Genomic DNA, 72,089 nt, shown 5'->3' with positions numbered 1-72,089 from the left:
AAGAAACAATTCTGGGACAGATGCAAAGAATGAAGGTCATACTATAAAAGAGGAAAATTTTCAAGTGTTGCAGAAAAGGGTCCATGAAATTCTGAAGTGGTGGACAAAGAGCTCCATTAGAAAGCTATCCATGAGATAATGCAATGAGCTTTTGCAACAAAAGATTGTGAGACAAATGCAAAGGGTGAATGTGATACACCAAAAGAGCAAAATTCTCAGTTGTAAAATCAATTAGTGGAAGAAGATGTCCATGACTTAACCCAACAAGTTTGTGCAATAAAAGATGATTATCTAATAGAATCAAAACAAACAAATCTGCAAAATTCCATGATTATAAAGATCAAAGCTAAAGCAAGGAAGACTATTGAAATGTCAAATTATGAGTATGTAGGGAAGACAGTTAAAGTTGAGAAAGAGAAGGAACACAAAGATAAAACAATTTCTAATAAGTATGCTATGGCTCAATTGCTACCTCCTGAAGGCAAAGATAAACTACAAATTATTTGGAAAGAAAAACAAACAGATTCAAGGTATAATCTTTACATAAATCTTCCAATTTTTCATACAGTTCAAAATATGAAATGAAACTGAGAAATAGCTCTACTTTCTAAAAATATTTTGAATTAATCATTAACATATATATATTTTTTTATTATTTTGTAGTGCTTGTATATGGTTTGACAAAAAATATGAAAATTGTGTGTTTATTAATGATGTCAAGAGCTTAGTAAAAGGGAACGACGTATCCAGTTGTGTACATATAAAATTTGCAATTTTTTAACACTGAGAAATTTCTCATTAATTTATTAACATCACTTTTGTGTTCCAATTTGACAGAGAATTGATGCATATGTTGAGATTCTTGAAATAGAACCACAAGCACAGAATTGTGGTGATGGAGCAGAGCACAATGGCAAGTCTTTCGTTCTGTCAAGTCTATATTGGGTAAGAAATAAATGTGCATGTGTCAAGTCTGTACATTATCTTCCTTTTGATTTTGGTTTGAAAAGTTGATTTTGTGTGTTTGTTATCATTGATATGAATGTTATCAAATTTTGAATCGATTTGAGTGAAACCCTAGTTAATCATGTTGTCATACTTTCAATTTAGATTTCAATGTTGAGTATGGTATCATTGCTGTGAATATACTCAAATTTCGAAACAATTTGAGTGAAAAATCCTAGTTAATCATGTTTTCTTACTTTTGATCTAGATTTGAATGTTAAGTTTGGTACCATTACTATGAATAGCCTCATATTTGTTCGTAAAAACAACAAATGTTGATGAAGAAAACTTTAGAAAAAAGGAAAAGATTCTGAAAATACTTTGCAAGAAGCCTTCAGATGTAGATACATCCATATCCCATCCACAACTCCAATCATTGGACATTACATGCTATCGACAAACACATGGGGACTTGGAAACATATCAACTCTTTGAGATCAAGAAAAGGAAAGGACAAGTACTACAACATTGCATATCAACTGGTAAGAACAATTTCAGATTACCATTACCATAATGAGATTTAAATCATTACATACTTTATATTGATGTTTTTTATAGCGAAAAATCCTCAATGAATACATGAAGGATACACCTTGTGAAGAAGAAAAGGCATGGAATCATAATGTGAAGAATGAATCAGTTAAAGACAGTCCTCAACAAAAACAAATGACATATGTTATGTTTATTCTAACTAACAAATTTTAATATTTCCTTTTCAAAATTTTTTGTCCTTTCCCGAACTGTGTCAAAAATGATTTCTATAGGGTTGAATGTGGATTTATTATGTGCTACATCATATGACAATACATAATGCATTAACCAATTCCAAACAGATTAGCATCAGGCACATCCACAAGAGTCAGAGCAGACATAGTACATGAGTTCCTCAGTGATCCATAAAGATCAATCAGAGTTCAGCATTGAAGAAGATTGCGACATTCAATGAAAATTTTTTTTGATGTGTAACTCAATGAACTCTTTTTTGTCACACTCTGATACAATGACTAATGTTTTTGTTCATATTTACAAGCATATTGCCTCACAAACATATTAGAATATCTATGATGTGTAATGGAATATTTTGTCATACTCTCAAAAATATATGCACCATGGCTTTCTTGATTTTTTGTTTATATTTTTAGTTTCTATGTAGTGTTATTCCATTTCATAAGAACCTCGCCTCACACTATTATCTTGTTCTTTACACTATTATATGGGAAAAGTGAAAATAGTGTTACATGAGAAAATAATGGTTTAAATAGACCATTGGACACAGGACTTTACTGTATCACCAGTGCTTTGTTGATGTTTGTGCTTATATTTTTAGTTTTTATCACTACAACAAAACTGACTTTTTACGGCACCACATCAACGACATACAATAAATGCACGTCGTAATTTCTCACTTTTACGACTTGCTTTTTTTGCACGTCGTAAATACTTTTCCAGCCATGTCATGTCTATTGCGTAGGCTGTGAATGGTAATAACGATGATTTTTTTACGGTTTGCAATGCATGCCATAAATAATAAAACTTTTTACGACGTGTATATGGCGTGACGTTAATACATTGATTATATATGACACACATACGCTAGCTGTGTAAAGTGAATACTTTTCACGGCGCACACCACGCCCACCATTAAAAGTATTACACTTTTTTCGACGCACACATCGCCTGCCGTTAAAAGGATTGTCTTTTCACGACACACAATGCAAGTCGTGAATTGTATGATAAAAATAAATAAATAAATAAAAGAAAGAAGCGCTAAAATGAAATTTGGGCGCCAATATTTTTTCCCCAAAATAACTATTTTGATGGAACATCATAGGGGCTTCAATCTCTCTCTCTATTTGATGATGAAAGCGAAATCAATTGTTAGGGTGATCATCTCATCTCATCTCTTCTCTTCGGTTGCTAGGGTTACTGAACCAATCGACTACTAGGTTTGCTTCTTCGTCCCCCCCTCTCTCTCTCTCTTCTGAATCTTTGAAACTATTTTCCAAATCTTTGAAGCTATCTAATATCTATCTATGTTTTTCTCGCATAGCCCTAAAGTTGTTTAACATCAATCGGTTTAGGGTAAACGAAAGTTGCGACTCTTATTTTTGAATAGAGCTTCGATTCTTCTTCTTCTTCTTCTCCTTCAACATAGCTTCAATTTGTAGCCCTAATAGGTTAGTTTCGACATTTCTTCTTCTTCTTCTTCTTCTTCTCTATTTTTCGATCCTTCTATGTTCTTCGATTCTTCTTTTCAGGTTTGAAATTCGAAGTTTTTATGTGAGTATTCCCGCAGTTTGGCCTTAAAACCCAAAATCAAGTGCGATTTATACACTTGTAATTTGAAAATACTGCTACAAGTTCGGTTTTCATTATTTATTTATTTATTATTATTGTCATTATTGAGTTCAAGCATGTGTTGTTGATGAATTTCACTTATCTTTTTGCATTTTTCTAGTTTTATTTTTTTAATCTAACATTGTGATATGAATTACTTTTGACAAATTTGGTCAGATTTGTTAAGTTGATCCCAGTCCTCTTGAGGAAGATGGCTTAGAAGAATGCCTTTGTTTGGAAATTGCCTAGTGTTGAAATTCTTGGGTGAACAACCGTGATTTGTTCTCAGCTTCACTCTTCATCTCAATTGATGAAATGGAAAAGCCTTATCTCCACTTTTGGCTTTCTGGGTTTCTCTTTTTCTCTCTCAGGTAAAAGCTTGAACACCTAAACTATGATTTCGTATATATGTGTTATGTATGTCTATATACATGTGTATATAGTATATAGACATCTGTACATGTGTAATATTGAAAAAAAATTTGATGCTTTTGCTGTAAGTTTTCGACAAGGATTACTATTTTAACGACTTTTGATGTTTTGGTTTTTTGCAAGTAATATATAGAGAAAGAGAGAGAAAACCAACTATTTTGTGTGGGTTATTTTGGAATTGACATACAATTGGGTTTTTCTTTTTTCTTTTTTTCATTTTTGTGTGGTTTGGTAACTTCTTGTTTGTGGGTTTTTGGATTTGATTTGGAAATTTTGTTCTTTTTGGGTCAATTCTTGTACGGTTGGACATAGCGTGATTTTGGGTGACAAAAAGGGGTTTGGTTTTGTTGAATTTGAAGGGATTTTGGGATGGGAAATGATGGGTTTTTGAATTGATTAGTTGAATTTTGAGTGCATAAGGAGGTTGGTAATGTTGTTGTTGTTGTTGTGGGTGAATTTGGATAGAGTGGTGTTGATGCCTTGAATTTGTACAGTTGTGAGAATTTGAAGGGTTTTGAGATGGGAAATGATGGGTCTTTTGAATTGATTTGTTGAATTTCAGTGTCTAAGGAGGTTGGTAATGTTGTTGTTGTGAATGAATTTGGATAGAGTGGTGTTGATGCCTTCAATTTGTAGTTATGAGAATTTGACAGTTGCGAGCAGTTTATTTGGACATTGGAGAAGTTGTGAATGAATTTGGATAGAGTGGTCGCTGGTCTGCTAATCTGCTTTGGGGTTTTGAATTTGAAGGGGTGGTTGTGGTTTGGAACAGATGATGGATGAAACTCAATGCAGTTCGAATGTCCTGCCTCCTTTCCTCGTGAAGACCTATGAGATGGTTGATGATCATTCGTCGGATTTCGTTGTCTCCTGGAGTCAGAGTAATAAAAGCTTTGTTGTCTGGAATCCACCCGAATTTGCAAGGGATTTGCTACCCATATTCTTCAAGCACAATAACTTCTCCAGTTTTATCAGACAGCTTAATACATATGTAAGGAAATTGTTATTACCATACTTTTGAAATAATTTTGTGCACATAAATATTTATTTTGTATTCATTCTTGTTGTCTGTTGTTTCCATTTCTTTTGTTGGCTAGGGTTTTAGAAAAATTGATCCAGAACAATGGGAATTTGCTAATGAAGATTTTATAAGAGGACAACCACACCTTTTAAAGAACATTCACAGACGCAAGCCAATTCACAGCCATTCCTTAAGACAATCCTAAAAATTAAAAAATCATTAATTGAGTTAAAAAAAAAGTTCTCTAAAGACAAAAGTAGGCCAACTCAACAGAATTGAACAATTAAACTCTTGTTAATTCACAAGATTGATATATGGTTGAACAGGTATTGTTGCCACTACGGACGTTGTTGAGGCTTGTAAAGGTGTTAACATTGTGATCATGGTCGAAGGATTCCCCCGGAAGGAAGGAATGGAGAGGAAGGATGTGAGCGTGTATCTGAATGTATTGTATGATATTCTGGCATAAGATGTTGAAAATTATTAGGAATATAACAAAAATTATATGGTATTTAGGGACGGAAATGGATTTCTATCTCTCAACAGTATCAGAGGCATGTATCTTCAAGATAGCTCTTAATTTGGGTATTTCAACTATCATGGCCATATTAGCCTAGATACATTTTATGTATAATTTTTTCTGTAAGAATAGACTTTCCCTAATATTATGTGTTTTTGTAAGTCCTTTTCAATTTGTACTTTCTATTAACCTTGTTGGCAAAAATGCCAAATTTTGTTATGTTTAAAGATATTGGTAAGACTGCGTACATTTGACCTTGCACTGCAATAATTGTTGGTGCAATAATCTTAGAATGGTGGTTTTAGTACATTTTAAACCTCAAAAACAGAATCAATTGGGTGCTTTAAGGTTTTAACCACCAATGCAAGATTACAGTACCAAAAATTATTGCAAAGAAATCCTACTCCATTGGTGGGAGCCTTGTGCAATGGCACTGTCCTTTCTTCTCAGTTAAACCATTTCTTGGTGATTCCTCCTATGCAGGTTCTAGTGGTTGCTAACCCAGCTAACACCAATGCACTCATCTTGAAAGAATTTGCCCCTTCAATTCCAGAGAAAAACATCACATGCCTTACAAGGCTTGATCATAACAGAGCCCTAGGCCAAATATCAGAGAGGATACACGTTCATGTTGGAGATGTGAAGAATGTGATCATATGGGGGAATGACTCTTCAACTCAATATCCTGATGCCAATCATGCAACTGTTAGCACCGGTGCCGACACAAGCCGGTCAGAGAACTTGTTGGTGACGATAATTGGTATGGTACATCTAATATCCTATGGTGCCTTGTAAATTTTCCAACTGTAATGTCCTATGCTCTCAACGTAGAAGAGTATTTTGGGCACACAACTCAAGTGACTCAAGTCTAGCCTAAAAAATTTTAGATCTTGGGTAGTATAATTTCAAAATTGGTTTGGGCTTCTGTTAAAATTTGTTGACTGGAATTAAATTCAAAACAGTGTCTCTGAGCAAGGTTCCCACAACCCGAGCAACCTGAAATTTATTGTTAATATAAATCATACATAATAAACATAAAATAATATAAAGTAATGAACATTTTCTCACAATTTGAAATAAATCATATTATGTATGCATAAATTAATTTTCTTATTATGTTTCATGTTTCTACTTTTTGAGATAATTTGTTTCTACATCAGTTTAAGACAACCATGATAAATTTTTTGTTTTTGGAATTTGGGCAACTATCTCCTAGCTCAAATTCTTTGATTTAAACTCGAGCTCAGACTTGGGCAAACAAGTTTGGGCAGAGGTTAAACTCGGGCTTGATAGACCCCTTTAAACTTTCATTTTGCAACTAAAGAAAGACAGTTAGGCAAGCTTGTTTAAATGGCATCCCTGTATTCCCTTCCAACCTAGTAATCTATGTAACTGTTCAGATTTGTTTTACTAACAGCCCTCCATTTCTGAATGTCTCAGGCTAAAAACGGAGTTCATCACTACCGTGCAACAGCAAGGTGCAGCCATCATTCAAGCTCGGAAGCTATCCAGTGCATTATCCGCTACAAGCTCTGCTTGTGATCACATATGCGATTGGGTTCTTGGAACTCCAAAGGTTGAATTTTATGTTGCAATAATCTATTTCTTGTTCTTCTTTCTATACTACATTATTTGCATCTACTTATTTACTTCCTTTGCTTCTTTTTTTTGTTATTTTTTTCTTCAACAATTTAGGGAACATGGGTTATTTTTTTCTTCAACAATTTAGGGAACATGGGTTTTTCTATAGTACAGTCTTGCAAGCTGTGTTATTAATGAAACTAATTCGAATGCAGGGCTCAAGATCGATGAGTTTTCAAGGGGAAAGATGGATGCCACGGCAAAAGAGCTCATGGCGGAGAAATCATTGGCCTATTCATGCCTCAAGTGACAAACATGCTTAGATTTCCTTTGAAGAACAAAACACAATAGTGAGGGATGCCAATAAATTCATGAAATTTTAATTGGTTATGCAATTAATAAGTTGCCTGCCCTAGTGATGTAGTGCTCTTTCAGAGTTTCTAACTCTCATCTCTCTCTTATCAAAATATGTATGTTTTGGTATATTGATGTTCTCAATGTGATTTGGTATATTTATGACAAGTAAATTTTTTAATTTTTTATTAATTTCTTTTTCTCTGTCATGCAAGAAATCTAACTGGGGGTGGCTTTGGGTTCAGCAGCTCAAATTTCAATGTTTGTGGTGAGACTTTAAATTAATAAATAACTAAGTAAATAAAACCCAAGATGAAATTATATATAAATTAAATACTAAATTAACTTGTTCAATTTTCAGGTTCCATTATGTGTGGTGGTTGCATGGATAATGGGTATACATATATGGAGCTTGACTTCAATCTCCTAGAAACTAGTTCCCTGGCTTTCTCAATTATAGTCACAACTTTCACTCTCCAGGTTCTTTTCTATTAATCTCTCCAATAATGATATTTCGATTAGCATCATTATTCTATTTGCTGCTTCAATAATGCTATACACTGCATATAAATGTAATTACAAAAATATGAAATAAAAAAAATTATAAATTACAAGAATATGGCACCTGTACAGAACCCATAACACTCACAATTATGGTTCATAATTTTAAAATTGCCAATATCATGTTACTCAAGATTATTTTTTTTTTGGTACAAAAATTTCTCTTTGTAATACATATAGGCAATGCAAAGATGGGTAATCATGCTATACAAACAAATTTTTTATACATAAATTCTATATAGAATTATACGACTCATTTCATTTCTAGTTAAAACACTTAACATGGTAACTTATAATTACAAATATGTTAACGCCACATCATTTTCAATGTACTTTATGTATACAAATTTTGTTTGTAAATTTCTTCCTACAAAGATATGCTTAGACTATATATACCTAGAAAAAAAAAAATAAGAAAAGTATATCTATGAACCGCATTCATTCTGAGTGTAGCCCATGTTACACCAACTTTAAATGTACAATACACACCTAAACTTTAGGGTATTTTTTAAGGTAAATTTTTTGGCTAAGTAATATTTTTGTATGTCATTATCTCAAGGAGTCACTTGAATAATTGTGGTCCTTGTTGTTTTGGTTCTCTCTTCTCTGATGAGTGATGGACTTTAGAGGTATGTTAAGTCCTCAAACTTTGATGTGTTTATTTTAGTTGTTTCTTTGAGACGATTGTTTAATTAACCTCTTCTTCTTATTTTTGCATAATCATTAATTAGTTTTGTTGGATTTCTTATTTCTGCATACACAGAGTTGCTGAATTATCCAATTTTGCTGTTAATTTGATACACTAGAGAGAGTATAATATGAAGGTAATTGTCCTGGTTGATATAGCTAGATTCGAATCAAATAATATACATGAATGTGAGGGAAGTGTATGGGGTGGAATAAAACACATTAATGCATACAAGCATGGTAAGGATTTCTAAACCACATTTGTACTTATGTGAAGTTTCTTTTGTCATGCAGACAAAAAATGCAACAGGGTTAGTTGCTCCAGTTATTGCCACTTGTTTAGGTGCCTTAATACACACATTGGTCACCCTCATCCCTATGATAGGAGCAAGTGGATTTGCTACAGTTGCAGCTACAACTGCTATAAGAACTGTTGTTGGTAGTTTTAGATAATCTTAATAGTTGTTGATATGTTTAGAAAGTTAGATATGCATAGTTTTGGATGGTTTAAACTTTTTGTATAGTTTAAAATTGAAGGATATAGTTTTCGAATGTTTGGAATGTATAGACAATTGTTGAATGTTTATAATTTATGGATATAGTTTCTTTTTGATGTTTCAAACAATATTTTGGTGGTTGATTGATGTTTTGTGATGTTTGTTTGTAATATTTGTTAGATTATACAAAATTGGTCAATCTTCAAAACAAACAATCAATAGTCAAGTTTCTTTACACAATCTTCAAAACAAACAATCAATAGTCAACTTTCTTTACAAAGCCAACCGAACAAATAATTCACATTGAATACAAACACAAAGCCAACCAAACAATATTATCACAAACAATTTCAAAAGTAAAATTCGAAACTAAGAATATTTTTACTTTCAATTCAATGTCTCTTTATTAAACACATAGAAGATTGTTACTTAGTTCTCAACAGTACAAACTCCAACTTAATTTATAAATATGAAAATTTTACAATCATAAAGAAACTTCGAAAAATCACAAAGCCTTCTTATACGATTTCTTATTGTGATTTCCAACCTTCCCACATCTACCATAAGTAATTTTCCTTACTTTCTCACCATTGGAATGAATCCTCTTCGTATTTGGGCTTCCTAGTTGCTTCATAGACAAAGGAGGAAGAACAACATCATTATCACCATCAACATTACAATATGGTTTCCAAATTGAAGGAACAAGATATATGGGAAAAGAATAGGACTCTCAATGACTTTGAACATAGAAGTATTGATCAACAAATAAACTCAAATCATGTCCACTCTTTTGTATAGCACCGACTGCACGTGCACACGAAAACCCTTTCAACTGCCACTCGCCACAAGAACATGTTTGTCTACTAATGTCAACTGAAATAGATGGATATGAATGCACCTCATAGACATCATTCTTGGATGAACTAACAATCCATAACCTCGAAGTATTAAAAGCATCATGCAACTTGGACTCCATTTTGGGGCATATCACACAATTCCATTTATTAGCAATTTCCCTCATTTTAGTAATTCTCCTCATCAACTTAATTCTTGCATTATCAATCAACATTGTGATAGGCAAATGACGTTCTTCTTGTATCCACGAAATGAAAGATTCAACTACATTAGATGACATCTCTCCGAAGTGTTGCCCTCGAAAATGTGCATTACTCCAATGACCATATATTGTATCATCTAAAAACTTTTCAACTCTTGACCCACCTTCAGTCTTCAACTAAACAAAACATTGATGAAATGTTTCTTTAGTTGGAACATATGCACATTTGCCAAATAAAGTGATCAACTGTTCTTTCAATCTATGAAAACATACCATGCAAATGATGCCTCAAGTTTGTCTTAAATGATATAAACAATAAGCATGGAAAGTGTAAGGACCCAAACCTGGCCCTAGAGGTTTAGGCCACGACTGGCCAACAATCCCAGATTACCTGGCATCAAAGACAAAACAGTTAATTATGAATAGTAAACAGGAATTTACGGAAGCAATAATAGAATATAACTTTGTCCATCAAGCAGTGTATACATACAAAATTCGTAAGTATTAAAAACATAAAAACTTCATACATACATCCATAGATATATAATTATAACACAACTAGTCATACTCCTTATACATAATATCCATTAAAAACGAGCCCCCAAAGAACAAAATCAAAATAACATAAACAAAGGGTTGACATGGCTTGGCTGTATTTGAGTCCAAGTACGCCCTGTCACAGAGGCACTCCAAAGCGGTTTCACAAAAGGTGGACTCCCGAGGTTACTCTAGACTTGACGTTCCATCTACTCACCTACATATATATAGAGGAAAGGGGTGAGCTAAAACCCAGTGAGTAACATCAATATAAAGAGGTTAAATTAATGATGTCTAGCACAATACAAATCATATCTCCTGAGTTTCGAAATAAATCATAATTAAGTACTTGTCATATCAAAAGTTCATGAGTCATAACACATATGTGGTACATCTAATAGTGCAAAGCAAAGGGCCCGAAGGCATATATCAAAGGAACCAAGAAGGTCAACAAAGGAATCACAAGAGTCTAAATGAACGGACCATCTAGGGCAAGCAAAGGGACAACTTGGGTCAACATTAGAGATCTCTATAATCAAATAATGAAGGGCCTTGGTATTATTTCCTCCAAGCAAGAGCCTTATCAAACAAAGGGCTATGGTATTGTTTTTCCCAGGTGAAGGCCTATTCCATTAAACAAAGTGCCATGGTATTGTTTTTCTCCAGGTGAGGGCTTCATTGAAGGATGCCACAAATACATTTCAAAATAACATTCTTGAAGTAACTCAAAAATAACTTTAAACATATCTTTACAAAGATACTACTGACAGTGGGTTGGTACATGTGTTGGACCTTAAATGACCACCTATACAATACACATAACAAAGGTACACATTTAAGTGCATGTACAAAGAAAATATCGTATCTTAGTTCAATTCTCTTACGTGTGTTTCTAACTTATTTCATGACGAAGGATGTCTAAATGATGTTTAAGAATGCCTAAAAGGGCATAACGATGCAAATATGCACATATGAGTGTTGGTAAAAAATGCTGGAAAATAGGGTGTTCGCTTGAGCGGTGTGGCCTAACTATAAAAGTACTAGATTTTGTCAAAGTAGGCTCGAGCCATCACTTGGTCACTTGAGCCAAGTGCAGTGCAAAGTCGAGTTTGCTCAAGTGCACACTTGGTCGCTTGAGCCAACTACAAATCTCTACAAAAAAACTGGGAGCATGCAAAGTGCGCTCAAGCCACGGATCCGTCGCTCAAGCGAACTAGGCGAATTCTAGGTTTTCCAGGTTGCAATTTGAAGTTCAAAAAGTCACCTTTCATGTTCAAAACTTGCATGGTTTATAAGGACCTGAAGAAACTCTTCACAAAGCATGAATTCATGGAAATTATGAAACCATACTCTAAAATTCTCTGTCAATTCTCCAAAACAAAACTCAATGCTTTTGCCATGCATTTAATGAATTGAACTTCTTTCCTTTCAAAACAAGTTTAAATGAAATGAGGAGTGCAAAAATGTGAAGAATCCTTTTAATTAGCATGTATAAACTCCATGCATGTATAAAATCAAGCTTAAAGATGAAGAATTATGCATGGACGTCCAATTTCAACTCAACGCTACCAGTCAAGTGATTCTAATATCTTCATCTCAATTTCATGCAAATAATTCTACAAGCTACATGAATTCAACTTTACATGGATTATTGACAAGAATTATGGGTATTATTCTTACCTAGCACTTGAATTGAAGTGTACTAGCTGCATTTCTTCAACCCCCTTCAAATTCTTTACAATCTCTCTACTCTTTCTCTCTTTAGAAATTGGTCCATCTCTCTCTCTCTCTAAACTTCAGCCACGTTTTGTTGAAGAAGAAGAAATGAACTAGAATGTTTAAAAAACACGCACACACACACATACACAGATATACACAAGTGGGAGGATTATATTAGGCTAATAATCTAGCTTAAGCTTAGTTAATCCGAATCAAGTTTAATTGATTTATTCTAATTATTTTGATCTGAATCAAATTTTAATTAAATTTTCCATATGATCCTAAATATTCCAATTAGTCTATTAAACTAATTAATTTTGGTTTCTGAATCCGTTTGGGTTTTTAATTCCGAATTCTAAGTCGGAACTCTAATAGATATTCCAAAGATAAACAGATAAACACAAATTAAACACATAATCATGCAATTATACTCAATAAAAATAATATGTAAAAATAATATGCATGTCGGGATTGTCATAGTCTCTCCCTCTTAGGAAGTTTGGTCCTCCAAACTTGAGTTTCCTCCATTCAGAAACAACTTTGGATAACGTTGTCTCATTTCATTATCTATTTCCTATGTAGCTTTTTTTTCTATAGTGTTCTTTTCATTCAACTTTCACCATAGGAATTGATATGTTTTTCAATTGCTTGGCTTGTCGATCAATAATTTGAATTTTTTTTTCCTCATATATCATATCATCATCAAGTGCTATCCGGTGGTAATCTATAACATGGAATGGATCTCGAAGATAACCGTGAAGCATGGATATGTTAAACACATTATGCATATGTTCCATTCCCAGTGGTAAAGCTATTCCGTAAGCAACGGGGCCAAGCTTCTCCAGAATCTAGAAAGATCTGATGTAGCATGGCGTTAACTTCTCTTTCTTGCCAAACCTTGTTTCCCCTTTCATTGGTGTTACACTGATGAATACATGATCTTCCACTTCGAATTTCAAATCCCTCATTCTCCAATCCCCATAGCTTTTCTGTCAGCTAGGAGCAATTTTGAGCCTTTGTTGAATGATCTTTATCTTTTCGGTTGTTTCCTGCACGAGTTTAGACCCATATAAAGCCCTATCACTAGCCTCAATCCAGCAAACTGGAGACCTACACTTCCTTCCATACAACGCCTCATACGGTGCAATGTCGATACTAGCGTGAAAATTGTTATTATATGAAAACTCAACCTACAATAAGTAAGTTTCTCAACTACCTTGAAACTCTAAGACACACATACGGAGCATATGTTCCAGCGTCTGGGTGGTCCTCTCAGTTTGCCCATTGATTTATGGATGAAAGGCAGTGTTGAATCTCAATTTCGTGCCCATTGCTTGTCACAGACTTTGTCAATATCTAAAAACAAATTCAGGATCCCTATCTGACATAATAGACATTGGGACCCCACGTAAGCAGATAATCTCATCAATGTAGATAATAGCAAGTCTATAAATGTTAAATGAAGTTTTCACAGTAAGAAAGTGGGCAGACTTCGACAATCTATCAATAATAATCCATATAACATTCATACCTCTAGAAGTCTGAGGAAGACAGATGATAAAGTCCATGATTATGTGTTCTTATTTTCATTCCGAAATAGGGAGAGATTGAAGTAAGCTTGTTGGTTTCTAGTGTTCAGCTTTGACTTGTTGGCATTGGAGGCATTTGGAGTTAAAGTTAGCAATTTCTCTCTTCATGTTTGCCCACCAGTATATTTGTTTCAAGTCTTGGTACATCTTGGTACATCTTGGTATTTCGCCGATGCATAGCAAACATCAACTTGTGGGCTTCTTCTAGAATTCTTCCTCATCATTAGGGACACAAAGTTTTCTCTGAAAATTCAATATTTGATCTTCAATTGTGAACCCCGATCTAGGCTTGGTCTCAAACTCCTCATACACTTTCTTGAGAAACTAATCTTCCCTCTACTTTTGTTTGATCTCCTCAATGATAGCCAGTTGTACGAACATTGCGGCTAAAATACTGTCTTGTCTATAATACACAACTTCTATCTGAAGTCTATCTAAATCTTGCAAAAGCTCCTTCCGATCCGTAAGTAAACATTCTCAAGTCCCCATATTTTTCTTGCTAAGTGCATCAACTACGGTGTTAGCCTTACCCAAATGATAATAAATCTACAAATCATAATCTTTGATCAATTCAAGCCATCATCTCTGTCGCATGTTCAATTCTCTTTGTGTAAAGAAATATTTCAAGCTTCTATGGTTTGTATACACTTCACATTTCACTCCATACAAATAGTGGTGCCAGATTTTCAATGCGAATACAACAATAACAACCTCTAACTCATGTGTGGAGTAATTCTTCTCATGCAATTTTAGCTGTTGGGATGCATAAGCAATAACTTTGCCATTCTGAATTAAGACATGACCCAAACGTTTGTGAGATGCATAACTAAAAATTACAAATCCTTTGTTACCTAATGGTAAGGTTAGGACTGGAGCTGTAGTTTGTCTCGTCTTCAATTCTTGGAATGCAGATTCCCTCTAGTCCGTCAACATGAATGGTTCTCCTTTTTGGGTTAATAGGGTCAGCGGTACAGCAATCTTAGAAAAATCTTTGACAAATCTCTAGTACTAACCTGCCAAACCCATAAAACTTTGAATTTCTATTACACTAGTCGGAGTAGGCCAATTGAAAATCGCTTCAATTTTCTATGGATCTATAGATATCCCATCTCTATTAATGACATGTCCCAAAAAAGTAACCTCATTTAACCAAAATTCAATTTCTTGAATTTCCCATACAATTGTTTCTCCTTGAGTGTTTGAAGGATGATTCGTAGGTGTTGTTCATGTTCTTCCTTACTTTTTGAATAAATCAGAATATCATTAATAAATACCACAAAAACCTCATCTAAAAATGGTTTTAAGATCCGATTCATTAAATTTATGAAAGTTACAGGTGCATTGGTGACTCCGAAAGGCATGACTAAGAATTCATAGTATCCACACCTAGTTCGGAAAGCATCCTTCCCTATGTCCACAGCTTTAACCTTCAACTGATGGTATCCCGATCTTAAGTTGACTTTGGAAAACACTTGGGCCCCTGTAACTGATAAACCAAATCGTCAATCCGAGGTAATGGATATTTATTCTTAATGGTTAGCATGTTTAGCTCATTACATAGATGAAGTGTTCCATCTTTCTTCTTTACAAACAATACAGATGCACCCCACGGTAATGTGCTTGGCCGAATGAACCCCTTATTAAGTAATTTTTGCAACTGAATTTTCAATTCTTTCATTTCAGCAGTTGGCATGCGATATCGAGTTTAGAACATTGGTTGAGTACCTGGTATTACATCAATCACAAATTCAATTTCTCTATCAATCAATTGTCCAGGAAACTCTTCCTGAAACACATTAGAAAAATCTTTTACTACTAGAATATTATCTAAAGCAGTATCTGTAGATTGAACACTCAATATACTACACAAATACCCCCGACACCCCTTGTTAATCTATTTGCGAGCCTTCATCGCAGAAATTAAGTATGGTTGGGAAACTGCACCCCTCTCCTCAAAATAAAACTCACTTTGTTCTAGTGGTTGGAACATTACTCGTTTAGAGGCACAATCAATGTTTGCATAATATTGGATAACCAGTCCATACCCAAAATAATATCAAAGTGAGTCATGTCCAAGGGCAATAAATCAACATATAAGATGGTATTCTCAAGTAAAATTTCACATGCAGGGCAAATAAATGAACACATCATAGATCCTCCCGACGACGATGATACACATAGCACATATCTCAAGGTTTCCAAAGGTCTATTCAATTTATGAGCAAATAGCATGGAAACAAAACAATGTGTAGACCCTAAATCAATCAAGACATATGAATATTGCCCACAAATAGAGAGTGTACCTAAAACCATAGTCTTTGGATTTTGGGTTTCTCCTGGAATGAGCACGAAAACTCTTCCTTGCCTTTGATTGTCTCTTGTTGCAGTCGGTGTTACATTGGCCTTTACAGTTGCTGTTGATCATGTTGAAGTCGTAGCACCCCGGTTACCACCTTGTTGTGGTTATGGACATTTTCTTTCTATGTGTCACACCTTTGCACACAGAAAACAAGCCCATGTTGTCCGGTAACATACACCTCGGTGATTCCTCCCATAATCTGGACAAATAGGTGCCGAGTTACCACTCTGATTTGAACTACTATAATTTCATGATTTTTTTTTCTTATTCATTGTTGATGCTGCCCCTTTGTTCATATTCACATTCTTCCTTTTACTTCTTCATTCAAAATTTTGGTTACGAGCGGCCATGTTTGCCTCTGACATGAGTGCCCTGTCCAAAACATCAACATACGTCGGTAACTTTAGCACATTGACCCTTTCTAGAATCGAATCACAAAGACCTCTTTAAATTTTTTGGCCTTTTTGTAGTCTATGTCGACCATATCTGGTGCAATCCGTGCTAGTTTAGTGAATTGAGCCTCACATTCTGCCATTGTTTTATTTCCTTATACCTTTCTATCCTAGATACATTGTGGAAAGTATTTCTCATAGAAAATTTCTAAAAACTGAACCCAACAAATTTCTTTGTTGTTGTCCCGAATCAATATCCACCATCTTCTTGCCTCATCCTCTAAAGTGAATGCTGCCAATTGAACCTTTTGTGTCTCTGTGCATGGAAACACCTCAAATAACTTTTTGATCCCCAAAACCCAAGCTTCAGCCTTCAATGCATCAAGTCCCCATGCAGCTTGCTTTTTGTGTTCCTCGGAGAGGTTTAGTCTCCTTGGATACAATAGCCCTACAGTTAGGACTCCCGTAGTTCTGAATCTAGTTTCACAAGTGTAGTGTGAAACGAATAAACACAAAAGAGTTAAAATTCAGCAAATCATTTTAGAAAATCAATTTTGAATTAAAGATGCCAAAAATGGACCACATTGCCAGATTTCAGAGTCTCTACATAAATATTTTTGAAAAATTTTGGAAACCTGTGGCTCATGCCAAAGGCCACATGTCCGTCATCTCCAAAGTGTCTTGGCTCGTGAACTTAGTATGAGAGGGGAAGGTCATGAATTGAGCACCCCACTCATCCAATGAAAGATCGGCCTCTACTAATCATGATGTAATTTTTATGTACATTATATGCTCTTGTTCTGGTTATTATGCTATCTTTACTAGGTGATGCACACAAGTATAGAATATCTCGCTCAATTTGGAATATTTTTATTTGATGTGTTGTTTTGAAAAGTGTTTGAATATGTACTACTTGAAAAAGTGATCTCATATGTGCAATAATCAAATAATCCCAACTTAAGCGAAAAAGCCTTCATCCACTGGCATTCAAACAAGTATATTAACTAACACTACAAGAAAAAGCACTTTTAGCGACCACCTATTTTTTTTGGTCGCAAATAGTCTCCTTTCTGCGACTAAAATCTAACTTTTGGCGACCACAATTTTTTGGTCGCGGAAAATCACCTTTTGGCGACCAAAAAAAAAGTTGGTCGCGGAAAGTAAACCTATTGGCGACCAAAGGCTTTTTTGTTCGCGGAAGATCACCTTTTTACGACCAAAAAAGTGTTGGTCGCAAAAAGTATACCCTTTAGCGACTAAAGGCTTTTTTGGTCGTAGAAAGTATACCCTTTAGCGACCAAAAAAAAAGTTGGTCACAGAAAGTATACCTATTGGCGACCAAAGGCTTTTTTGGTCGCGAAAGATTACCCTTTGGCGACCAAAAAAAAAGTTGCTCACAGAAAGTTATGGAGGGATAAATTTAAAAAAAAATGGATACTACTATAATTAGATGTTATTTTTCTGTTTAGGCATTAAAAGTTGTATAAAATAATATATAACCTAATTTTTATGGGTTATATATTTTCTTTGCCAAATATGAACAAGAATCATGTTATTGGTAGAGTGGATTGGATGCATGGTGACTCCTTGGTCGGGAGTTCAAGTCCCAGGCAGCACAAAAGAATTATTTTTTTGGGGTCAAGGCGCTGACTTTTAGCGACCAACTTATCTTTGGTCGCTAAAAGTTCCCTTTTGAATAATATGAATTGGACTTTCTGCGACCAAAAAAGTATGTTGCAAATGGTCACTTTTAGCGACCAAAGGGGTTTTTGGTCGCAGAAAACTATCTGTCACGAGGCTTTATCAACCAACTAGTGACCAACATATTTTGGTCGCGAATGAAATATGGTATTTTTAGCGACCAAAATGTTAGTCGCTGAAAGTGTTTTTTCTTGTAGTGTAAGCACTTAGTCTCATGGTAAACATGCTTGATATGACAACATGAACATACATGCAATATGCTTAAAGCAAGAAATGCTCTCCTAGTACTCCGAGGCAAGCCAAAAGAAATAAAATAAATAGAAAAATGCATGCTCTAATATGCAAGTGACTAATGCAACACATACAAAATGCAACTAGTAGGCCTGGCTACTAGCATGGCATGTGAGTCAATTCAAGGCATGCGACAAAGCACGTATTTAAATAAGGAATTTGAAATTGACATTGATTAGTATGATGAGCCGAACCCTTATGCATGCAAGACGAATGGATGCAAGTCATGGAAAATGATAATTAAAACATGATGCTATGCAACCACAGTAAGCGGATAAACAAAAAGGGAGAAAGAAATGGGGGTTGGAAGACAAACATACATTATTACATATTTTCCCTCGTGCGGGACGGTCCGAATGTCCAAGTGTTCGAATTAATTAGATTAACTAATTATTACAAGTTCAAATGAATCTAAGTAATTAATTACAACACGATACTATTAAGTACTAATTTCACAAGCCACGGGAAGTAGAGAAGCGCGTATGCGTGAATGGGAATCTCCACCCGAAAACACCTCAGTTTTGTTGCAAGAACTATTCTGTTTTGTAGTCAAAAAAATAATCTGTTTTAGCCCCAGCCTCTGCTCTGTTCTGCCATAAAAATGGTACTTTCTGCATAAAATAAAGTGGTCGGCCGGCCTCAAAAAGTGGTTGGCCAAATGGACAAGTGGTTGGCTAGCCATTGTTTTGGGAGTCTGCCTTGTTGCAACAGAAAGGAAACAGAACACAAATAGAGTGTTTCCAGGAGATGTTTGTCGTCTCTGCCTCTCCCTATTATGAAATTGATCAAGGGAGGAGCAGAGTCAGTTCACAAATCATCAATGGGCTCAAGGTTGTTTCATGATGATCTATGAATAGAAGGGACAAAGGCTCAATGAATGAAAAGAAAAGACCAACAAAACCTCCTCCCTATTGTGGAATTGATCAAGGGAAGTGGTAGACATTGATTCTTGAACCATTATCATCACTAAAAGTATGTAATGACGCAAGACTCAATGGGTTCAATTAACGTCTGATTGAAACCAACTCAATTTTATTATCTTGTGCCTTTTACAGTTCAATTTTATTAGCCTTTTTTATTACCTTTCCATTCTTTAATCAATATTTCGAAAGTAATAATTACATCCACTAATGAAGAGAAGTGTCAAACAAAAAGTTGTTCTTGGTATGAGAGAGATGTAATGCCTTGGTAATGAACCTCCGAAGAGATTAAACCATTAAGCATGGAAAGGTCTCTTTCTCATACTTTAAACAACCGTCAATTGCTTGAAACAACTCTTAAGAAAAAGGAAAGAAAACCAAGAAAGGAGGGAAGTTGCAGAGATGATTATTGTAAGGTTGAGTACATGTATGAAAGGTTTGAAATGACAACAATCAACTCAAATAGGTTGGTGTCTAAGGCCTAAACCCCTAAACCTATGAGGACTTACAAAAATATAAGCATGATATTCAAAGCATAAGCTATCTAAACATTAAAACAGTCCCAAAAACACTAAAAACATTGCTGAAAATGGTTTGAAAAGGCTAGAAAGAGTAAGCAAAACGGAAGAGAATTGAAGCTAGTAAGCAAGCCTAAGGAGGGATGGCCAACCACTCCACTTTTTGAACCTCAAAACCACATATTTAGCCTCTGAAAAACTCTGAAAAATAGTGGGAAAAGGTTGGAAAATAGATGGGAAAGACAAGGACAAAAGCTTAGAGAATAAGGTTCAAAGAAGGGTGGTCTACCCCTTCACCTTTGGTAGCTTTAAGCCACAAGTTTCATCCCATAAAAACAGTGTAAAAAAAGTATGAAAACAACAAGAAAGTAGTAGGAAGAAGTAGTGTAAAGAAGGTAAAAGTTATACCTCTTGATGAGAGGTAACTCTTTGATTCATAAACCAACGAGTGCTAACCTTCAAGAGCTAAAATTTTAGCTCAAGAACCTCAACAAGGAGCCTCAAATATTTGGTTTAGGGAGTATATGTAAGGTGTATATAGGTTGCAAGATAGAGAGACAGAGAGAGAGAGAGAGAGAGAGAGAGAGAGAGAAAGAGAGTTTTTCAAGAATTTGAGTTTTGGTAATTTTTTCTAGCCTAAAATCAAGAGGGATGGTCTTCTATATATAGAAAAGCAGGTGCCTCTTTCGGAAATATCTGTATAGAGATAGCAGGTACAAGGCATGCACATAAGAGGGGACAACTGGCAGGAAAATATCTACCTGTCGGGACACCTGGCCGGCCGGCCAATGACTTGTATGGTTGGCCACAAAAAACTGCTCTCAAGCCCGATTTCAAACGGGCATATCTCTTTCATTTGGACTCGGTGTTAGGTGATTCTTGAGTCTAAATTGAAGCCCCAAAAGTCTACTTTCCAATCGTGGGGGTCTCACATATAAATTCCATGTGTACAAAGAGATACCTAATTTAGTGAATGCTGCTCATTTCTTTCTTAATGGATTGATACCCGACTTCAAACAGCCATATCTCCATCATCTGGGCTCGGTGTTAGGTGATTCTTGAGTCCAAATTTAAGCCATAGAAGTCTCTTTTCCAATGATTGTAGCCTTATATCTAAATTCTAAGTGTACCAAGAGATATGCCTAATTTAGTGAAGGCTGCTCATTTCTTTCTTAATGGTTTGATGCCCAACTTTTTCCCCAACTAGTTTTCTCCCAACCCCTCCTCTTTCCTGCAACTCCAAACCAATAAATAAGATGTTTTTAAAGATTTTTCAAAGAGTTCACCTCCCTTCCACTTATTTCCACTTTGTCCTTACTTGGTTCACCGAAAAATACAATATTTTAAACAAAATGTGAGCCTCAGAACATCATAGGAATGTTTAGAAAGCACCCAAGTCTGAAGGGTGGTCAAAAATGGGATGTCTACACCCCATGGAATAGGGTGGCTTCATCTTTTTGTATTCCTTAATGAGTGTAATAATTTGATCATCGGCTTGGTGATCCTACATCAGTGGGGGTGGTGGCTGTTGTTGTTGCCATTGTTGTTGTTGCCTTACACTTTCGGCCAAGTCATGTATCATCCTTTGCATTCAATCAAGTCGGGTTGAGGTAGACTCCTCCATTTGTCAGCTCTTGTTCTCACCATTATCTATATAAACTTGATATTATAATAAACACAATGTATGCACACATAATTATATACACATTTACAAAAATCACATCTTTCTTGTACTAAAATGCATACAGATACAATCCTTATGTCTTTTCTAAACACCTTACGGCTTAATGAATGAGTGAGTGAAGTACAACTCGTGCTTTGATACCAATCTATCAGGACCCAAACCCGTCCCTAGAGGTTTAGGCCATGACTGACCATTAATCCTAGATTACTTGGCCTCAAAGACAAAACAAATAATTATGAATAGTAAATGGGGTTTTGCGAAAGCAATAATAGAATATAACTTCATCCATCAAGCGATGCATACATGCAAAATTCATAAGTATTAAAAACTTAAAAGCGTCATACATACATTCATAGATACATAAGTACAACGCAACTAGTCATACTCCTTATACATAATATCCATTAAAAATGAGTCCCCAAAGAACACAAAACAAAATAACATAAACAAAGGGTTAACACAGCTTGCCTCCACTTGAGTCCAGGTACGCCCCATCAAGGAGGTACTCCAAAGTAGTTTCACAAAAGGTGGACTCCCGAGGTTACTCTAGACTTGATATTCCATCTACTCACCTACACATATATAGGGAAAAGGGGTGAGCTAAAGCCCAGTGAGTAATATAATATAAAACGGTTAAATGAATGATGTCTAGCATAATACAAATCATATCTCATGACTTTTAAAACAAATCATAATTAAGTACTTGTCATATCCAAAAGTTCATGAGTCATAACACGTATGTGGTATATCCAATAGCGCAAAGCAAAGGGCCCAAAGGCATATATTAAAGGGACCATGAAGGTTAACAAAGGAATAACATGAGTCTAAATGAAGAGACCATCTAGGTCAACCAAAGGGACCACTGGGGTCAATATTAGAGATCTCTGTAATCAAATAATGAAGGGCATTGGTATGATTTTCCCCGGGCAACGGCCTTATCAAACAAAGGGCCATGGTATTGTTTCCCCTAGGCGAGGGCCTATTCCATTAAACAAAGGGCTATGGTATTGTTTTCCTGAGGTGAAGGATTCGCTAAAGGATGCCACGAATACCTTTCAAATGAGACAATCATTCATTTAGTCAAAATAGCATTTCAAAATAACATTCTTGAAGCAATTCAAAAATACATTTAAACATATCTTTACAAAGATACGACTCATAGTGGGCTAGTACATGTGTTGGATCTCGAATGGCCACCTACACAATGCACATAACAAAGATACACATTGAAGTTCATATACAAAGCAAATATCGTATCTTGGTTCAATTATCTGACGTGTGTTTGTAGCTTATTTCATGACTACGTATGTCTCAATGATACTTGAAAATTCCTAAAAGGGAATAAGGATGCAAATATGCACATATGAGTGTTAGTCAAAAATGCTAGAAACAAGGTGTTCACTTGAGCCCACATTTTGTCGCTTGAACGGTTTGGCCTGACTGCAAAAGTACTGGAAGGAGTCAAAGTAGGATCAAGCCATCACTTGGTTGCTCGAGCCAAGTGCAATGCAAAGTTGAGTTCGCTTGAGCGCACACTTGGTTGCTTGAGCCAATTGCAAATGTCTACAAAAACACTGGAAGCATGCAAAGTGTGCTCGAGCCACAGATTCATCGCTCTAGCGAACTGGGAGAATTTTGAGTTTTCCAAATTGCAATTTGAAGTTCAAAAAGGTTCCTTTCATGTTCAAAACTTGCATGGTTTATAAAGAATTCTAGAAACTCTTCATAAAGTATGAATCATGGAAATTATGTAATCATACTCCCAAATTCTCTTTCAATTCTCCAAAATAAAACTCAAAACTCGATGTTTTCGCCATTGATGTAATGAATTGAACTTTTTTCCCTTCAAAACATGATTAAATGAAATAAGGAGTGTAAAAACATGAAGAATCCTTTAATTAGCTTGTATAAACTCCATGTATGTATGAGTTTGTAGAAAATCAAGCTTAAAGATCAAGAATTATGCATGTATGTCCAATTTCAACTCAATCATACAAGAATGCAAGTGATTCTAACATCTTCATCTCAATTTCATGCAAATGATCCTACAAGCTACATGAATTAAACTTTTACATGGATTATTTACAAGAATTATGAGTACTATTCTTACCTAGAGCTTGAATTGAAGGTGTACTAGCTAAATCTCTTCAACCCCTTTCAAATTCTCTACAATTTCTCTACTCTCTCTCTCTTGAAATTGGTCCCTCTATCTCTCTAAACTTCAGCCACATTTTGTTGAAGAAGTGAACTCAAATGTGTAAGACACATATATATAGGGGAGGATTAGAATAGGCTAATTAATCTATCTTAAGCTTAGTTAATCCTAATTAAGTTTAATTGATTTATTCTAACTATTTTGATCCTAATCAAATTTTAATTAAATTTGCCATATCATCCTATATATTCCAACTAGTCTATTGAACTAATCAATTTTGGTTTCTGAACCCGTATGGGCTTTGAATTCTGAATTCTAAGTCGGTACTCTAACAGATAGTCCAAAGATAGACAAATAGACACAAATAAAACACATAATCATGCAATTATACTCAATAAATTAGTATGTAAAAATAATATGCATGTCGGGGTCATCACAGAAAGACATTGGGAAAACCTTTGGCAAAACTTCAAGTGATCAAAGGTTACGAGTTGACACAAATGTAATATTTTGTCTTAGTGAAACAATTGTACTCAATTGTTCCAAAAACCAATGCCAGTTGTCTTGATTCTCTAAGCCAATAATTGCAAAACTAATAGGAAAGAACTCTGCACGTACAAAACAGAAAAATGAGAATATTCTATTATTCTTAGAAAATGATAACACTTTAATATTCAAAATATCAAACACTAAAATGAATAACTGTGAAAATAAAAAATGCATATACAACAATAATATTATATAAAATTTAAAACATTCAATCATATTTCTGAACTAAGAACTTTCTCAATTTCATAATAGAGAAAACAAATTTCTTGTGTACCTTGATTTCCATCTTTTCCTATAACAGCAAGCAAATTTCCTCTAAATCTTCCCTTCAAAAATGTGCCATCAAGGAACAAGAGAAGTCGACAATAATCAAATCCACTAATGCAACATGAAAATTAACAAATAATCTCTTAAACCGTTTAGTATCATTGTCAAACTCAAACTCAATGCAGCTCCTCAGATTGCAACTCTTTGCAACATCAACATACCATATTAATTGGTCAAATGACATTAAGTAGGCTCCAAAAATATCACCATTGGCTTTCTCTACCCCCAACCAAGCTTGACGATAGCTAACTCTTAGCCCATAACCTAACTTAAAATTCCAAACAACATGAACTAAACGTGTTAATTGATTATGATGAATACCTTCAACAATCAAATTAGCATGCAAAATAGAACTCATACGAGAATGATTCAAATTAGTAACACAAACTTTATCATTCTTAACAAATTCAAACTCAAACCTACACTCAATAGAAAAGTTCGACAATGAATTACAAAATTCAACAATTCCAGCTTCAAATTTATGTCCTACATGTGTAATACTATCTTCCTAACTAGTAGAAAACAATACATTTTCCTTATGTCAACAAAACGATGATAACATATCAACCTCTTCTTCAACCTCCAATGTCACACCCCGAACTTGCCCCTAAAAGTCCGGGCATGACCCGTTCACAAACAGACATATAACTTGGTATATATATATAGCATATGGGGCCTTGACGGAAGCACAAAATAATAGAAGAATACAAAACCAAACAAACCCCATTGAGCTATTTCTAACATGCCAGGATCTCATACTTTACATGCACCATAATAGGTTGATAGAGTCCAAAAATATTCCTTAACAGTACTTACATATAAACACATATACAGACCCAGCCCTGTAGTCGGGCGTGTAACAAAAACTATTGGAGTTATATACATTCAACCTTGGAAGGATAGCCAAGAAATAAGCTAATTATCTTAATAAACTTCACAAAATAGGTGGCCTCGTGAGTGCTTGGATACACGAAGGTTGTCAAAAGAAACCGGGCATCATAGGTTAGGATTGACCACCTGGTTGGTTGCCTACAGAAACAGACATAACAGAGAGTGAGCCGGGCTCAGTGAATAGTAATACATAATGAAACAATGCTCAACTTGAAACATGACATATATCAGTACATGTGGAAATGCAGAGATTACAAAGTTAGCCTGATTCTGTATTCATCTTATATTGGCCTTAGGCCCAATCTTGAACATAACAACTTGACATATCACATTCTTAATTCATAACGGCTTGAAGCCCTTAAACATGGTGGCATAATGCCCTTGAACATAGTGGCACAAGGCCCTTAAACATGGTGGCACAAAGCCCTTGTAACATATGGCACTAAGGCCCTTGAAACGTGTGGCACAAGGCCCTTGTAACTTATTGGCATTGAAGCCCTTGAAAGTGGCTTAAAGCCCTTGAAACCATACTTATATGAACTCAAGAGGTGTCTCACATGAATTCTAGAGGTGGCTCACGTCGTAGCACTTAGTTCCGTGTAGCACTTTGTTTCATATCATAATAGCTTATATTGAGTGGCCGTAGGCCCAGAGTCTTATAGAATAAAGGTATTTTATCTTTCTCATTTCATTCTTTACATACTTGGAACATACTTGAGCACTAACATACATACTTGAAACATTAATCATAGTTGCGCACTTGAGACATTAACATAATCGCGTAAACGAAATGCTAATGAAAATCATTAGCCATATGTAAAGAAGATAATGATACTACTACTCACAGTGTTGCGATGATGCGCTTGTTCCTCTCGGAGTGTGCCCTGCACACATTCAACTTTTAGAGTTTAGTTTCTTTTTTTCATATCAAATTACTTTCTGTTTCGTTTTACTTTGAAGGAATTTATACATATTAAAGAGGCATCAAATACATATTCCGACAACACTAGAGGGTTCTACACGCAAAACGGAGCGATCCACGTTTTTCAGCATGGGCCGCACGTGCAGCTGTGAGCCCCGCACGTGCGGCAAGCTCTCCCGCATGTGCGGTAAAATGCCCCGCACGTGCCTTTTAGACAGTGGCCAAGCCCCTGTTTTTCACCATTTCCCGTACGTGCGGCCATGACTCCCGCACGTGCGGCAGCACCTCCCGCACGTGCGGCCATGACCCCCGCACGTGCGGCGATCCTGCTCAAAATTGTCCGAAAATTTCTTACAAAATCCCATCTTTTGGTACGTCCTCACAAGGCTCAAAATAACTTCCCTAATTGGTATAACATGACCAAATTCATATAAATACAATGACAATTACATACATTAAACTAATATACTTTAGTTCAACATACACAAGTCCAAAAGAGTTCTTTCTTTACATTACATGCCCATAAGCATACTTGATACAAAACTATGCTCATACACTTGAGTTCAAAATAAGAAGACAGAATATAACTTCTCCATAATCAATTTCAATTGAATCAAACAACCAAGTAAAGTTATCTTGTTCACTAACTTCTTACATACATATGGAATCATCATTCCAACCCCTAAGTGACATGATCATGAGGGTATTTCACACATCCTAAGAAGAAGAGTTATGGGAGTCAATTGAAATAGTCTTATACATACCTTGTACTTAATCTTCCACAAATTCCCAACCTTTTTGATGATCTCCTCCCTCTACCCCTTCAATTTCTCTCACTCCTCATCTTCTCTCAGGAGAAATATGATTCCTAAGTCTTAAGGTCATAAGACTCTTATGAGCATGTATATATATATATATATAAAGCTTGAATAGAGACAAAAATCAATCGCTTAAGCATCCCCAAATTGAAATTTCACAGAAGTGCTTAATATTACTTAAAAATTATGCTGATTATATGTGTGAAATCAATTTCAGATAATTAAGCCTCTAAGGCTTCCAATTTCTGATCTAAGCATTCTCATGTGACAGATACTTTTCTTGTTGAACAGATAGACATCCTTAATCATATGGTTTACTTACTTAATTTAAATTTCCCATAGGATTCCACAGTAAGCATTCAAAATCACAAAATAGGATCCAAAAATATAACAAAGAACATGTACGAGGGTTGGGTTATTACACTCTCCCCCCCTTAAATAAGTTTGGTCCTCCAAACTTGTTTTACCTTAGGGTAGAAACAAATGCGGATACTGATGTTGCATTTCCTCTTCTTTTTCCCAAGTTGCGTCGGTTCCGTAATGTTCTTGCCATTCCACTTTTACCATTGGAATTTCTCGGTTCCGTAATTGTTTCACTTGTCGATCCAAAATGCGGATTGGTTTCTCCTCATAAGTTAACTTATCATCTAGTTCAATTTGGTGATAATCAATAACATGAGACGGATCCGCAAGATACCCCCGAAGCATAGAGACATGAAACACATTATGTACTTGACTCATATGTGGCGGAAGGGCAACCCGGTAAGCTACCGGACCTACTCTTTCCAGAATTTGAAAGGGACCAACATAACGGGGTGTTAACTTACCCCTTTTTCCAAATCTTGGATGGCCTTTCATCGGAGTAACTTTTATAAAAACGTGACTGTCCACTTCAAATTCCAAATCTCTCCGTCAGTTATCCGCATAACTTTTTTGTCTACTTTGAGCTGTTTTTAATCTTTCCCGAATAACTTTGACTTTTTCAGTTGTCAACTGAACAATTTCAGGCCCTAGCAAGGATTTGTCTCCAACTTCAGCCCAACATACGGGAGAACGACACGGTCTTCCATACAAAGCTTCATAGGGTACCATTGCAATACTTGAGTGGTAACTATTGTTGTATGCGAACTCTACCAGTGGTAAATGGGTTTCCCAACTTTCTTGAAACTCTAGCACACACATCCGGAGCATATCTTCCAGAGTTTGTATTGTTCTCTCGGATTGACCGTCAGTTTGAGGATGGAAAGCTGTGCTGAACTTCAATTCTGTACCCATGGCTTCTTGTAAACTTTGCCAGAATCTGGAAACGAACTTCGGATCCCTATCCGATACAATTGAGACTGGTACACCATGCAGCCTCACAATTTCATTAACATAAATGACCGCCAGTTTATCTGCATTGTATTGAGTCTTCACTGGTAGGAAGTGGGCGGACTTAGTCAATCGGTCGACAATGACCCATATAGAATTCATACCCCGAGGTGTCCGTGGTAATCCCACAACGAAATCCATGGTTAGATGTTCCCACTTCCATTCCGGGATTGGAAGGGGTTGTAATAATCCTGCTGGCCTTTGATGCCCCGCTTTCACTTGCTGACACTGCAAACACTTAGAGACGAATTCTGCAATCTCCTTTGTGAGAACCCGAAAATAAAAATTAAGTAAATAATTAAATAATAATATTACAATCTCAAATATTTTTGTGGTGAATTCTAAGGTGCAAATTAAATATTATTGGAGGATGTTTTAATTAATTTTAAACTTAAAATAAATTTGTGGTGAAAGCATTTAATTTAGAGGCAAGATTTATTATAAAAAAATATATAGAGAGAGGATGGTGTGACTTGAACTCTAGACCACAAGGTTAATATATAAAACTCCTACCATTTGAGTTACATATAACTTATACATATATTTTGTATATTTATTTATTTATTTGACCTATGTGTGCCCACTACTAGTATAAAATAAAATAAACACAAACCCTACTCTATTATTTGTTCACCACATAGGGCAACAACACAGCAGCCACGGGAGAAGGTTTGAGAGAAGGAAAAAAAGAAGAAGATGTTGCAATCAAAGAACTTTTGGATGTGTTGTGTTGTGTGTGGTCATCAAAGGTTAGCCCTCTTAGGTTTTCTTCTCTTCTTTCTTTGTTCTATCCTTATTCTATAATTATTTTATTCATTCATGGAGAGGTTGTAGGTTTATGTATTGTGTATATAGATATCCTATTAAGAAACTTGAGGAGCTAAATTTATGTGTAAAGATTGGGTGTAATTTTCAGTCCAAAAATTCTGCACATAATCGCTAACTTTAAAAATCAAGAAACCATATCAAACGGATGAATTTTAATCTGAAATTTTTACAGTAGATCAATTACACATTGAATTGCATATCTGAATTTTTTTTCATAATTTTTGGGAGTCGAAATCCATATAAATTGAGGTATTCAAATCTGTCCAGGAAACCAGTCCGAAACAGTAAATTCGGGATTGTTGTTCTCTTTGGGTATAAATCCAAAAATTATCAAATTAGTGTCATTAGAACCGGTTACGAGTCTAGTTTCATACGTTTTTTGCCTTGCATTGATTGCTCGTGTATATTAAGAGAACCGTCAATTTCTTTAAAGTGCTGCAGAAAACAACCTGTTTGGATATAATAAATTGTAGAAAATTATTTTGATAAGCAAATCAAGTGAAACTAATTGGGTTTGAAACTTAGGATATATTAGATCATATCTGGAGGTTATTGGAATTTTTTGAATAGCGTGGAGTGGGTTTTGTAATTTTCAAAGTTAGCGAATAGATTGGGAAAACTAGTTTAAAACACTGTTTTATCTTAAAGTTATTTTTAGTTAAGTTTCGATCGGAATCTATGTCTTGGGTGATTTTAGACCTTGAACAATATGAACTTAGGTAATATTTAAGAGTAACGGTGAGTTGGGTTGAGCCGTGTTAGTGCGTTTTAGGTTGAGGTTACTTAGTTCCTATTTTTTTTAGTATTTTTAAATTAGTTGTGACGCGTAGTTTTTATACTTGGTTCAGGCCACTAGTTGGACTTTTACACTCTATTCGAGGATTATATTATTGCGTTTCAGGTGAGTAGTTTCATGCTACATATTTTTATAAATGTTCCCCTACCCTGAACTGTTGGAAAAATTAAATTGTTGTTTCATGATTAAACTGTTTTGATAAATTATTATATTATCAATTGAATCAAATTATTTCTGAAACATGTGTGAACTTGGCATACTGTAAACTATTTTTTTTGGTCTCATGTTTATAATGATGAACTACCATGTTTTGCGAAACTGATGTGTATTAATTATTGGGACCATGTGTGTATTTAGTCCAGGGAAATTATTCCACTGTGTGTGGTGACTCTGGCCACTAGGGAACAGATCCGGGTTGGGCCGTGATGACTCTAGTGCTCAACGATTGTAAGGAACAGACCTTTAAAAACAACTAGGTGACCTTCAATCGGATCGTCTTCGAGAAAAGGCCCAGGTGCCACCCTGAGGATGACTCTTAGTTCGGTATTGGATCCAACGGGGCTTATAGCCTGAGAAATGTGTGGCAGATTATTTGTTTTTATTGGTACCCAGAAAATTATTGGTGTTCATGTTATAATCTGTTTTAAGTGAAAAATGTCGTTTATCATGTTCTTGCGAGACATGAGTATTTTTAAGTGTTGAACTGTGGAACCTTCTTTTTGAAACAGATTGTATTTACCAAACTGTATGCCAATCTAGTTTCTGTGATATATATCTTATTTTGGAATTAAACCATGTTTTCAAAACTGTATTTACTATCCATGTTGCTACTCACTGAGCTATCAGCTGACTTAGTTGTTTACCATTTCCAGGTGTTAGAAGGACTTAGAGTGGACTCATGGCGTAGCGAGGACTCAATTGCATGGACCTCTAGGGCATTCCTTTAGTTTAGAGTGTTATGTCAAGTTTGTGCATATTTATATTTATTCTTATCGAAGTTCATTTAGGATTATTTTTGATATGTGGGTTGTTTATATCCCATAAGTTTGGATGGTTTTTGATTACGGTTGATTTTGCCGTTTATAATTGTGACATGTCTGGATTGAGTTTTGGTTATTTATTATTGGACTATTGTTCAGTTGTTCAATGTGATTGGATTCGTGTTTAGGCTTACGTGTGCCTTGGGTTAAGTCCCTGTGGGCCACGGCCGGTCATGCCCGGATTTGGGGTGTGACAATTGTGGTATCAGAGCTGTAGATTTATCAAGTTACATATCTTGCATATCATCATTTAGACGAGGTCCGAGTCCTTATAGTCCTTAGTAGTGTTTGGTTAAGTTAGTTTTGTTTAAACTTGTGTTGAATCTTTCTTGATTTCAGTTTGAGGTTAAGCGTTGGTACCTAGATATTTACACGGATTTTTGATTCTTTGTGAGCCTTTGATGTTTGCATTACCGTGTGTAATCCATTAGGAGAAACAGTAGTGTTGAGAGATGTCTGTAGATCTTGTCAGATAAAGATGGATGGTAGGATTTTTCTAGTCGATTTGATTTCTTTAGAGATGAAGGATTTTGATGTGATTTTGGAGATGGATTTGTTGACGAAGCATCATGCTTCTATTGATTGTTTTAGAATGGGAGTAGTTTTTGCTATGCTGGGACAACTTGAGTTTTTCTTCCAGGGGGATAGGAAAGGGTCTTCTATTTGTTTTACTTCTTCCTTTTAGGCTAATCAAATGTTAAGTAAAGGGTGTAATGATTATTTAGCTTGTGTGGTGAGTATTGAATTGTCAGAATAGAAGTTAGAGGAGTTGCCTGTAGTGAGTGATTGTGTTGGTGTTTTTCCAAAGGATCTACCTGGACTTCCTCTAGATCGCGAGGTAGAATTTTTCATTAACTTGGTCCCAACACAACACTTATTTCTAAAGTCCCCTATATAATGGCACCATTGGAGTTGAGGGAGTTTCAAACTTAGTTGTAGAAGTTGTTAGAGAAATGTTTTATTAAGCCTAGTGCTTCAACTTGGGGAGCACATGTGTTGTTTGTGAAGAAGAATGATGGGTCTATGAGGTTGTGTATTGATTGTTGAGAACCGAACAAAGTCACAGTGAAGAATATGTATCCTTTTCCACGTATTGTTGACCTATTTGATCAATTGTAGGGAGTTCAAGTATTCTCTACGATTGACTTGAGGTTAGGCTATCACCAGTTGAAAGTAAAGGATGAGGATGTTCCTAAGACTGCTTTTAGAACCCGTTATAAGCATTATGAGTTCTTGGTGATACCTTTTGGTCTCACAAATGCACCAGCCACATTCATGGATTTAATGAACTGAGTATTTAAACCCCAATTGGATAAAATTTTTGGTAGTGTTTATTGATGATATCCTAATTTATTCGAGGAGTAAAGAGGAGCGTGAGCAGTATTTGAAGGTAGTATTTTAGATCCTTAGGGAGAAGAGACTGTATGCAAAATTTAAGAAGTGTGAATTCTGGTTGAGCAGTGTATCCTTTTTGAGCTATGTAGTGAGTAAAAATGGGGTATCTATGGATAGCACGAAGGTGATAGCAATTATTGATTGGCCGCGACCTATTTCTGTGACAGAGGTACGTAGCTTTCTAGGGCTTGCTGGATATTATAGACAGTTTGTGGAAGGATTCTGCTGTATTGCTTTGCCATTTATAAACCTCACTAGGAAAGAGGTAAAGTTTGAGTGGAATGATGATTGTGAGTGTAGCTTCTAAGAGTTTAAACAAAGGTTGATATTAGCTCCAATCCTTGCCTTATTTACTGATGGTGGTGGTTTTGTGATTTATAGTGATGCTTCACGACAAGGTTTAGGATGTGTGCCCAGGCAGCATAGGAAGGAGATTACTTATACGTCACAACAGTTGAAAGTACATGAGAGAAATTATCCTACGCACGACTTGGAGCTAGCAACAATGATTTTCGCTCTTAAGATCCATCGACATTATTTGTATGGAGAGTCATGTGAGATTTACACTGATCATAAGAGTTTGAAGTATATTTTCACACAGAAGGAACTAAATTTGAGGCAAAGAAGATGGCTTGAGTTACTAAAAGATTTCGATGTAAATGTTTTGTATCATCCAGGGAAGGAAATGTAGTGGCGGATGCCTTGAGTAAGAAGGTCGCAATTGGAGATACAGCTGCTTTGTGTATTAAGAGTTGTTTTGTGGAAGACATGAGACGTTTGAGGCTTGAGATTGTTACGCCTGGTGATAGGGCTTATTGTAGTCAATTGACAGTTCAGCCAACCTTTAGAGAACAGATTCGTTTAGCACAGGAGATTGACCACCAATGTGAGCGTATTAAAGGAGAGATGGCAGAGGGTAAGAATGTAGACTTTGTGGTTAGTGATGACGGGTTGCTTAGATTCCGTAGCCGAATTTGTGTTTCTGTTGGTTGTGATTTGAGGAAGGAGATTATGGCAGAGGCACATAGTTCTAGTTATAGTTATGGCATTCATCTTGGAAGTACTAAGATGTATCGGGATCTTTATGAACATTTTTGGTGGAATGGTATAAAGGGAGATATTGCAGAATTTGTGGCTCAGTGTTTGGTGTGTTAACAAGTTAAAGTAGAATATTAGAAACCTGCGGGGAAACTACAACCCTTACCTATACCAGAGTGGAAGTGGGATCATGATACCATGGACTTTGTGTGTGGTTTACCTTGTACTAGTAGTAATCACGATGCAGTTTGGGTTGTTGTTGATAGATTAACCAAGTCAGCACATTTTATTGCAGTTCGGATGAACTATTCTCTAGCTCGATTTGCACAGTTTTATGTGAAGGAGATTGTTAGATTGCATGGTGCACCTGTGTTAATAGTGTCAGATCGGGACCCTCGTTTTGTGTCTAAGTTTTGGGGTGCGTTACAGTCAGTTATGGGTACTTGGTTAAATTTTTGTTCAGCTTATCACCCTTAGACAGATGGGGTATCGGAGAGGACTATTCAAATCCTTGAGGATATGTTGAGGGCTTATGCTTTGGAGTGGAGAGGTAATTGGGATGATTATTTGCCGCTCATGGAGTTTGCGTATAATAATAGTTATCATTCTAGTTTGGGAGTAACTCCTTATGAGGCTTTGTATGTGAGGAAGTGTAGGTCTCCTTTGTGCTGGTATGAGGTTGGTAAGAGGCAACTTGGGAACGCGAGGATGAGATGCGCAAGAAGTACCCACATCTATTCTCATAATTTACTCAGGTTAGTTTCGAGGACGAAACGTTTTTTTAGGAGGGGAGAATGTGAGAACCCGAATATAAAAATTAAGTAAATAATTAAATAATAATATTACAATCTCAAATATTTTTGTGGTGAATTCTAAGGTGCAAATTAAATATTATTGGAGGATGTTTTAATTAATTTTAAACTTAAAATAAATTTGTGGTGAAAGCATTTAATTTAGAGGCAAGATTTATTATAAAAAATATATAGAGAGAGAGGATGGTGTGACTTGAACTCTAGACCACAAGGTTAATATATAAGACTCCTACCATTTGAGTTACATATAACTTATACATATATTTTGTATATTTATTTATTTATTTGACCTATGTGTGCCCACTACTAGTATAAAATAAAATAAACACAAACCCTACTCTATTATTTGTTCACCACATAGGGCAACAACACAGCAGCCACGGGAGAAGGTTTGAGAGAAGGAAAAAAAGAAGAAGATGTTGCAATCAAAGAACTTTTGGATGTGTTGTGTTGTGTGTGGTCATCAAAGGTTAGCCCTCCTAGGTTTTCTTCTCTTCTTTCTTTGTTCTATCCTTATTCTATAATTATTTTATTCATTCATGGAGAGGTTGTAGGTTTATGTATTGTGTATATAGATATCCTATTAAGAAACTTGAGGAGCTAAATTTATGTGTAAAGATTGGGTGTAATTTTCAGTCCAAAAATTCTGCACATAATCGCTAACTTTAAAAATCAAGAAACCATATCAAACGGATGAATTTTAATCTGAAATTTTTACAGTAGATCAATTACACATTGAATTGCATATCTGAATTTTTTTTCATAATTTTTGGGAGTCGAAATCCATATAAATTGAGGTATTCAAATCTGTCCAGGAAACCAGTCCGAAACAGTAAATTCGGGATTGTTGTTCTCTTTGGGTATAAATCCAAAAATTATCAAATTAGTGTCATTAGAACCGGTTACGAGTCTAGTTTCATACGTTTTTTGCCTTGCATTGATTGCTCGTGTATATTAAGAGAACCGTCAATTTCTTTAAAGTGCTGCAGAAAACAACCTGTTTGGATATAATAAATTGTAGAAAATTATTTTGATAAGCAAATCAAGTGAAACTAATTGGGTTTGAAACTTAGGATATATTAGATCATATCTGGAGGTTATTGGAATTTTTTGAATAGCGTGGAGTGGGTTTTGTAATTTTCAAAGTTAGCGAATAGATTGGGAAAACTAGTTTAAAACACTGTTTTATCTTAAAGTTATTTTTAGTTAAGTTTCGATCGGAATCTATGTCTTGGGTGATTTTAGACCTTGAACAATATGAACTTAGGTAATATTTAAGAGTAACGGTGAGTTGGGTTGAGCCGTGTTAGTGCGTTTTAGGTTGAGGTTACTTAGTTCCTATTTTTTTTAGTATTTTTAAATTAGTTGTGACGCGTAGTTTTTATACTTGGTTCAGGCCACTAGTTGGACTTTTACACTCTATTCGAGGATTATATTATTGCGTTTCAGGTGAGTGGTTTCATGCTACATATTTTTATAAATGTTCCCCTACCCTGAACTGTTGGAAAAATTAAATTGTTGTTTCATGATTAAACTGTTTTGATAAATTATTATATTATCAATTGAATCAAATTATTTCTGAAACATGTGTGAACTTGGCATACTGTAAACTATTTTTTTTGGTCTCATGTTTATAATGATGAACTACCATGTTTTGCGAAACTGATGTGTATTAATTATTGGGACCATGTGTGTATTTAGTCCAGGGAAATTATTCCACTGTGTGTGGTGACTCTGGCCACTAGGGAACAGATCCGGGTTGGGCCGTGATGACTCTAGTGCTCAACGATTGTAAGGAACAGACCTTTAAAAACAACTAGGTGACCTTCAATCGGATCGTCTTCGAGAAAAGGCCCAGGTGCCACCCTGAGGATGACTCTTAGTTCGGTATTGGATCCAACGGGGCTTATAGCCTGAGAAATGTGTGGCAGATTATTTGTTTTTATTGGTACCCAGAAAATTATTGGTGTTCATGTTATAATCTGTTTTAAGTGAAAAATGTCGTTTATCATGTTCTTGCGAGACATGAGTATTTTAAGTGTTGAACTGTGGAACCTTCTTTTTGAAACAGATTGTATTTACCAAACTGTATGCCAATCTAGTTTCTGTGATATATATCTTATTTTGGAATTGAACCATGTTTTCAAAACTGTATTTACTATCCATGTTGCTACTCACTGAGCAATCAGCTGACTTAGTTGTTTACCATTTCCAGGTGTTAGAAGGACTTAGAGTGGACTCATGGCGTAACGAGGACTCAATTGCATGGACCTCTAGGACATTCCTTTAGTTTAGAGTGTTATGTCAAGTTTGTGCATATTTATATTTATTCTTATCGAAGTTCATTTAGGATTATTTTTGATATGTGGGTTGTTTATATCCCATAAGTTTGGATGGTTTTTGATTACGGTTGATTTTGCCGTTTATAATTGTGACATGTCTGGATTGAGTTTTGGTTATTTATTATTGGACTATTGTTCAGTTGTTCAATGTGATTGGATTCGTGTTTAGGCTTACGTGTGCCTTGGGTTAAGTCCCTGTGGGCCACGGCCGGTCATGCCCGGATTTGGGGTGTGACATCCTTTTTCATGTTTGGCCACCAAAAATTTTGTTTCAGATCCCGGTACATTTTAGTACTTCCCGGATGCATGGAAAATCTTGAGGCGTGCGCTTCTTCCATCAATTTCCGTTTAAGTTCCAACACATTGGGGACACATATCCGATTTTGAAATTTGAGTACCGAATCCACTAAACTGAACCCCGAGTGTGGTTTTGTCTCTAACTCATCACATACCTTCTTTAGAATGTCATCCTCCATTTGATGAAACTTAATCTCTTCAAGTAAGGTCGGTTGAGCCATTACTGTTGCTAGGACTGTCTCCTGTCCATGTATCTTAAATTCCACCCTCATTTTATCCAATTCATTTACCAGTCCCCTTTGCTCCGTAAACAGGTTGGCCAAATCTCCCATATTTTTCTGACTAAGAGCGTCTGCAACCGTGTTAGCCTTACCAGGATGATAATGGATCTGTAAATCATAGTCTTTAATTAACTCTAACCACCGACGCTGTCGCATGTTCAATTCCTTCTGGGTAAAAAGGTACTTAAGGATTTTGTGGTCGGTGTAAACTTCACAGGTAGTACCATACAAATAGTGCCGCCATATCTTTAAAGCAAAAACCACCACCGCGAGCTCAAGATCATGCGTGGGATAATTCTTTTCATGGGGTTTAAGCTGTCGTGAAGCAGAAGCGATAACCCTTCCACCTTGCATAAGCACACACCCTAATCCTTTATGGGACACATCACTGTAAATTACAAACCCTTCGGTGCCAGACGGTAAAGCCAGAATTGGAGCTGTGGTTAATTTCATCTTCAATTCCTGGAAAGCAGATTCCCGCTCTTTTGACCATTCAAATGTAACTCCCTTTCGAGTCAATTGTGTAAGTGGCACAGCAATTTTGGAAAAATCTTGAACAAATCTCCGGTAATAGCCAGCTAACCCCATAAAGCTACGCACTTCGGTCACATTGGTAGGAGTCGGCCATTTCACAATCGCCTCAATTTTGTGTGGATCAACAGAAACTCCTTCCTTTGTGATAATATGCCCCAGAAATGCCACCTCGAGTAGCCAGAATTCACATTTCTTTAGCTTTGCATACAATTTCCTTTCCCGAAGGGTTTGGAGAATTAAGCGAAGATGGGTCTCATGAGCTTCCGTATTCTTTGAATAAATGAGGATATCGTCAATAAAGACCACCACAAATTCATCCAAATAAGACTTAAAGACGCGGTTCATCAAATCCATAAAGGCTGCTAGGGCGTTAGTAACTCCAAAGGGCATAACTAAAAATTCATAGTGACCGTACAGGGTTCGAAAGGCTGTCTTCTCAACATCATCAGCCTTGACTTTTAATTGGTGGTATCCAGACCATAGATCAATCTTAGAAAAAACCTGTGCCCCTTCAAACTGATCAAATAGGTCATCGATTCTTGGCAATGGATACTTATTCTTGATTGTGACTTTATTAAGCTCTCTGTAATCAATACAAAGCCGGAGTGTTCCATCCTTCTTCTTTACGAACAAAACTGGTGCACCCCACGGAGATACACTCGGACGGATAAATCCTTTGTCCAGTAAATCTTGCAACTGCATTTTCAATTCTTTCATCTCAACTGGCGACATTCTATACGGAGTCTTAGAAATGGGTTGAGTTCCCGGTGCTACTTCAATTGTAAACTCAATTTCACGGTCTATTAACTGTCCTGGTAATTCTTCTGGAAAGACGTCCGGAAATTCACAGACAACTGGGATCGTATCGGTATTCCCATTCTCCGCTTGCCCCTCTAGAACACTGCATAAATACCCCTGACACCCTTTCTGAATTAATTTACAAGCCCTTGCTACGGAAATTAAATAAGGTGGAGAAGTCACTCCATGTCCCTGAAAGGTAGACTCTGATTGTCCCGGAGGGTGGAAACTGATTTGTTTAGTCAAGCAATCTATGGTTGCACCATATTCACCCAACCAATCCATTCCCAGAATAATATCAAAGTAGGCCATGTCAAGAGGTAACAGATCGGCATACACCCGGATATCCCCAAGTTGGAGTTCACAAGCAGCATATACAGAAGTACAAATCATAGGGCCTCCCAAAGGTGAAGATACACACAACATATAAGACAGTTTTTCTTCAGTTTTATCTAAATTAGGAGCAAATAGTTTCGACACAAAAGAGTGGGTGGAGCCAGAATCAAATAATACATGAGCGAAATGACCGTGAACGATAAATGTACCTGACACCACTGTTGCCGCATTTTGCACATCTCCCGGAACCAATGCGAACACCCTGCCTTGTCTCGCAGTGTCTTTATTATTAGTAGATTTAACAGTTGTCTTGGTGTTGGCAATTGGTGCAGACCCTGCTGAACTTGTAGTGGTTCTATTATTGCTTTGTTGATTTCTTTGAGGGCAATCCTTGATCAAATGACCCGTCTTACCACACTGAAAACAGGCTCCAAACTTCCGATAGCACGTTCCACGATGCTTCTTCCCACATTCCGGACAAGTTGGTATTGAATCCTGACTAAGGGTAGAAGTATTTGAACTCCCTAAAGTCTGCTTCTTGTTTGGTGGAGTAGGTGATCCCTTCGACCATTGAGTATTTTGCCTCTTCCCTTTCCATTTCGAGATTCGACTCTGAGTAGCGAGATTTCCTTCCGCTATAACGGCTCTTTCCAACACATCAACGTAAGTAGGTAACTTCAACATGTTGACCTTATCCAGGATAGCGCTCCGTAATCCCCCTTCAAATTTGTGCGCCTTCTTACAATCCGTGTCCACCATATGAGGTGCAAACCGAGCTAATTCCGCAAATTGGGCTTCATATTCGGCGACAGTTTTGTTCCCTTGCCTGAGAGTTTCGAATTCTGTTACCTTCTTATCCCGCATGCTTTGAGGGAAGTACTTGTCATAAAACAATTCTAAGAATTTGTCCCATGTCAATCCTTGGTGTACAATTCTCGTAAGCATCCACCATCTGCGTGCCTCATCCTCAAGAGTAAAGGCAGCCAGTTGCACCTTTTGAGCTTCTATGCAGGGAAAGACTTCAAATAACTTCTTTATTCCCAACACCCACGCCTCAGCTTTCATTGGTTCTATTCCTCCTTTGAAGGATGGCGGTTTCATCTTTTTTAACTCCTTAGTAAGAGTGATAGTCCGGTCTTCAACATGGAAATCTTGCACTGCCGATGGAGGTACCGGTGGTGGGGGTGGTTGTTGTGGCTGTTGTTGTTGTTGCCGTAAGGTCTCTGCCATTTCCATAATCATTCTCTCCATTCTATCCAGCCGTGCAGAAGTAGCATCTTCTGTCTCTTCTGTTCTTGTCCTCACCATTGCCTACACAATAAGCATTTATACATAATAGACATATCTCAAAAGTGTTAGCATTATCAGAGTAGACTTAACGTTGCCATCGCTCTTTCATATATTTTCAGGATGTCATGCAAGATGCCTAAAACTTTTCTAGACACCCTAAAGCCCAATGGTTCCGTGTGTGAGATAGCAACTCGTGCTCTAATACCACTTGTCACACCTCGAACTTGCCCCTAAAAGTCCGGGCATGACCCGTTCACAAACAGACATATAACTTGGTATATATATATAGCATATGGGGCCTTGACGGAAGCACAAAATAATAGAAGAATACAAAACCAAACAAACCCCATTGAGCTATTTCTAACATGCCAGGATCTCATACATTACATGCACCATAATAGGTTGATAGAGTCCAAAAATATTCCTTAACAGTACTTACATATAAACACATATACAGACCCAGCCCTGTAGTCGGGCGTGTAACAAAAACTATTGGAGTTATATACATTCAACCTTGGAAGGATAGCCAAGAAATAAGCTAATTATCTTAATAAACTTCACAAAATAGGTGGCCTCGTGAGTGCTTGGATACACGAAGGTTGTCAAAAGAAACCGGGCATCATAGGTTAGGATTGACCACCTAGTTGGTTGCCTACAGAAACAGACATAACAGAGAGTGAGCCGGGCTCAGTGAATAGTAATACATAATGAAACAATGCTCAACTTGAAACATGACATATATCAGTACATGTGGAAATGCAGAGATTACAAAGTTAGCCTGATTCTGTATTCATCTTATATTGGCCTTAGGCCCAATCTTGAACATAACAGCTTGACATATCACATTCTTAATTCATAACGGCTTGAAGCCCTTAAACATGGTGGCATAATGCCCTTGAACATAGTGGCACAAGGCCCTTAAACATGGTGGCACAAAGCCCTTGTAACATATGGCACTAAGGCCCTTGAAACGTGTGGCACAAGGCCCTTGTAACTTGTTGGCATTGAAGCCCTTGAAAGTGGCTTAAAGCCCTTGAAACCATACTTATACGAACTCAAGAGGTGTATCACACGGATTCTAGAGATGGCTCACGTCGTAGCACTTAGTTCCGTGTAGCACTTTGTTTCATATCATAATAGCTTATATTGAGTGGTCGTAGGCCCAGAGTCTTATAGAATAAAGGTATTTTATCTTTCCCATTTCATTCTTTACATACTTGGAACATACTTGACCACTAACATACATACTTGAAACATTAATCATAGTTGCGTACTTGAGACATTAACATAATCGCGTAAACGAAATGCTAATGAAAATCATTAGCCATATGTAAAGAAGATAATGATACTACTACTCACAGTGTTGCGATGATGCGCTTGTTCCTCTCGGAGTGTGCCCTGCACACATTCAGCTTTTAGAGTTTAGTTTCTTTTTTTCATATCAAATTACTTTCTGTTTCGTTTTACTTTGAAGGAATTTATACATATTAAAGAGGCATCAAATACATGTTCCGACAACACTAGAGGGTTCTACACGCAAAACGGAGCGATCCACGTTTTTCAGCATGGGCCGCACGTGCGGCTGTGAGCCCCGCACGTGCGGCAAGCTCTCCCGCACGTGCGGCAAAATGCCCCGCACGTGCCTTTTAGACAGTGGCCAAGCCCCTGTTTTCACCATTTCCCGCACGTGCGACCGTGACTCCCGCACGTACGGCAGCACCTCCCGCACGTGCGGCCATGACCCCCGCACGTACGGCGATCCTGCTCAAAATTGTCCGAAAATTTCTTACAAAATCCCATCTTTTGGTACGTCCTCACAAGGCTCAAAATAACTTCCCTAATTGGTACAACATGACCAAATTCATATAATACAATGACAATTACATACATTAAACTAATATACTTTAGTTCAACATACACAAGTCCAAAAGAGTTCATTCTTTACATTACATGCCCATAAGCATACTTGATACAAAACTATACTCATACACTTGAGTTCAAAATAAGAAGACAGAATATAACTTCTCCATAATCAATTTCAATTGAATCAAACAACCAAGTAAAGTTATCTTGTTCACTAACTTCTTACATACATATGGAATCATCATTCCAACCCCTAAGTGACATGATCATGAGGGTATTTCACACATCCTAAGAAGAAGAGTTATGGGAGTCAATTGAGATAGTCTTATACATACCTTGTACTTAATCTTCCACAAATTCCCAACCTTTTTGATGATCTCCTCCCTCTACCCCTTCAATTTCTCTCACTCCTCATCTTCTCTCTGGAGAAATATGATTCCTAAGTCTTAAGGTCATAAGACTCTTATGAGCATGTATATATATATATATATAAAGCTTGAATAGGGACAAAAATCAATCGCTTAAGCATCCCCAAATTGAAATTTCACAGAAGTGCTTAATATTGCTTAAAAATTATGTTGATTATATATGTGAAATCAATTTCAAATAATTAAGCCTCTAAGGCTTCCAATTTCTGATCTAAGCATTCTCATGTGACAGATACTTTTCTTGTTGAACAGATAGACATCCTTAATCATATGGTTTACTTACTTAATTTAAATTTCCCATAGGATTCCACAGTAAGCATTGAAAATCACAAAATAGGATCCAAAAATATAACAAAGAACATGTACGAGGGTCGGGTTATTACATCTAACCTCGAATTTTTCTTAGAGGATGTAGATGCTCTGTTTGACAAGTTCACAGAGTTACTGTTGTCGTAAGACAATGCAAGATACAATCTTTAAGCTCCAATATCGACTCTCTTTGTCTATAATCCAATCTTTTGTTGGGATTACCAAAGTCAACGATTGAATTTTTTCCTCTTACAACAACATCAATACACTGCGAATCAAAATACATAACTAATGCCAACAATAATTCTAACTCCTCATTGTTGTCCAACACACAAGTAGGTTGTCCAGGCAATAAGTAAGTTAGGCAAATGTTATTACATTGCAAACTATCCCATTTTAAACACAACTTATCAACCAACTGATCATATGTAACATTCCGATCAATCTTAATTGCAATGTGCAACCATTATATTTGGTAATGTTTTTTTTTTGTACTTATTAGTAACTCATGCCTTAATTTCTGTTGAGACTCAATTTATTTTAATGGATAGGTATCATGATGCATGAATATAAATACAATTAACAAATTATACCATGAATATCATAGGTACCGCATGCATCAAGTGGCCACTATGAACCTAAGGATTATGAGGCCAATGAGAACCCACATATACCACCACCAGATGATGAGGCAAATGTAACAATTGTTTTTGGGTGACCGCTCGAGTAGTCATTTGGTCGCTTGAGTGGAGATTTGCAGCTCCTAGTATCTCGCAGGTTTGCAGGCGAGACTACTCGAGCGAAGGAATGGCCGCTCAAGCGTAAAATGCGAGCTCCCAGTACTTTCATTGTAGCTTTACAAAACTTATGAGACCCTACATTTACCACTCAAGTGGTGGAAAGTTCTCTCAAGCGGTCCTTTTGTATTTTGGCACTTCGCTTGAGCGATGGAAAGTTCGCTCGAGTGGTCTAGTCGAGACAACAGAGTTATATTACTATTCAAACACTTTTCTAACTCATTTCTCTCACACCCTTTCTCTCTCTAACGGCTCTCTTTCCAAAACCCTAGCTAGAAAACCTTAGATTTCATCTAGTAAGAGTAATAATCAATCTTTGGGCCTTCATTAAAGTTGTTATCCTTGTCAAGGGCTGCGTTTTGAACCGATTAGATCGTGGTATTTCAGAAGTTTATTGTGTGGACCTTCATCTCTCTTCTTGCAATTCTTGAAGTAGAAATACCTTTACCCTTGTATATCTATATTTTGGTTTAATATATGTGAATCTTAAGATGTATAGACCTATTGAGACGGATGATGTTCATATACATATATATATATACATATTTGTAGATTTTGTGTTGATGAAGTGGTTGTGTGAAATTCATAATGGGTTGTGTAATAAATTATGAAATAATGAATAAATACACATGAATTAAGGAAAATAAATACTTGAAAAGAAAAGCCCCAAATTTTCATATGTAACCCTAAAGGTTGTTCTTGATTTTTGGACTTAATGGATGATTGATAAGTGAAATTGGGGAGTCCTTGTGATTATTTGTGTTGTGCATAAAATATTAATGTTTTGGAATGTGTTTAAGGTGCCCACTTGCCCGGTTTGTGTGAGGATGACAAATGTGGGAATGTGTTTGAGGTGTCCACTTACCTGGTTTGCATGAGGGTGATAATTATAGAGATGTTGTGAGGTGTCCACTAGCCGGTTCGTGTGAGGATGACAAAAGTGAAAGGTTTGAGGTGTTCGCTGGCCATCCGTGTGAGGACGAAAAAATGTGGAGATTGAATGTTAAATTGTGTATTGTGTTATAACTTTTAAACCAATGAAAATTCATGGAGATCAATAAAGGTTATCCATATTTAAATCAAATGTTTATTTACTTGGTTAAAGTTATTCTCTACTGGGCAATTGCTCATTCCTATTTACTAACATTTTAGGAAATGAAGAGTGTAACACTCATATCCTTTAATCCATTGGAGACTGTATTTAATTCCCTTATTTTCATTTTGGAAGTCTTTAGAGTTGTTGTATTTTGGTTTGGGAGGAGTACAATTCGATTTAATCTTGTTGGGATTGTTCCATTATGCTTCTTTATGTTGAAAAGTTTTTTTGGAACATAGAAATCTTGTTCTGGGGTCGACACCAATCTTGGTGGTGTCGACACTTGCTTTTTTTGTTGGCCTCAAGGGTCGACATCAGTCTAGGAAGGGTCGACCCTTTGTATGTTGCTGAATCTAGAAGTTGCTTGCTGACATTTAGTGTCGACACCAGTCTGGGAGGTGTCGACACCTTACTTGTTGCACACATTGTTTTTCTTCTTGAAGGGTCGACACCTATGTGTAATTTGTAGATTTTTGGTCTGGTTTTGGCCTTACTTTTTGGAGGTTGTTGACTTATTCTTGTCATTGACCTTAGGGTTATTTTCTACTACTATAAATAGACCTAAACCACTTCTCTCTTACTATTTTTTTTCTCCTTTTCCTCTCAAATCGTGAGTTCTGTTCTCTCTCTCTAAACTAAAACTTTTTGACCCAAAATCTTTAGATCTACTCACTGTAGACACCCCATTTTTGACCATCCTCAAGACTTGGACGTCACCGTTTGAACACTCGGTGATTATCCATGTTTGTGTTCGTTTGGAGTTCCCGGAAGTCTCAGCTCGCGCGCCCTGCCTCAGGATCTCCGAACTTGACCGTTTGGTGTCTGGTTTCACGCCGAACACTTATGTTTTGCCTTGGAGGGGCAGGGAATGCCTTGTGAGGCATACCCACACACCACCGGCAGTGGGTAGAGGCCACCGGCTGGTATTTTTCTGCCATCGGCACTATTTGTTGCCAGTCGGCACATTTTATTGCCGGTCGGCATAGTTTGTTGCCGGTCGGCACATTTTTTTGTCGAAATGACATTTTTGGGCAGCCGACCACTGTTCATCTACTTTATGGAGATATTTTATGCCAGCTGTGATAGCTGGCACCAACTCTGCCTCCCTCCATACACGTGTATGGAGGGATCTCCCTCTAAGCAAGCTTGTTGTATAAGCTTTGCAAGAGGGAGTCTTATAAGAGGAAGGGCTCTCCTCTTTGATCTAGGTTAGAAAAATTAGAGGCAAAAACCAGGGCTTTCATAGATAGATATACCCTATCTCTATACTTTCTTCCTTCTCTCCCTTTGTGTGTGTTTTCTTGGCCTAAAGGTGGATTTTACCTTACTTTTGCACCATTACACACACTATTACACCTTGCTCCGAGATTGAGGGACTTGGGGGGTTGATTCTTGAGTTTTTGGACTGATTTTGATCAAAAGAAGGGGGCTGGACCATTTGTTCTTCAAAGATTCTTCAAGGGTGAGCATCTTACTTTATATTCCCCAAACTTGCAATAGTTTTTTACCTATCTTGCTTGCTGATTTAGCTTTTGTGCATAACATAAAAAAGGCTTATATTTTCATGCTTTAGAACTTTCATTAAGGTCATTTTGTGGTTTGAGTGCAAACTCATCCAATTAGGCCTTGTTTGGCCCTTTTGATGTCTCTTTGGTAAGGCTTTGTTTACTTCAGTGTTTTGATCTCCTCATCACTGAAAAACAGTGTATTTTTTAGTGGTAAGGAAGGTGGTTTGAAGTCTTGCATAGGGGAGGGACACCCCTCTCCCTTCATTGTTTTGTTTCCTTGCCTTTTGGCTTAAAAGGGTAGCATGTGTGCATGATCGTTTTTGGCCTCATTTCAGAAGTTTTTTGGGTGTTTTAGGTCATATGTAACCTCTATTTTTGGCTGGATTTGTGTCTCTTTGTATGCTTACAGTACTTGCTTTGCATTGCTCCATTTGGCTTAGAAGTGCATCTCATGATTAGGCCATGATTCTTGCATGTGTTGGCTTAGTTCCATGAAGATTTTGGCATTGTTTTACCATGTTTAAGGTCTGTTGGACATCCATTTCAGTCATGCTTGCCTTGTTTGATGTCATCTCTTTGTGTTTTGGCTTGTAAGCTTTGAGCATTTTGACCTCTAGCATGTGTAGTTTGACCATCCTTATGATTTGGCATCATTTAGGATCCTATTTCAGCCCAAGAATCATGTTTGTATGTGTGCATGTATGATCTCTTTTATGCCTTGAGGGTGTGCCCTCTTATGCCTAGAAATGAGTCTTGGTGGTAGCATTTCATGGGAGGCATTTTAGCTTCCATATTATGAGGCTTTGGAGTCCCATTTTGCATGTAAAAATTCTGTCTTTGCTTGTCTTAGTCATGCCATGAGTGGTCATGTTGGTGGGAGTGAAATGCCTCCCCTTTGTGCCTTAACCTTAGGACCATTACCTTGTTTGTTAGCATGACTATTTGTCCACCTCTTAGACACCTTTCGGCCACTGTTTTGGGGTAGATCAAGGTCTGTCCCTTTATGGTTCAAGGTCCCATTGCATGCTTGTTTCATGTTTGTTGCATGGTTGCTTCATTAAGCCTTGTAGTATATTAACCCCATTGTCAAATTGGTCCATGTTTGCACCACATTTGCACCTTGTATGCTTAGCATTGCATATTTGTCATGATAGTTGCATAACATTTGCTATGTCTTGCATAATTGGTATCATGTTGCATTTGAGCCATGTTTGCATAACATGCATTGCATTACTTGGTTTGGGGTGTCAAACCCAGTGTGAGAATCAAGGAACATTCATACTACAAGTGATGTAATGTGCCTTGATTCTCGGTCACCGAGGCCTTTGACTCCGACTTGATAAGGCTTTGGTTCTCATTTTGTTTGTTGCATGCATCCTTACATCAAGTGGCAAATTTGATCCCTTGGGCTATCATGCACCATTGATGGCTCGAGGATCGAAGGTCATGCTTCCTTGAGTTCAAAGCATGATAGGAAGCATGACCATGCTCACATGTGCCTGAAAACCTCATGCCATGCACTGTCTGTTCTCTGTTTGCTGTCAAAACTGTCTTCTGCAGGAAGTTTCTGCCGACCGGCAGAATTAAGTGCCGGCCGGCAATCTTTGAATGGCCGGCAAATCAAAATAATGCCGATGGAAATCCTGGACTGCCGGTGGGAATTCTGCCTGGCCGGTGGTGATCTGCAACATGCAAGGAACATGTTCTGGAGTTTTGGCGATTTTCAGAGAGACAGGGCAGTACAAACAGAGGTGGCAAGGGTACGGTACAGGTTTTTCGAGCGAGCCGATTTCCGAGCATGCATCATTTGCGCATCCCGAGGCAGAGGCTGCGGCCACCCTCTTCTTTCTTTTGTGTCCTTTCTTTTAATTAATTAGAAATTCTGTAATAATTTTATTTGCTTATTATTTGGGACTATAATATTTATTTGTACCCTCCGAGCGAGGGCAATTATGTAATAAGTGTGCGTGAGTGTGTGTATGTCTTCCAACCTCACGTCCTTTTTCCCTTTTATTTACCTGCTTATGATGGTAGATTAGGGCATGTTTAATTCAGCATACCTCATGCTATGCATGCGTGCATCCATGCATTTGTCTTACACGCATTAGGCTCGGTGCATCACGCTAACTGCATTTGTACTTCAATTCACAAATTGAATATGTGATAATTGACCGCATTACATATGCCATGTTTAGGTTAATCGAGCCTATCTAAATTGCATCCTGTATGTGTTGCATTAGGAAATTCAACATGAACTAGGACACGCATGTTTTGCTAACTAGTTTACTGTTTTGGCACGGAGTGCGATGTAAGTATTTATGCTTTAGCATCACGCATGCATGTGAATGTTAACATGACAATATGCTTGCCATGCGGCTAAATGCTTATATGTTAAATTGTTTGAATGCCTGTGGGTGAAGGTTGGATTGTTTGAGTTAGAAAAACTCATTGAAATCCGTGTTTTAGCCTACTTGCGAGTAGCAAATTCCAAAGTGTTTCCAAAACAAACGGATATGCAATGTCTATTCCCAAATTAGGCAATCTAGTCTATACTTGTTTGCTGCACGCATAACATAGTAATTCTAGGCTAATAACCGGAATAAGAACACGTAACGTTTTCAAAAACGGATATCATGGTTAGTAGAGGCCGGTCTTCGGACTGGGCGAAAGGGGGTGCTCATAGCTGACCTTCCCCGATCGTACCCAAGCTCCCGAGCCGAGACAACTCCGGTGATGACGGACATGTGGCCTTCGGCACCGAGTCAGGGTTTCCTAAATTTCCCCATTTTTTTAAAAATATTTAGGTGGCGACTCTGTATCTGGCAAAGCAGTCCATGTTGGCACTACTTTTTCAAAATCTGTTTCTCAAAACGATTTGGCAGATTTGGACTCTTTGGTTCAGATTAAGAACCGTGACAACAAATCGAGTCCGAACTGTAGTAAGGCCCACGGGCGCGTCTACACTCACCTAGAGTGATATTTTCACGTTGGTCCTTTGAGAAAGATTGTAGATCTCGTTAATGGCTTCCTTTTGGTCCAAATAGTTTGTGGTTTCGTCGCCAGTGACTTTTGGGTCGTCATCTCTTTGCTTCAAGAGGTAAGGGTTTCTAGTTCTCCTTCAATACCCTCATTCATAGATAGATTTGTGGTAATTTTTGTATATAAATACAAAGTTCATATTTTTATGCATATTGTGATTAATCATGAGATTGGGGGCTAGGGTTTAAAGAGTTGGGGTTTACTTGTTGGGTTATGGTTTGGGTCATGAATTTGGGTGTAATAGCAATAGAAGGGTTGGAATAAAATGTGTTTTGTGAAAAGCTTGTATTTCCTTTAAAAACCCTAGTTTGGTCCTTGAAGATAGATGATAGTTTTGCTTAAATTGATAGTAGAATCATGAAATTGAGGTGTTAAATTACGCATGTACAAGTTTAATTGAAATTTTAAAAAGTTTGAAAATTTATGTAAAAGTTGCGATTGAGCCCTCAATGTTGATATTTTAAATTATGTTATAATATGAATCCAAACTTGGGGGGGGGGAATTACTAATGGTATGGATGATATGAGCTTTGGGATAAAATGATGATGTGGAGGTCTAAGAGTTGTACTAAATTCTGTCGAATTGTATTGAATGGTGTTGAAATGGTTTTGTTGAATTTTGTTGTGTGTTATGTTGAATTGTATTGAGTTATATTAAATTATGTTGAGTTGAGTTGGGTTATGTTGTGTTAAGTTGAGTTGAGTTGTGTGGAGTTGAGTTGTGGTGGGTTGTGTTGTGGTTGGTACCCGCGCGAGGAGTCAAAAATGTTTTTGGGGGCCCACGTTTCCCTATATAATAGTCGACAAATGTAGGGGGTGTTTTTAAAATTGAAAAATATTTGTTTTGAGAGGGGCCCGTATAATAGCCAGCAAATATGGGGGTGATTTTGGAATTAAAGGTGCCCAAATGCCATGTCTAGGCTTATCGCTGGACAAATGTGGGAAAAATATTTTTGGGTGTCCACACAATCCCGCCGTATAATAGCTGGCAAAAGTGGAAAAACGGATAGTTTTGAAAATGGTTTGTGTGCCCACTTTCTGCCGTATAATAGCCGGCAAATGTAAGGATGGTTTTAAAGTTAAAAATGTTTTTGAGGGTCCATGTCCAGCTATATTACAGCTGGTAAATATGGACAAATATGGTTTTTCAGAAAAGGGTTTTTGGGAGTTCACTTCCCGCCGTATAATAGCCGGCAAAAGGTGGAATGTGCCTGTAAATCATAAAGTATTATGGCGCAGCGGAAAAAATATTTATATCATACCTTTAGGTGATAGAACCTCGCGGGTAAATCACATGCTTCCAGAATCTGAACAACGAACCCAGCAGTGGAGTGATACTACAAAATGAGTATCACCCACACAAGTCACAGTGCAAAATGGCTTGATCGTTGTTTAATGGGAGAGAGTCAGAGAGAGAGTTTGGGAAAAAAGGTTATGGGTAAAAATCACATAACGTATCTGATATACGTATCTGATATATCAATATATCTGAACCGTAAAATCTGATATATAACCACATATATATATATATATATATATATCAATCTATCCATATCTATTGATATGATAGATATAAATATCCTGAATGGTTATACAAATAAATTTTGAATTCAAATTCAAAATTTTATGGATAAGGTTCAAAAGGTTTAGGTTCAAAAGGTTCAAAGGGTCATGCCACATGAGTGCCCAATTTCTAACATCTCCCACTTGCACATGAATTGGCATGACACTGCCACATCTCTATCTCAATCTCCCCAAAAAATGAACAATCTCATACTAGCCAATGCACTGTGCGACTACTGAGAACACCTGCATGTGGGAGCTCTATACTAGAAACTCAAAATGAGCCAGCATAGAGACATTAACCCAAAAAGAATAGAAATAGCATCTCATATATCCCAGATCCACCTAATTACACCGGCCCAAAAAACATCTCCAATCCCTCAAAAAGAGCATATTTGACCCTCTCAATTCTTGCAATATATTCACACTCAATCCACCTCTCATACAGAGCGATATAAGTTGCCGGCAGTGAATATACAGCAGTGGTGTAATTCTAGATGATCTTCCCTTTGCCCTCATGCCATTTAGTTTAGAATTGACCGCTTTCCCAGTGATGTCCCTTAAGGCCGAATCATACATGACCGCAGGCAACATACCAAAGTAGCAGAACATCAACTCTTTACCTTATGACATAGTCAAAAGTCACAAAAGGGTACATAAATGAAAGTCATATCAATAATGACATGTAAGACTCACACGGTGAGGAAACAGGGATCCATTCTCTCACCTTATTACTCGGTCGCCAAGCACATATAGTAGGAATACATGTTACGGTGGAGTAACTCTTCCAAAAAGAGTGATGTCATACTCGATACACCGTATAGATATTAGTCCAGTCGCTTTCTAGCACCTACCCCGAATTCTCTATTTGCTCGCCTTCCAGGCACCAAATGAGATCTCGCATCTGGCTAATCATAACAGGCACAACATGGAAAGTGGGTACTAACATCCATGTTTGGTCCTTAACACGACCTCATCTTGGTTGTACCAAGGCGACATGCATAGTGGATAATTTAAGCCTCTCTTGGCTCCAAATAAAAAATAAACCACTAGTCTCATCCTTGCTCGCTCCCAAGTGCCAAGGGCAATTGCTCGTATGAGTGAGCCAATCTTGCCTGCTGACATCATCATCTGCTAATCATTATGACACAAACCATAATAGTGTCAACATCCCATCATCTCACAACAAATAAGTGATTGATCTAAAAACATGACCACAGCCTGCGCAATTCTAGATTTCAAGCATAAGCCTTATCAGCACCTCTTGCGATAAGCATATACAATGGAATCCACCATTTACGCCTCACATGAAGTGGTTCAAGATCATTACTTCGTGCGCAATTACCTCTCTAAAGATATTTTGGTGACCAATTTCCATTCATTCTTGATGCGCCCAACTAGCGTAGATACGCCTAACTAGCGCATTGAATCTTACAAGGAGCAAATTAATATACTACTAGTAAAGCATTCTATCCACAGTCTAATGAGCAACGTCAATGTCTAAACAATTCAGTTGACCATTTACCAAAGATAACACTTATCATGCCGAATACGCCCACATAGCGTACTTTAGGTTCCCACAACAAAGAAAAGATCAAGGAATATACGTCATCTGTTTCTCCTAAAGACAATCCGAGGATTCACTCAACAGCTAAGGCTCTGGCTTTAACCGATAGGTAAGTCAATGGGTTTGCAATTTTGCATCTAGAATCGTTCTAGGATATTCCTTATGTAAGTCATAGAAGACAAAACATGAATTCTCCTAAAACAATCCCTAAGGATCGTACATCCGAGCATATAAATTACATCACCCATGTCCATCATACCTAAAACAGAGGACTGCCCACCCTAGGTGGCGACAACCCTATAAATTCCTGGCTCATAATGACTAAGTAAGGAAAAACTTCTTTTAGACCATTGATCATGCCTCAGTGGTCTTCATCGATCATCGTTGGCCTATCATGGCTTGACGAAATCTAAGAACCACTATTTGGATAACTGTTTTAGGTTGTAAAAGATTTATTGGAACTAGCAACCTTTTTGCGCTCCTAACTTTTCCCCATAAAAACAGAAGGTAAATCCCTACGGATCTACTTATCCAATTCTCCAACGAGAAGTTAGGCCACAACGTCTATAAATCAATGTTCCGAACTTATGTCAATCATAGCCTAAGTCGAAATAACTTCACTCCCCAGGAGAAAGTCTTCTCATGGTCTACACCTTCCTCAATGGTGCGACTTTTCGTTATCTAGCGAGCCTTATGCCTCAACAATGATTACCCAAATTGCGCATAACCTCAGAATAGTTTCACGTCATAATGGAAAGTCAACCAAATTATAGAAATTGTTAATCCTCAAAGACTTTGTCTTAAACTCCACAACATTGATCCACTTTCTAAAAACAGGGGACTAGAGCCTTTGGCATTATCCTAGGCTCTTTATCATCTTGCGGAGCAATCATGAATGTTTCCTTCTCAATCACCCAGTGATGACGTGGAAAATTTTCACATTCGCTACTACGCAACTAAGAATGTAGAGTATTCTTCTATAATGGAGTAATCCATTAGTAGGCACATCGCTCCCACTGTCCCTAGGATATTGAAAATTTCTTTCCATTCTCAACTAGGCTACATAAAAGTGCTATTCTTAGAATTCTCTATCTTATAGAGTTCCAAAACTCTATTCACGTCACCTTTACTAAGAAAACTTTATGTGACTTAGTTATACTACCACAAAGCTTCTTAGCTATATGCACATGACCCAAAGGGTTTACATGACCGTGTACAATAATGCGCCACACGACCCTATGTGTTTACAAGACAGCATGCAATAATGCGCTATAGAACCCTTGGTCTTAACCTCGCAATCTTATGAGAAGTAAAATAAAGATAAGTTGCTTAACAGTTACAGATCGCCCATGGATGGCTCTTCGCTAACCCATTACTCAAATGGAGTGTAAAATTTGATATGGAGGGCACTTAATTAGGGATATAGGCAACAAACTAGTGCAATTCCCAATTGGAAAACATTTTGCGCCATTATCCACCTAACATTAACAATATTTAATTCCTTATCTCTACTACACCATTGTGTTGTTGAGTACTAGGAATAATCAATTTTCTAAGCATGCATTTCTCTTCACAGAGCTTTCTAAAAAAAAAACTCAAATAGATACTCACCACCTTGGTCAAAACTAAAAGCACAAAAGCTCTTATCTAATTGATCTCGACCTCATATGTGCAATGTCAAAAATCATTTCAAAACTTTTGACTTATGGGAGATCAAATAGTCTTGACTCAGATGCGTATCGTAATCTATAAATGTGTCGAGATTGAGGCTTAGCTATCATACCCTTACGCATATCTAGTCACAAATATCATAGTGGACTAAATACGCCAAAACAAATGACCTTCTATGGCTTTCCTACTTACTTGTGTGCACCCATTGCAAACAAAGTTACACATTCACATGAGAGCAGGATGTCATAAGCGAGTGGGCCCGAGAAGGCCTACTCAACCAGTGTTTCATCATCTCATTAATGTGATTAAGTATAATAAGCCACCGGTTCATGACCAGTGTCATAAACTAATTCCAATCATCTTAATGTGTAAGTTCTCGAAGACAAGTTTTAAAGATTTAGGCCCAACTAGGTAATGACTCACGACTAATTCATATTCACTAGATAATAAAAGGATGTCATGGAGATATCAAGTGCGCAAAGTGCTAATCCCCTGCACCTTCAAGTCAATTTTATTCTCCATATACTTTATTGCATCTAGTTGAAAGATGACGATACTTCTTTTGCCATTTCTATTTCTCGCTTCATAGTTACTTGCAATTAATTCTACCATCCACAAGAAGGAAAGAATAAGCTATCAATCTATGACAGCTCCTGAGGTAACTTAAGTGCGAATTAGGCTAAAGAGTCTTATTCAACACAATGCTCTCACAAGCGATGCGTCAAATTCTTAGAGTCATAACAACCTTGTTGGCCTTGACCTTTTCATTACTATGCTGCAATGTTTGCGCTTAGTGGTAAACGTTATTAAAAAAGACGTTAGCCTAGCTAAGGAATCATACAAAGAAGCACCTCAACATGTCTCACACTCAAGTGTGGAAACAGTAAATGTCCAGACTTAGACAAGTTGCCAATGCTAATAGATTTTGCAGCCACTTGGCGCTAATATTTTCACTTAGTGTTAATAGATTTTGCTGCTACTAAGTGCTAATCTTTTAACTTCAAGTGATACTTTAATGCACGCTATTATAGTGCATGAAATTTTGCTCCATCCACTCCCAATAGTTGGGTAAAGAGCAAAACACTACTCATACTGGCTACTCGTCTTATACTTAATGACTAACTCATTAAAGCTCGCATTTCTTGGATGACGTGACTCTTGAATGTTACTTCATTCAATGATGCAACATCATTACAAGTCAAATTACAAAGTCAATCCGTGCAGCTCAATACTAAGATCATATACAGATCTATTGAGGGCTTACTAATTTCATAACTCCAAAACTCGCCAATCAAAACTACGTAATGTGCCGCTAACCATAGCGCACACAGCAAATTTTGTTGTGCCAAACAAGGCAACAAAAATCAGGGCAACTTTGAGTCATGTTTCCTTACTTGGCTCAATTAAGGTCTGACTTAAAGTCTCCAAGACTTTTGCTCATCTAAAGAATAGGATTACGTTGTTCACATTTGAACATCTCTACTAAGTCTAGGTCAACCAAATTAACTTCCATAAGCTAAGTTAATTTAGAGAGAAATTCGCATTGGGATTAATTTGATTAGCATAATATAATTTTGCCACAAAAATCTAAATTAAATAGTGACAATATTACACAAGTCGTAAGATCGAAAATCCGCTATGCTCGTAATCAACTCTTGCGCCACAGGTGACAATTATTCAAAATTTAATTTAATTTATGCGCAAAATATTGATTTTCGGGAGTTATTCTACAAAGATTTCTCTTAACCGATTAACCTCCTACTAACTATGGCATGTCTACAAGCATGATAAATTTTTTTAATTCCATACAATAGCATCATAATGTAGATTCACAACCAACTCATGCTATGTCACAATTAATAATGGAATTTAAACAAATAACAATTAATCATGCTTTTCTAATTAGGGTTGGTTTGGGAAGTGGGTTGGCTTTTTTGACTTTTTCGTTTTTTTTGTGAGAGAAGAGTGTAATGATTATGGTTGGATGTGATGTTTTGTTTGTTGTGGCTAAAATAGTCTGTTTTGTCTTTTGTGGCTGAATATTAGTAAAAGAGGAATATGTCCACTCTCATTAGATTGAGAGTGTAAAACACCTTATTCTTGTGGTCATTAAACGTTATTTTTTAGACCATAAATGTTTTTATTGTGAAAAATGGAGTTCGGGAGTACAAAAATTGGACCAGAAAACACCCCGGAAGGCGGCGCGTGTGCCTCACGTGCAAGATGACGCCGTCAACGGCGGGCACGCGCTTCCATGCACTCTCATGCGTTGAGACGCGCTACCATGCGCTTTCACGATCTGCCGCACGCACGCTGTCTGCGTTTCACTGGCGCGCCGGCGCTGAGCCACGCGTCGAGCCGCGTGTTGAGCCGCTGCTGAGCCTCCTGCTGAGCCGCCTCTGAGCCGTTTTTTCTCCGCGGCTTGGCTGGCTTGGCTGCTAGTACTAAAGCGTTGTTTGTTTTGTTTTAAATTCTAAATCGCGTTAAATGGTCATAAGTAATTGGTTATAACTTTGTTTTAAGCGTGGTTGGGACCATTAGACTCAAAATTAAATTTTCTCTATTCTGTAAAATTTTAAAACTTTTATGAAAATAAAAAATATTTTTCCTGAAATAATAATTCATTATTTCTGCTTTAAAATGCATCTGGTGTTGCATGATTAAGTTTCTGGGGCTGAATTTTTATTATAGACTACTGTTGTAGTTTACTATTTACTGGTATGGTTATTGCATTTTACTAGATTCTGGAATATTTATTTCTAATTTTATGTGTGTTTATTAGTTATTTAAAATTCTAAAAAATACCAAAAAATTCCAAAAATTTTCAGAAGTGATATATTTTCTGTTATGGCATAATTTGAACATTAAATACAGCATATTGTTGTTTTTTGCCTAAAGTTTCTAATATGTTGTAAACCAACGTTTGGGAAGTGATTTTGTGGGGGTTTTTTGGCTATTTTAGCCACAAAAGAATGTTAGAAATTGGGCGCCCATGTGGCATGACCCTTTGAACCTTTTGAACCTGAACCTTTTGAACCTTATCCATATAAGTTTGAATTTGAATTCAAAAATTATTTAGATAACCATTCAGGATATCTATATCTATCATATCAATAGATATGGATAGATTGATATATATATATATATATATATGTGGTTATATATCAGATTATATGGTTCAAATATATTCATATATCAGATACGTATATCAGATACGTTATGTGGTTTTTACCCATAACCTTTTTTCCCAGACTCTCTCTCTGACTCTCTCCCATTAAACAACGATCAAGCCATTTTGCACTGTGACTTGTGTGGGTGATACTCATTTTGTAGTATCACTCCACTGTTGGGTTCGTTGTTTAGATTCCGGAAGCACGTGATTTACCCGTGAGGTTCTATCACCTAAAGGTATGATATAAGTATTTTTTCCGCTGCGTCATAATATTTTATGATTTACATTGGTATTAGAGCCAATATGGGTATTTTCGTGCTTCCAGAATCTGAACAACGAACCCAGCAGTGGAGTGATACTAGAAGATGAGTATCACCCACACAAGTCACAGTGCAAAATGGCTTGATCGTTGTTTAATGTGAGAGAGTCAGAGAGAGAGAGTCTGGGAAAAAAGGTTATGGGTAAAAACCACATAACGTATCTGATATACATATCTTATATATCAATATATCTGAACCATATAATCTAATATATATCAATATCTGATATACATATATATCAATCTATCCATATCTATTGATATGATAGATATAGATATCCTGAATGGTTATCCAAATAAGTTTTGAATTCAAATTCAAACTTATATGGATAAGGTTTAAAAAGTTCAGGTTCAAAAGGTTCAAAGGGTCATGCCACATAGGCGACCAATTTCTAACAGTGCCATAAATTGAGTGCCCGCTATCCCGCCGTATTAAGTCGGCAAAATGTGGAATGTATTGAGAAATGTGTTGAGTTGGTGATAATATGTGTGACTTGAGATGAACTTATGAAATTACAATTTCATGTGTAATTTGGCATGGAGGGGGAATGCATATAGAAATTATTTGAAAAGAATGGATAATGAAATAGTAACCAGATAAGGGATTCGTGATGATGAATTCACCGGGTTGTTTGTAACTATAAGGAAAGATTAAGAGTTTTGTTTTGTAATTAATGAAGAAGTTGAATTAAAAGGGTTTATTGTCCTCGTGATATGTTGAATTATAATTGATAATGCAAATGTGGATGTGATGTAGTTGTGATATATTGAATTATGGGTTTATTGTCCTTGTGATATGTTGAATTATAATTGATAACACAAATGTGGATGTGGATGTAATATAATGAGCAATTTCAATTAAACACATAAACACATAATCAAATCAAGTCCACAAAGATAGCCACTCATCCTAGAACTGTGAGGCCCCTGATCCTTGCAATATTTTCTTTAACCCTTACTTTTAAATTATTTCTTTGTAGTCCCTCAATTTCGTAATTAATTTCAATTTTGCCAACCGAAAACTCACAAATCCTAAGTTGAACCCGAGAACTCAGGAACCATTTCTAAAACCCTAATAATAATTAAATTAATTTTCTAAGTATATTTTCCATACAGAAACCCTAGGTTTCTAATTCTCAGTACAATTCGCTGTTTAGTTCAAAACAAAGCAATTTTAACCAAATTAATTTCTAGATTTTAAATCAATTTAATTAAATGTTCAAATTCATAAATTGAAGCCAAAGCCCTCATATTTGATTAAATTACAAATTGACCCCAAGTTAGTACTATTATACATAAATATATACATGTTGTACCTTTAAACTTATTTAAATCCTTTGTACACAAAAATATCTACAAATAGTATACAAATTATACACAAATAATCAAAAGAAATCCCCTCAAATCCACTCCCCATGGTCGGCCAACCCCTAGAACCACCATCAGAGTGTACCATTTTGAAACACATTGTTAGTATCCTGGAGATTTGTCTTTGACCTAGGTGCAATTTGAATATACATATATATATATCTAATGTACTTGTAACTAGCATGAATTAAATTATACCTAAGCCTAACTAGATCATGTTTAATTACATAATTAAAGTCATAATCACAACCCATTTCATTATATTCCAACTAAATCAGAGAACTATTCAATTGAATTGGAACCAAGAGCATTTTAGACAATTCACACCATTTCTTTTCTAAAAAACACACCACCACTCTCCACGTCTTACACATCTCATATATTCACACACCTGTGCATTCAGTTGAGAGAAAAAAAGAAGAGGAAGAGAGTGAACCTTGGTAGTGGATGAGAGAAAAAGAGGATAAAATTGTGCATACACTTCACCTAACTTCAAGTAAGCCACAACACAACTCTCTCTTTTATTTTCCTTTCTTAAATATGTGACGCCCCAAAAATCGGGAACATTAGCGAATATATTAACAAATACGAACATGGTTTATCTAAGGTTACAAGAGTAGGAAACGTGAGTCTTTTGGCTAATAATCAAACAAGATCCCAGGAAGGTTGGAGGAGTCAATATAGCCTCCCTTCTAAGTCCATCCACCTTAGATAGCAAAGCTACCTTTTTGTCAGATCTTGACAAGCTATTAACACAAGGCATACATGAGTTGATGGAGTATAAGGATAGGTTACAAATGATATATATAATTATTACAAAATCATGTCTTAAATACAACAAGCAATTAATCACTTACAATCTAAAAACATGTTTACAAAACTAGTTCCTAACTCTCATAGGGCAGCCATACGTCTTCAAATACTTTAGCTTTGCCTTCGATCGGTCTAACTGTCTTCAATACCTGGCATGCAACACTATGAACTTTGAATGCCCAGTAAACGCAAACACACCCCATCTATTTTTTCCAATCCAATACACCATCACAATTACAACAGGCAAGTAATGAAGCATCATAGTCATTCAATAATAAAGCATTACAAGGTTAGATGTTAGTATTCTAGATATAGCGATTCTGGTTTAGACCAGACCCATTTTTTATTCTGCACTCGGGTTTCGTGGTTTCGTATTGTTGTTCATGTCATATTTCCTTTATACCTCCTTGAGTTTGGCTATTGGGTTGTATTAGTTGCGTTTTGAACAGGTTGGTAGCATGGTTTTCAAACATTTGTTGCCCAGAATTTTACTCCTCTGCTTGAGCGTCACTTCTTGCGCTCGAGGGGGTTTTGTGAACTCTCAGTACTTTTGCAAGTCTAAAAAACTACTGAGAGAGTGTATACTACGCTCGAGCGTTATTTCTTGTGCTCGAGCAGAATAACTTATTGTCATTAGACGCTCGAGCGTCACTTCTTGCACTCGAGTAGATTGTACGTATATCAGTTCGTAAAAGTCAATTTTTACATCACTTTTTCATCTCACTCTCTCTCTCTAAAAAATTTCAAAACCCTATATCTAGAGTTTCTCTCTCTAAAACTCACTCTCTCTTGACATTTTCATATAGATTTGGTGGTTTCTCTACGCTTTGTTAAAAAGGTAGAGCATCTCAAGGGCTACGTTTTAATCTAAAAGAGTTGGGTTTCAACTTCATCCGAGTTTCTTCCTTGCTTGGCTAGTCTTCTAGCTTTCAGGTAGGGATTTTCTACACTCTTCTATGGTTTTTATCTTAGCTATTTGTTTTGTATAAACAATATTGTGATTTTGGGAGATTTTGAACAAACCTAGGGTTTTGGTTTAAAATCAAAAGAGGGGTTTACAAATGGACGTATTGAAAATGGTTATGGGAGTGAATATGAGGTTGTGTTATAATAAGATTGTTGATTTTGATATTTGGATTGGATTTTAGAAGGAAAGATGGTTTGCCCTAAAATGTCTCAAATATTTATTTTGTATAAATAAGTGGAATTGGTATTGAAAATGTGAAATTGGATGCATGTTTATATGAATAGTGGAATTGGATATATATTCTCACTCACCTATGGAAATTTGAATGGTTACCTATCTTGGAGATTGTATATCTATTTAGAAATATTTGATTTGCGCTATCGGTGGACGATAGGTATGATTGTTGTAGAAATTGCGTGAGGATTAGGTGGATTGAAACTAATTTCTCATCCGTTGTCATTGAATATGTCCATGTTTTAAATACATTGTATATATACGATGTTTGGGAGAGGAAATGGAATGTACTCCATGTTTGGGAGAAGAAAGTGGATGTCCTCCGTTGAATTAAGTTGGTTGGAGTGTCCAGGGTGAAAGTCCCGAAAACCACAAGTATACATGGGTGCCGATTTCCGCGGACAAAATATCCATAAAATGGCAAATAGAAATGATTATATAATGGTTGCACTAGTTCGAAACCTATCAAGTTGTATTCATAGTTTGGTTGTCTGAGTGAAATGGAATTGATTTCATGAATTGAAATATATGGTTGATACTACATGGTTTGCAAATTAATTATGAAACAGTTTAACAATGGCATCGTATGTGCTTGTCACACTTATAGCTTTGTTAAGATTCATATATTGTGTTAGATTGTTTCTATTGAGTTTTGACTCACCTATGTGGGAAAAATCATTTTCAGGTGTTAGTGATATGCCTCTGCCAAGGGCTTAGCTTGAGAGGACCGTAGAGCTGAAGGGTCATCTTGTTTATTTTTCCTTTCATTTATTTTGTTCAAGTCTTGGGGTTTATCTGTATTGAGCTTAAGACTCACTTTTGTTGTACCTAAGCAGTGACTTGGAAATATGTAAGCCATCAAGGCATATGGCTATCTGTGTAGCTTTCATTTTTTATTATTATCATGTGACTGTATATCAAACTCTGATTAATGAAAACACGTTATTTCAATTATACTTCCACTTATAAGATGGGTTTATCGTATTTATTTTGGGGCATTATAACTTGGTATCAGAGCGTACCGGGTTTGAATACTTTGGATACGTGGGAAGTGGTTATTACCACAGTGGCTTTGTCTCACTTGATAGAGACATAAATATGTATGGTATGCTATTTGATAACATGCTTAGATGGTTATATGGGTATGAGATTTAATTCCTAAGATACTGATTGGGTCTACAGGTTTCTAGAAGTCTTTTTAGAAGAGCACTTGATCTCTGCTATTTCTAATCAGAACTCTGGCAATGCCGCAGGATAGTCGTTATCAAGGAAATTTGTATGTAATTATATGACTATGTGCTTACATGGAGTGAATTAATGTTATCCACCACATTAGGACGCGAGTGAGTTAGCTTCGACACATTTATAAATGTGCTAATCTCCTTTGTTACCTTCATTAGGATGTCAGGATGTGGACGTGATGATGGTAGGTATTGTAGGCCTAGAAGGCATGATGTGCCTTTACCGGATGATATTCTGGTGCAAGAGGAGGGAGTTGGTCAGGCCAATGTGGCTGAAACGACTAGTCAGCAGGCCCTGGGCTCTTTAGCCCGTGAAATGGCCGGAGCATTGCGGGAATTCATGGACATTCTCAGGGCTAAGAATCAAGTCCATGCCTAAGTAGCTAAGGCAGGGCTGTCCTTTCTTAAGCGAGAGTTTTTCCGATTGAATCCAAATGAGTTTTTAGGTGATCTCAAGGAGCCCCTGGCGGTGAACGGGTGGCTAGAGGAAATGGTGAAAACATTCAAGATGCTTAGCATCAAGGATGGTGGCTTGAGAGTGACCTTGGCATCCTTCCAGTTTAAGGGAGACGCAGGTCAATGGTGGAAGTATGAGCGGGGGCGCATTGGTGTAACTTAGGAGGCTTTCGTTGACACCTTCTAGGACAAGTATTTGTCATCCACAGTTAGAGAGAAGTTGAGAGATCAGTTCTCCAAGCTTGTGCAGCTGAACACTCTAGTGGCCGAGTTTGAGGCAACATTTACTAGGTTGTCGAGGTTTGCACCAGAACTCATGGCGACTGAAGAGCGCCGTTGTTTAGAGTTCGAGAAGTGGTTGAGAACCAGGCTCATGTTCAAAATGGCCACGTCAATGATTAGAGATTTTGGACGCCTTGTAGAGGCGGTGGCTCATCTTGAGACCGTTATACAGATGGAAGAGGAATGGATGAGGGGCTCTAGAAGGAGTCGGGATGTTTAGTAGGACAGTAAGAGGCAAAGGGGTCCTACCCCACAACAGTTCCAAGGAGCACAGTTAAGGTACACTTTTCTAGTACCGAGTTTAGGTTCTGGAAGAGGTGGTCAAGGAGATTTCACTTGCTTCAAGTGTGGTCAGTTGGGCCACAAGTATCCAGCTTGCCCAAAAAGAGGAGGAGGGCAGCGATTGGCATCGTCTTTGGCTCATTCTCAGAGCCAGAGCGAGAGCCAGGGGAGAGGGCAGTCACTCAATTCTTATCAGTGTGGGCAAGCCGGGCACGTGAAGAGGTTTTGCCCTCAGTTAGGTGACACACTTGGTGCGTCTAGTTCGAGGCAAACACATAGTCACCAGCTTGCACAGTCAGCACAGGCCTCGAGGGCCAATCAGGGAGCCTCTTTGGCTCAGTCAATGCATCAGGCTTATGCTCCAAGGGGTGAGCCGGTTGAGCAAAGACCTCCAAGGTGTGTGTATGTTGTTTTGGAGCAGGGGTGTTGAGGTTGTGACCTAGAAGTTGCTGGTCACGGACTTCCTTTTTCATTTGTGTTGATTGACATCTCTAGTTTTGATGCAATTTTGGGTATAGACTGGTCGTCATCATATCGGGCTGTCATAGATTGTTACTATCAGAGGGTTATTGTATGTACCTTGAGCGGTGATTGCTTTTATTTCATTGGGGACAGAGCTGATAGAGTTTTATCACCGATGATTGCTTTTATGTACCTTGAGCGGAGTTAGCTTAGTTGTCTTCTTGCCAACTTCTTGGGAAGTGAGTGTGATGAAGTCCGAGTCGATTTGCCGAGGGCAGTTTATGAATACCCGGACATTTTTCCGAAGGATCTCACTAGTTACCACTTCACCGTGAGATTGAGTTCTCAATTGATTTAGTTCCTAGTACGACACCGATTTCTATGGCATCATATAGATTTGCACCCGTCGAGTTGAGTGAGTTGAAGATTCAACTCCAAGAGCTGCTAGATAAGGGCTTTGTTCACCCTAGTACTTCACCTTGGGGAGCACCGGCTCCAAGATGGTTCGTTGTAACTTTATATTGATTACCGAAAGTTGAACCAGGTAACTGTTTAAAATAAGTACCCAATGCCTCGTATAGACGATTTGTTTGATCGATTGAAAGGGTCTTGTTTATTTTCTAAGATAGACCTCAGTTCGGGTTATCACCAATTGAGAGTGAGGGAATAGAATATCCAAAAGACAGCATTCCATACATGGTATGGCCATTATACATTCCTAGTGATGCCCTTTGGGCTAACCAATGCACCAGCCGTGTTTATACACTTGAAGACCCAGATCTTCCATGAGTTTTTAGACCGTTTTGTGGTCATCCATCTTGATGATATCTTGATTTACTCACCCTATGAGGAGGAACACAAAGAACACTTGCAGATAGTACTTGAGTTACTTAGAGCCCACAAACTTTATGCCAAGTTTGGGAAATGTGAATTCTGGTTGAGAGGAGTTAAATTCTTAGGCCATGTGACATCCGAGGAAGGGGTGACTGTAGATTCATCCAAGATAAAGGTTGTGCGAGATTGGGAACAACCTAAAAATGCTTTTAAGATCCATAGTTTCTTGAGGTTAGCCGGGTATTACCGTCGGTTTGTGAAAGATTTCTCTAGATTAGCTTCACCGTTAACTAGACTAATGAGGAAAGGCATTAAGTTCATATGGAATGAGACTTGTGAGAAGTCTTTTCAAGAGCTGAAGGTTAGACTTACCACTGCTCTAGTATTGATTATTCCGGAGAGGGGTTTGGGTTACTAGGTGGATTGTGATGCTTCGCGAGAAGGCTTGGGTTGTGCACTGATGCAAGGGGGAAAGGTAATAGCACGAAAATTGAAAACAAATGAGAGGAACTACGCTACTCATGACCTAGAGTTAGCACAATGATATTTGCATTGAAGATTAGGAGACATTATTTGTATGGTGAGAAGTTTGAGGTATTTTCTGATCACACGAGTTTGAAGTATCTATTTACACAGAAAGACTTGAATTTGAGGCAGAGGAGGTAGAAGACATTCATAGAAGGTTATGACTTTGAGTTGCATTATCATCCAAGGAAGGCCAATGTTGTGGCAGATGCATTGAGTAGGAAATCTATTGGCATTGTAGTTTGTATTGCAACCTGGGAATGAGAGATGTTGCGTGCTATTGGAGAGTTTGACTTGCATCTTGGCGAGTCCATGGAGTCTGCAACCTTATCTTCGGTAGTTGCACAACCTACACTTGTGAACCGGGTGATAGAAGCGCAGAAGAGTGATCTTAAGGTGAAAACCCTCTGGGAAAAGATCTCTAGTGGGAAGGTAGAGAAAAGCTTAAATGTGTATCCCGACTCAAGTGTTAGGTACCGTGACCATCTTTTTGTGCCAGAGTCTTGTCGAGAAGAAGTACTCTGAGAGTTTCACCATTCAGACCTTGCGGTGCATCCGGGAGGCACAAAGATGTATCACGACTATAGTCGCCAGTTTTGGTGGAGGGGAACAAAGAAGGATGTGGCCGTATTTGTATCGAGGTGCCTTACTTGTCAACAAGTGAAGACCAAACATCAGAGACCAACGGGTTTCTTGCAACCCTTGCCTATAGCCGAGTGGAAATGGGAGCATGTCACGATGGATTTTGTTGCGGGCCTTCCTAGGACTCAATGGGGTAGTGATACTGTTTGGGTGGTAGTTGACCAGTTGACTGATTGACCAAGTCGGTACACTTTATACCTATACGTGTGAGTGACTCATAGATTATCTTGCCTATCTTTATGTTAGGGACATAGTGAAGTTGCACGGGGTCCTTGTGACAATCATTTCGGATAGAGATCCACATTTCAAAAAGCTTGGTTGTGGGAGAACCTAAAGAATTCCTTGGGCACAAGAATGACTTTTAGCACCACGTATCATTCTCAGACTGACGTGCAGTCAAAGCGTACTATTCAAACTCTTGAGGATATGCTTCGGGGTTGTGTTCTTGACTTTGAGGGATCGTAGGAGAGGCACTTGCCCTTAGTGGAGTTTGCCTATAATAATTGCTTTCAGTCGAGCATTGGCATGGCATCGTTTGAGGCCTTGTTTAGCCGACCGTGTAGATCTCCCGTGCGTTGGGCCGATGTGGGTGATGCAACTTTGTTGGGTCCAGAGTTAGTTCGGAAACGACGGAGAAAGTTGCACTTATCCATAAAAGGTTGGTTACGGCCCAGAGCCACCAGAAAAGTTATGATGACCGTTGGAGGAGACCTTTGTCTTTTGAGGTAGGGGATCATGTTTCCTTGAAGCTATCCCCTAGGCGGGGTCAGATGAGATTTGGGAAGAGTGGGAAGTTGTCCCCAAGATTTAATGGGCCTTTTGAGATCCTTGAACGGATTGGAGAGGTAGCTTATCGGTTGGCTTTATCGCCACTGCTATCCAGGGTTCATGATGTGTTTCATATTAGTATGCTTTGAAAGTATGAGCCGGATCCATCACGTGTGTTGGATTGAACCGACTTAGAGGTAGATGAGGATGCCTCTTATGAAAAGAGATCAGTGAGAGTCTTGGATACTTGAGGCCAAGTCTTGCGAGGCAAGACAATTCCTTTGGTAAAAGTATTATGGAAACATCACGGGATCGAGGAAGCAACTTAGGAACGTGAGTTGGAAATTCGTGAGAAATATCTAGACCTATTTGTTAATGTTTAACATGTATTGAAAATTTTGTTATGTTGGTTTACTATAAACATTGTATATGTTTTGGAAATAAGAATTGTATATTCAGTATTGGGAGCTTATTTATCATGCTAATGTAAATAAATGACCGGTGGATGCGTCATGGTGTTGAAATTGATTGATTATCAATGTTGTAATTGGTTTAAACACCTTTTTTTTTTTTTTTGATAATTTCGGGGACGAAATCCTTTAAGGGGGGAGATTATAGTGATTTCGGTTTAGACACAACCCATTTTGTATTTTGGACTCGGGATTCATGGTTTCGTATTGTTGTTCATGTCATATTTCCTTTAAACCTCCTTGAGCTTGGCTATTAGGTTGTATTGGTTACATTTGGAACAAGTTGGTAGCTGTAATGCCCTGGAAATTCACACAATAATACACAACAAGAACATGATCCTTTAATCCAAAAGTCATCTTTCTCATTGAACTAAGAGTTAAGTGATTACAATTTAATAAATACATTCCCTCAATATCCGAACTTCGTTTTCAGTTCAATGAACTAAATGACCTAACAAAAACATAAGTCCCTTGGGCGTACAACATCACAAGATACATTCAGTAATCCAGTTACAAAAATCCCAATTTAAAACAATCAACACCCTCTCCACTTCTACCATCCTAGAAAAATAGTTAGTGCTTGGACCAATCCATCAACGAGGCTATCCTTCGTCAATTCCTGAAAAATTAATTAGGGTTGAGCTATATGCCCAGTAGGAACACATTTAACCAAGTATTTAACCTTTTGAAAAAGATTATGGCATCAATGTGACAAAACATTACAGTGCAATTTGTCTTCATAGATAGTCTTTAACAAATCACAATGAACCATGATAATCTAACACAGACAATTACAATTCATATCTTCATGTATAATAATTAAACATCCACAACCATGGAGAACATGTCGCACATCCATCCACGAGAGTCCAGTTGAGAACACCCGTTACTTTTATTTTAGAAACCGCCCCCACATATACCGACTATTATATGGCAAGAAGTGGGCACCCTCAGGAAAACCATATGTTTTTCCACTTTCACCAGCTATTATACGGCGAGACTTTGTGGACACCCCAAAACATTTTTCCCACATTCATCCAGCGATCAGCCTAGGAAGGGCATTTGAGCACATTTTTAAACTAACCGGGCGGGTACCAACACAACACCACATTTACCCCAAACCAACTCTCACTTGGACTCACGCACAATTAATAAATATATCACTTTTCAATCCTACCAACAAACATCTAACATCACCATAGATGAACACCACATAAAATTCAGGGAATAATAACAACCAAGCCACAATTCTTTTTTTATTATGTCAATATCCACACTTTTCATCTCTCCATTGTTCACAATATTTCATGAGCTAAGAGAAATTCCATTCCATTTAGTGATTTCTACTCAATTTGGGAATTTAGGGTTTTACCTAATTTGTGGGTTTCTCTCCTTTATCACCAATCTAGGTTTTAACAACATGTACATTCATTTTTTAAAGAAGGAGTTGAGAAATTTCAAACAAAATGTTAAGCAAAATGGTTTAGTGTGTGAAATAAGGGTTTAATCCAACAAAATCCTCAAATTAGTTCACAAAGCACACAATACCATGAAATCCCTTCAATAATGAAGAAATACTAGGGTATAAGTATCAATCTCTCAACAATCAAGCAAAATCCAAGCTCCTGGAAGAATCTTTCGCAAACCCACAATCCAATCGGTAGATAATGACAATCTTCAAGTGTTCTTCATTCCTAGCAAGAGATTTAGATTGGATCTCAAGGATACGAGAGGTATTTTATGGTGGAATTTTAGGGTTTCATAGAGAGAGGAAGAGGAGATGGAGGATAGAAAAAGAGAGGTGGGAAAATGATCTACAATCATTGTATTTAAAAAGCTAATATTGCGACCCTCGCCCGAGTGTGACTCCCTATGCTCGAGCAACTAGACTCAATCAAACGGGCTCGCTCGAGCGACAACTGTTTCACTCGAACAGAGAAAGAAAATCTTCAGAAGTTTTGTAGCGCTGTAGTGAAACTACTGGAGACTAGCATTCCACACTCGAGCAACACTTTCCTCGCTAGAGCAAGCATGACTACAACTCAGCAAGATACTGGGAGCAACAATTCTATGCTCAAGCGATAGTTTCCTCGCTCGAGCGACCCTGAAAACAAAATGTCACAATCTCTCCCCCTTAAGAAATTTCGCCCCCAAAATTGACCTTCGCCTCCCACCTGATATAACCTATGACAACATCAACAAATATAAATACATATATTCTAGCTTTCTACCATCTTCATTGTACCACTCATCAATCTTTAACATTTCTACCAATAAACAACATACATATATACCTCCACTTGAACACAAGAACTAATAATGGGGAAAAATAGAAAATTTGGCTTACTTGCAATACAACAACAATTCAAGGCAACACTAATACACTTGCAAATCCACCACAATATCCAGTCTAAATATGATATCACCTCAAACTCAAGGTCAAAAATAGAAGAAACATTAAGCAATTGTAGTTCATGTTTAATTACATTAGATACTCAAGAAAAGTAAGGAAATTAACACATTACAAACTCGAGAATAATTCTGGATATTTCTCGCGAACTTCGACTTCTCATTCCCATGTCGCTTCCTCCACGCCATGATGATGCCACAACACCTTAACTAGAGGGATTGTTTTGCCTCTCAATACTTGTTCTCGTGTATCAAGGATTTGGATTGGTTTCTTCTCGTAAGATACATCATCGTTTGCCTCAATTTCGTCCAATCTAACACGTAACAAGGGTCAAGTTCATATTTACGGAGCATAGACACATGAAACACATTATGGACTCCTGAAAACTGGGGCGGTAATGCAAGATGGTACGCCACCTCCCCAATTCGTTCAATGATATCAAAGGGACCAATAAATCTTGGTGATAACTCTCCACTTTGGCCAAACCTCATTAAGCCCTTCCTAGGGGAGATCTTCAAGAACACATGATCACCGACTTCGAAGGATAAGGGTCGTCTTCTCCTATCTGCATAGTTCTTTTGCCGGCTTTGAGCGGTGACTAACCTTTTCTGGATGAGGGCTATTTTTTCGGTAGTTTCACAGACTAGATCCTAGCCTAACAAAGGTGAGTCTCCTATTTTAGTCCAATACACCGATGATCTACACAGACGCCGATACAAAGCCTCAAAAGGTGCCATCCCAATACTTACTTGAAAGCTGCTATTATACGCAAATTCAACCAAGGTTAGATGCTTCTCCCGTGGCCCTTTAAAATCTAGCGTACATGCCCTCAACATATCTTCTAAAATCTAGATAACACGTTCGGATTGCCCATCGGTTTGTTGGTGGTATGCAGTACTAAAGTCCAATTGAGTACTAAAGGTGCTTTGAAGACTCTGCCATAACATGGCTGTAAAGTGAGGGTCTTTGTCAGACACTATACTTACTGGTACTACATGGAGGCGAACAATCTCACAAACATAAAGTTCAGCTAAAAATTCTATGGAGTCCCCCATACTCATAGTAAGGAAATGAGCTGATTTAGTGAGTCTGTCAACAATCACCCATACCGCATCGTTACCTCTTTGAATCTAAGGGAGACTAGAAACAAAATCCATGTTGACGTATTGTAGACACCCCATTTTTGACCAACCTTGAGACTCAGACGTCACCAGTTGAGCGCTTGGTGATATTGCATAATATGCTCGTTCAGAAGTCTCAGAGTCGTGGCCGTGAGCCCTGCCTCCGGATTTCCGAACCCTCTTCTGTGCCTTGCCACGGTTTGCGAACCAGACTCGGTTTTCTCTATTTCTTTTCCTAAGGGGAGGGAGAGGTCCCGTAGACCATCTCTCAGTGGCCGCGGGCTACATTTTGCGGCTGTAGGCCATTTTACCCATTTCAGGGCCCGGTTCTTGGTTTTCGGAGCCGTAGGCCGTGTGCCTCGGTTCGGGACCGCTTAACCATCTCCTATTGCTCTGGTTCTTGGCATACATCTTATTTTCTCCCTTTTGAGGGACACTGGGGTCTGAGAAACCCACTGCGTGGCCGAACACCACTTTCGGTGCTTAACAGCCCATTTTCGGGGCCCCGAACTGCGCGTTTTGGCCCCCGAACATTCGTTTTGCATCGGTTTTTTTTCATTTTGGCAGGTACCTCTGTTTCATCCCCAGGAAGGCTGTAGAAGGGTGGGAGGCTAGCAATTATTTCAGCAACCAGCTATATATCCTCCGACGCCCTCCGACGCCCGTTTTTCTCACTTCCGAGCCAATGTTGAACACCCTTGGGCCATTTTCTTGAACTTTTAACCACATATTTGTGTTGTACACACATGGGAGGACCCTAAAAGTTGGTGGCCGGCCAATAATTCCACCTGACCCTTTTGACCCCCTCCTAAAAATGGCCTATTCTCTCTCCTGCTTTACAGTTTCCAAATTCGAACCACAGGTTGTGATGAGGGGACTTGGGAGGACACCTTTTTGTGGTGGCCGGCCAGAAAATCAACTTGACCTTTTTGACCCCTAGTCGGCCGGCTAGGGGGGGTGGCCGGCCGGCCACCTGCAGCTTTGAAAGTTGGCCGGCCTTAATCCTCACAATATGCACTTTACAGCTGTATAGCTGTTGTCCCCCAGAAATATCTACATCCGGGGGACACCTTTTGCGGAAAGGACTTGGTCCTTTTCCCCTACCCTTTCCCTCCATGCTCCCCCTCTCCTTGGTCCATATAACCAGCTGCCATCTCTTGTATTAAGGGTTAGAAAAATTGCTTCAAGCAGATACATACATATCTCCATCAATCTCTCTCATTTTTCCTTGAAAACTTCTAAGTTCTACCTCATTTCTTCACCACCACCACTACTCCATTTCCAGCAGCTTGAGAGGCTT

At 37.5% G+C, this 72,089-nt stretch overlaps 1 protein-coding gene and 1 long non-coding RNA gene across 2 annotated transcripts; one reads left to right on the top strand and one right to left on the bottom strand.

Annotated features, from left to right (window-relative positions):
* The first annotated feature begins 29,416 nt into the window (after window positions 1-29,416).
* On the top strand, window positions 29,417-31,566 carry LOC145807939 (uncharacterized). Its single transcript, XR_014351374.1, has 3 exons — window positions 29,417-29,544; window positions 30,472-30,524; window positions 31,292-31,566. It is a non-coding gene; the product is annotated as an uncharacterized LOC145807939 (long non-coding RNA).
* Window positions 31,567-37,394: 5,828 nt separating this feature from the next.
* Window positions 37,395-40,357, bottom strand: LOC145807232 (uncharacterized). Its single transcript, XM_082905182.1, has 4 exons — window positions 38,967-40,357; window positions 38,367-38,696; window positions 37,499-38,012; window positions 37,395-37,457 (listed from the first exon to the last, which is right to left on the bottom strand). The coding sequence occupies exons 1-4, from the start codon at window positions 40,355-40,357 to the stop codon at window positions 37,395-37,397; spliced, it is 2,298 nt and encodes a 765-aa protein (XP_082761308.1).
* Window positions 40,358-72,089: the final 31,732 nt, after the last annotated feature.

The sequence above is a fragment of the Camellia sinensis genome, chromosome 14 (assembly GCF_055761805.1).
Source record: "Camellia sinensis isolate YWXY chromosome 14, ASM5576180v1, whole genome shotgun sequence".
In the NCBI taxonomy this organism is placed as follows: Eukaryota; Viridiplantae; Streptophyta; class Magnoliopsida; order Ericales; family Theaceae; genus Camellia; species Camellia sinensis.
This window is presented reverse-complemented; position numbering and strand designations above follow the sequence as displayed.

Excerpts from the sequence above, each read along its gene's own strand:
- LOC145807232 (XM_082905182.1), bottom strand. The coding sequence starts at position 40,357 with ATGAAAGCTGAGGCGTGGGTGTTGGGAATAAAGAAGTTATTTGAAGTC. Across the intron at positions 38,697-38,966 it reads CCAGAAGAATTACCAGGACA|AATCGATGACCTATTTGATC; the intron begins GTTAATAGACCG and ends TCCATTGCCAAG. Across the intron at positions 38,013-38,366 it reads ACCCTTCGGGAAAGGAAATT|TGATGTGTCCCATAAAGGAT; the intron begins GTATGCAAAGCT and ends TGTAATTTACAG.